Source organism: Equus caballus, chromosome 30 (assembly GCF_041296265.1).
Source record: "Equus caballus isolate H_3958 breed thoroughbred chromosome 30, TB-T2T, whole genome shotgun sequence".
In the NCBI taxonomy this organism is placed as follows: domain Eukaryota; kingdom Metazoa; phylum Chordata; class Mammalia; order Perissodactyla; family Equidae; genus Equus; species Equus caballus.
In genome coordinates this window covers 30,346,844-30,418,932 of record NC_091713.1, presented here as the reverse complement: position 1 = coordinate 30,418,932, position 72,089 = coordinate 30,346,844, and the positions used below count along the sequence as shown (strand labels likewise).

General features: G+C 40.4%; 1 long non-coding RNA gene across 2 annotated transcripts; it reads right to left on the bottom strand.

The window, feature by feature from the left end:
- Positions 1-29,768: 29,768 nt before the first annotated feature.
- On the bottom strand, positions 29,769-67,323 carry LOC102149064 (uncharacterized). Of its 2 annotated transcripts, XR_289956.4 has the most exons (5): positions 67,203-67,323; positions 66,978-67,072; positions 59,800-59,912; positions 47,615-47,674; positions 29,769-29,902 (listed from the first exon to the last, which is right to left on the bottom strand). It is a non-coding gene; the product is annotated as an uncharacterized lncRNA (long non-coding RNA). The 2 variants fall into 2 exon arrangements; XR_002805166.2 differs by lacking the exon at positions 59,800-59,912.
- Positions 67,324-72,089: the final 4,766 nt, after the last annotated feature.

Here is a 72,089-nt window from a genome sequence, read left to right as displayed (position 1 = left end):
GAGGTCTACAGGTACATTTACTGTTGGATAAAAATGTTAACTCAATTATTTTTCTTAGACACAATACATGGGTGATATATTACGGTAGCCATTAAGGCTTTTTCATAAATATTCAGATTCTTTTCCTCCAGACACATCATAGAATGGCACTTCCTTGCCCCTTGTGAAATGAGGCATGGCCACAAGATTTGCTTTGGCCAATGAAATGAAAATGGAGGTGATATGTTACTTCTAGGCCCATTACCTTTCCAATACTACAGTGATCATGAACTCATGTATTAAAATAATCTTCCATTAGCCTGAGGCCCTGAGCAGACACTCTTGCCAAACCACACAGAATCTATAGGAAGAATTTGAAGCAAGTTTTTCTTGTGTTAAGCCAGGAAGACTTGGAGATTGTTAGTTAGCACAGCATAGCCTAGACTGCCCTGACTGACACATACACTCTGAAATCTTTGAAAGCCTCTGAGAGCTTTCTTTTTCCCTAACAGCTGAATGATTTCTTGACTGAGTATAAGCCTATTGAAACAGTGCTTTACTCTGTCATTTATAACTGTTATTCCACTTTTTTGACTTCTCTTGTTGCACATGAGAAGTTTGATCCCAATCTGTTCTTTATAAGATATCCATTCTATCTGTCCTGGAAAGTTTTCTTCTCATATTTGTCTTAATTATGGCCTCTTCTCTATTTGTCCTATTTTTATCTTCTGGAATTCCTAATCCACGCTACAACTCCCATTCCTCTTTTCCACATCTTATCTTTTCCTTCATGGCCCTCATCACTCTATATTTTTGCACTGTGCTTTGACATGTTTCTTAAAATTTATCTTCCAGGTCATTGATTACAGTCTCAATAGCAACAATCTTCTACTAATTATGCAGATGGAAAAGTTATGGCTTTAGAACCAACAAGTTTTTGGCCACCCTGTATTTGAATCTCCTGAAGTGTTATTTTTAATTTAAGTTTTAATCATCTCCAGTAACTACCTCACTGGCCTTGTGATTATTCTGTTTTATTTCTCTCTGACTTCTGAGCCTCTCTTAGATACTTTATTGTGTTTCTTCAATGGCTCACTGACAACCTTTTTTTTTTTTTTAAGTGTCCTAAAAGACAGGAAACCTGCAAGCAGAAGAAGGTGAAAGATTCGTATAAAAGCAGGCTCAGTCCCCTGAAGAAGAACCTGGAAGAATTTTTAATGCTCTCTGGTCTCCTAAACTCTTAAGTCTCAGAGGCAGGAAAGACTCAACCCATCCATAATCTGCTTAAAGGTCAAGGAAACCACAGAATTCCAGAGTTCCCCACACCCAAAGGCTTTACAACTCCAGGAATATGGCTAGTCCACTGGAAAGAAAACTCTGCACAAGTATTCTGAGAGTCCAGAAGTTTATAGCTAGAAGATAAGTGGATCAGAACCAAATGAAGATCATTCTTTTGCCAGTGTCCTCAACTTTGCTCCTTGTCATTCAAGTCTCAGATCAAAAGTCACTGCCTTGAAAGAAGCACTCCCTGACAATCCATCGTAACGTACCCACCCCCACTTCTCAACTGGTATATAATTAACTATTTGTCTCCTTCAGAGCACTTAACACTCTTTTAAATGAGCTTTTTCACCGTGAATTTGTCTATTGTCCATTTCCTACTAGAATGTATATACCATAACATAGTGAACTTGTCTTCCTCAAGGCCTAAAACAAGCCACATAGTGTATGCTTTAAAAACATTTACTGAAAAGATTAATGAGGTTTCCTCCCTCCTACTTCCCACCCTCTTGGTCCTAAAAACCTACATTAGTGAAATGCTGTTAACTAAAGGCTTACATCATTAAGTTTTCCCTTAGAGTATAATCTCAGATATTTCAATAATTCTTGTGAAACATTTATATTTCAAGTGTCCAGTTTAGATTTAATCATATATATTTATGATTTGAGAGGCATTGCTCACAATGTTTTCTTCTCTTCCTTACTTTCCCATCTTGAAATCTCTCTTCTGAATTAATCGTCATTTGATAAAATTACATCCCCAAGTATTTTCTTTAGATAGGATTCCAGATACATTCTAAATCCTTGCATGTCCAAATACGTCCCTCATTTTCTGTCATGGATGAATGATAGCTTAGCCACATATGAGACTCTTGGATGGCAGGTCTCTCCTCTCAATAGTCTATAAATGTTTTTTCACTGCTTTCTAACTTTCCGTGTTGTAGATGAGAAAGCAAAACGCAATGCTAGAATAATTGTATTTCCTTTGCAAGTAGTATGTTTTTCTCTTTAAAAGATTGTAACCTTTTTCTCTTTAGCCTTGGAATTCAGGAATTTCACTTAGAACAAATGGACTTTTTTGCTAAATATAACAAGCCCTGGTGAGAGTAGAAATGGATATACTGGTGGACACTGCACTAGCCATGGGGGTTTAGCACCTGAGGGTATCAGACAACATTACTGAAGGATGGAGACCCTGGGGGAGCCGAGTTTGGTTAAGGGGCTCCCATTATAACCCAATTATTCAGATTCACTGAGAGTGGGAATCAGCAATATCTTCAGAAAGTTCTTAGCATTATCTGGAATTCACCAAATAGAAGTACATCGTAATGCACACGGGAAGGTACAATTTAACTGTAATTCAATTTATGGTTCTGAATTAGCCACACCAGCTCCAGGCAAAGACATTTGTTCAGTGCACGAAAGCAGTTCAAGGATAAATAAAATTTAAGCTGTATTAAGAATGGAATATAAAAAATAGTGAAAAGATTATACTGAAATTATCTAAAGCCTTTCCTAACCCTTGCCTTCAGTTTTGATGATCTCAAATCGTAAAGAACAAGACAAATAAAACCTTTTTCCAAACTGGCAGCAAAACCTAGTTGAGTATTGTCACATTCAGCGTTATAAAATAATAGAAATAGAGCTACTTAGTTGAGAAATAAAAAGCCATCTAACAATACAAGGTAGATTCACAGAAAATAGTGAATGATATAAGAAAAAGATGCAGAAGACTAATTTCTTCCAATTTCTAAAGGTTTTCTCTTAGTGAACTTAAATCATAAAATAATGTCTTTGAAAGCCAAAATTTGTATAGAAATAATCTGTTATACTCATTGTAGAACAAAATTAAAAGTGAATAATTCAACCATATAGTGGTTTTTAAGAGCTATACATTGTTGCTACAGCAACAATTCTTTTTCAAAACCCTTCATCAATACACAGTAAATTGAGAATGTAGCCACTGTTCTGATGATCATGGTGAAACATAAGCTATAACCCCAAATTTGGGTTTCCCCTCAAATTTTATTGACATATACACATTTTAACTACAGCGCATGTTCTAATCACCTTGACTCTCAGAGAAATTTCCTTAGAGTTCACCAAAATAATACGAGTATACTCATTTACACTGTCTCCACGTTCCCAGTTCACGTCACTAAACTCTTTCTGTAATCTATTAACACCACCCATATTTATTTGGCTTTTGCCACTTGTATTAAAAACGGGAAAATTCTGGCTCCACTCAAGTATTGATCGGTTTTATCCTCTTCCTATTTCTCAAGCTTTTTAATGTCTTGGCATTCTTATAGAAAATGAACTTTGAAAAAACATTATCTGTGACTCAACCGCAATAACTTCTTTACTGAAGCCATTACCAAACCAAGACTGTCATGGGCAAAAAGAAAAGTTTAAAATGCAACTTTTAGCGATACTATGCTTGGCTTTAAAGTATGCTTAATATGACAAGAAACTAAGTTCTCTTTGTTAACCTGGAGATGATTCAAGGCAGAGTAAGAAAACCAATCATCCAGCTGGTCTCTTTGTTGTCTCTCCTCCCAGCCCTGCCTCATCATTTCCTTCAATGATTTCTAGGCTTTTTTCTGACAGATTTAGACACAGAGAAGTCCTAAATAAATTAGCTAAGCACCCACACACCGAAAAAGAGAAAAGCAAAAGCTTCTGAGAGAAGGACAACAGGAGGTGCAACTCATGTCCCTACTCCAAATTCTTTTGCATTGAGAAGATAAAAAAGGAGAAAACTACTAGAAGCCTTAAGAACTACCCACCAGACAATTATCATACAAATGTATAAACACGGTCAGTTTCAACAGCCATTTACTCAAGTGCAATGTGGCTGCCAAATTCTCCCCTCCCAGGAAATACTTTATGAATAGCAGACAATGAATTGTTTAGAAAAACAGTCTCTAATGAGCCCACGATAGAAGTCATTAGTATTTAAGTCTTTACTCTTTCTAGATAAGAAGCTGACTGAGAAATTCTGCCTTTAGAACTTCCAGGCTCCAGTGAGGCAAGGAGGAAGAGCTGCAGTGATGAAATGGGGTACCCTGCCTTATATGAGGGAGGAATACTTTTTAAAAGTTGTGAAAGGCTCCTAGACTTCTATTTCCAGCATTATGACAGACCACACACCCTGAAAAACCCACCTGATTGCAACAGCTAAAATGCTACATAAGGGGCTGGCCTGGTGGCGTAGTGGTTAAGTTTGCACACTCTGGTTTGGTGACCTGGGGTTCACAGGTTCAGATCCTGGGTGCAGACCTATGCATCACTTATCAAGCCATGCTGTGGTAGCATCCCACAAATAAAGTAGAGGAAGATGGGCACAGATGTTAGCTCAGGGCCAATCTTTCTCAGCAAAAAGAGGAGGATTGGCAAAAGATGTTAGCTCAGGACTAATCTTCCTCAGCAGAAAAAAAATCTATGTAAAATATTTAAAACATGCTTTGTAAATAGCACTGCTGAGCTGGCAGGAAGGGAGAAAATCTCCAGGTGTAGCACAGAGGTGAGAAAGTACCCAAGTAACTTTCCACCACAAAGGCTCTGCCGACCCCTGGACCCTAGAGCTTCCCCCGATGGCTGCACAGGGCACCTAAGGGATATTCAGGCTTGGGGCTCACCCAAGTGGGTAACTTCACAGAAGACTATCTAGTTTTCCTGGAAAAGCTAGAATCCCAAAGGTCACTCATTGTAAAAAATCACAAAAAAAATGGAAAAGTAGCATACTAGTTTCCTACTGCTGATAAAACTAAATAATACAAACTTAGCTGCTCATAACACAGATTTATTCTCTTACAAGCCAGGAGCTCAGAAATCTAAAAATCAAGATCTTGCCGGGGCTGAGTTCCTTCGGAAGGCTTGAAGAGAGAACCTGTTCCCTTGCCTTTCCAAACTCTGGAGACCTCCTGTACTTCCCGGCTCATGATCCCTTCCTCATATCACTCCAGCCTCCCACTTCCACCCCCCCAGCTCCTACTTTCTAGCTCTGACTCCTCCTTGTGTCCCTCTTGTAAAGACCTTTGTGATGACACTGGAGTCACCCGGATAATCCAGCATAATCTCCTCATCTAAATATCCTTAACAAGATCACATCCACGAAGCCCCTTCTGCCACACAAGCTGACATTCAAAGGTCCCAGGAATCACAACATGGACATTTGGGGGAAGAGGGGAATTATTCAGGCTACCACAAGGTATGAGAGGAAATATGCTATTTCATTGAGTAAAAGGAGAATAAATCTCCTTTGAGGTGTATTGGTCTTCACAATGGTTGGCGGCTTAAATTCATTCTATTTGTGTAGTCCAAAATATTTCAGAGAGTTTAGCTGAAAGTGATCACAGGTAGGTAATGGCTCCAATTGACTGACAGGAGTAAATGCAAATTCTCTCTGGAGCACTGAATCTCAGCCCCATGCCTCAAAGCATTATTCCAGAAACATCCGAGAAAAATAAGCAGCTCACAGACAAAAGTCACAACATAAATAAGGAAATGAAGCACCAGAACAGTCTACTGAAACAATCAGCAAAAATCAGACCAGCAAAAATCTCAGAACATAAAACCATATTTAGGGCCTGGCCCAGTGGCGTAGTGGTTAAGTTCGCCCACTCTGCTTTGGCGGCCCAGGGTTCACAGCTTTAGATCCTGGGCACGGACCTACATACTGTTCATCAAGCTGTGTTGTGGTGGCACCCCACATACAAAATAGAGGAAGATTTGCACAGATGTTAGTTCAGGGCCAATCTTCCTCACCAAAAAAAATAAAATTAAAGTTTTTAAAAGTAAATAAAACCATATTTAATATGTTAAAAAAAAAAAACACAAAAAATCCTGTTGACATGCAAAAGGAATAAGAGACCATAAAGAATACCCAAGCAGATTTTTAGAGAAACAAAAAAGAACCCTAGAAATAAAAGATATTAAAATTTAAAGCTCAATGAATGGATTAAACAAATTAGACACATTAAGAAGACCACAGTGAACTAGAAAAGAAATCTGAAGCTATAACACAGAAATTAGCTCAAAGACAGGATAGAGAAAACACAAAAGATATTAAGAGACAGGATGAATAAACTAGAACGTTCTAAACTTCATTTAACTGGAGTTTCAAAAAAAGTAAATAGATATTGAAAAAAAGTCAATATATAAAGATGTTGGCTGATAATTTTATAGGACTCTTGATAAATACAAATCCTCATGTTAAGAATAAATGCCAAAAACAGTAAATTAAAATGGAATCTATACCTGGATACACAATAGTGAAACTGAAGAGCAATAAAGAAAAAAGAAAAGATCTTAAAAGTGGTCAGATAGGAAAAAAAAGGCCATCTTCCAAATAATACCATAGACTGATGGCTGACTTATCTAAAATAATAAAAGACGTAAAGCATGAAAATTTTATCTTAATGTGCTAATATAAAAAGCGTCAACCTAGAATTCCATAACCAATGAAATTAATCCTTAAGCATGAAAACAAAGACATTTTCAGATAAATAAAAACTGAGAGTTTATCACCAACAGATTCTAACTGAAAGAATTTCTTCATGAAGAAGGAAAATGATCCCAGAGGGAACATTTCAAGTGTAGAGAGGAATGATAAGCAAAAAAAAATTGGTAAATATACAGTAAGCTAAACTACTATTGGCCGTATAAAGCAATAATAATAATATCCAATTCTAGGGGAGTGGGTCAGGATAGAACTAAAATATTGGGGGAAATAGTGCAGTGTAGGGAAGGGGAGACAGAGCCTTTTAGGGCCCTTGATTTAGGAGGAAGGTAAACATTGATTAAATTAGGTTTTGTTAAAGACGCACGTTAAAATAATTATGGAAAACAAACTTAAAATAGACATAAAATATATAAGTTCCTAACAAGCAGCAGCAAAAACGTGGAATGAGATTAAGGGGGAAAAAATCAACTGGGCAAAAATAAAGGAAGAAAAAAGAAGATTGAGATCAACAGAAACCACACAACAAAACGGTGGAAAGAAATCAAGTCATTAATCAGAACAAACATAAATGGACTGACATGTGGACGCCAGCTCTCTAGTTAAATGACAAAAGTTGTCATATTGCATTAATACATGAAATCCAGCTAGGGATGATATTCCAAATATTTGATCACTGGTACAGTACAGGAACTGACCCATCGGAATGGATCTGCCAGCCAATCAGGACTTCACTGGTCATAAGCAGTATGCCCATATGGGATGATACTGACCAAGGATCGGCCCCGAATCCAGCCATATGCTCCCGTCATAAGTCACGTCTGAAACACATGGACACACAAATGTTGAAAATAAAGTGGAAGATGTACCAGAGAAACACTAAACAAAAGAGAGTTGCTAAGTGATATTAGTATCCGATAAAGTATACTTTAAGACACAAAAAGCACCACGAGAGCTAGTCTGTCACTAAATAATTATAACAACAAGAGTGTGCTGGCGCTTCTTCCTTTCGTTTCTGCTCTTCATACAGCAGAACTATTCCTCCTGTGCAGGTCCCACTGCTGTTGGTCGTTTAGCCACACACACGTCCTGGGGTTTGGGAAGAATTCCTTACCAATTTGTTGATCTATTCATGAGTTTTTCATTTATTATCCTTATTAATCTCTTCATTTTTTAAGAGGGGTTTGGGGACAGTTTTAAAATTAAGCTGCCATCTACATGAAAAGATGTTCAACATCGTTAGCTATCAGGGAAACGCAAATCAAAACTGCAATGAGGTATCACCTCAGTCCGGTCAGAATGGCCATAATTAACAGGACAGGAAACAACAAATGTTGGAGAGGGTGTGGAGAGAAGGGAACCCTCATACAGTGCTGGTGGGAGTGCAAATTGGTGCAGCCACTATGGAAAGCAGTATGGAGTAGCCTCAGAAAGCTAAGAATAGATCTACCTTATGATCCAGCTATCCCACTGCTGAGTATTTATCCAAAGAAACTGAAAACACAAAGGCATAAAGATACATGCACCCCTATGTTCATCGCAGCCTTATTCACAATAGCCAAGATTTGGAAGCAACCTAGGCGCCCATCAAGGGACAAATGGATAAAGAAGATGTGGTATATATGCGCAATGGAATACTACTCAGCCATAAGAAATGATGAAATCTGGCCATTTGTGACAATATGGAGGGACCTTGAGGGTATTATGCTGAGTGAAATAAGTCAGAGGGAGAAGGTCAAATACCGTATGATCTCACTCATAAGTACAAGATAAAAACAACGACAAACAAACATAGCAACAGAGATTGGATTGGTGGTTACTATAAGGGAAGGGGGAGAGGGGAGGGGAAAAGGGGTGATTAGGCTCACACGTGTGGTGATGGACTATAATTAGTCTTTGGGTGGTGAACATGATGTAATCTACACAGAATTTGAAATATATTACGATGTACATCTGAAAGCTATGTCATGTTATAAGCCAATGTTACTGCAATAAAAAAGATAATTAAGCTGCCATCATACTCATGCTGCACTCATTTCGAAATAACTTGTTTCTACTTCACTTTGGGATCATCTTCCTCAGTAGCGGGAGCATTTTATTTGCCCTGCACCGAGTCTCAGTCTCTCCAGGGTAGCACACCAATCCACATGAGCTGTCCTTTAATTGGAATGTACTGCCTGTGCTAAGAATCGAGGTGGACGGTCTGCAAGCCATTGGTCCTACTGAATCACATATCTTCACTCCACACTTCACATACTTACCAAATAAACAAGAAAGACACATTATGCTCTGCTCTTCCTGTGGTCGTTAGCCAAAAATGAATTGAAACCCGAGAACTGTAAGGGAAAGAACAATTTACTCTGCTTACAGTTTCAATAAAGAGGAAAAATGCTTTGTGTAGATGCCAGCAATTAGCCTGTATATTTTGTTGTAATGCAAGCAGCCAAGCCTGGGTAGTTAAGGCAATAAAGGGAAATGAATAAATCCCTGGCCTGTTGTTATCTTTCAGATCCTGTGGATCCGTAAAAGTTGAATGGGGGAAGAGGAACCTTAGTCAAATAACTTTAAGAGGAAACGTTCATGCTCAAGAAGTGTTGGAAAGCTCTAGAACCATTTCACTCCTCCGCTATTTGCTGTGTCGATCACACATTACCCGGTCAACAGAAAGCTTAACATGTTTTTCACATGTGACAAAGTAGAAGATTTTAACTTTTAGAATTATTATGCTGACTGACAAACAACTTTTCTAAGATTTTTGTTATTTGTAAACATCTCTTCCTTCACTTCAGGAGGATGAGTGTTAGAGGAAAGCAAGAAAGATACAAATTAGTCTACAGTGAGAGAAAGTAGATCAGTGGAGGCCTGGGAATGGCGGCGCAACAGAGGGGCCGTGAGAAGGATTATAGAGGGGCACAACGGTCATCAACAGATGACTCATTTCAGCATCACTCAAGGGAAGACCAGCAGACATTGTGGCCTCCTTGTGAAACATCAAGTAACACCTTTGAATATTCTTGGCCCCAAAACTGAACCTAAATATCATCAAACCTCTAGTCTAGAGCTAACTTCCACTTGTAAGAAATAGAGAAATGGAAGAACGAGTTAAAAGAAACAAGGAAGCAAAGAGACAAACGCAGACTGTGGAGCATTCTGCAAGACTACTGCACCGCTCTCTGCACAGATCAATGGCATGAAAATAAGGGGCTTCGGGGGAAAAGGGTCTGCTCCACATGAAAAAACAGAGAGGCTTAAGGGATTTAACTAAATGCAATTGGAGGAAATTATGTTAAGGCAATATTTCCCCAGTCTTTGGGACCACCAGAAAAATTTGATTATGGACCGAGTGGTATATAATACCAAGGAGTTATTCGAGTACACCTAACAAAGCTCGCAATATCATCACGGGATGTAAGAAAACAACCTTAATTAAATTCCTTTCTAAAGACATAGGACTGAATAACATGGTGTCCGGGATTTCCCTTAACAAACTTCAAAGATTAAAAAGAAAACCAAAAAGGTAGATAAAATAAATGTGGCAAAATCTTGATGATCCATCAAATCTGGCTGCCGGGGATGTGTTGTTCTTTATACTAAAGTTACTTCTGTTCATGTTTGAAATGGTCAAAAATTTTTTCATGAAATTAATTTCTTCAGGAAACTGAGCAGAATTAACCAATATTATGAAATTATCTGAATTCTTACAGAAAAATATATATAGCCACCTAAATGGTTATATTGAAATTTGACTTACTACACAAGTAAGTAAATAATACTTGAATTGTAATTACCATATCAAATTGATGTGCTTACCTGAGAATATTTACAGTGTGATCACAGTAGATACAGACTTTCAGAAGCTTAACAATCATTGTCCATAATGAGCATAGCAGGTCGTTGTTCCACAAATGTATTCTCATGCATGTCAATAGCAACACCTGCTCCCATTTATTTTTTTTAACTCCTACTGCCTGTCAGGCACTGCACTAGGCACTTTACACACATTATTTCTAACTCATCCTGCCATCTAAAAAGGTCGCTATTATTGGGGCCGGCCCAGTGGCCGAGTGAGTAAGTTCACGCACTCTGCTTTGGCGGCCCAGGGTTTCACCGGTTCGAATCCTGGGCGCGGACATGGCACTGTTCATCAAGCCATGCTGAGGCAGCATCCCACATGCCACAACTAGAAGGACCCACAACTGAGAATACACAACTATGTACCGGGGGCCTTTGGGGAGAAAAAGGAAAAAATAAAATCTTTAAAAACGTTGCTATAATTATCACCATTTTACAGAAGAGAAAACTGACTTTCAGAAAGTAATTTGCCAGAGGACACAGGTCACAAGTCTTTCTGAATACAAAGACCAGCCTTTCCACTATCCACAGATAAGAATTCTGCCATCCTATTTCTTACAAATGTACATGTACTGATTATGCAGATTCTAATATGATTCTTGCCAAAGGAATAAAGATGACCAATATGCAGAAGGCTGCAAAAAGTTCTGCGCATTTCAATACATTCTCAAATTTATTCAAAATAGACAGGATAGTATTGTGTGAGGTGTGCTCGTTGCCGGTCCTGCCTGGATTCAAGCTCCAGCACTGTCACTTACAACCTAAGTGACCTTTGGCAACTTAACTCCTCTGAGTCCCAGTCTTGACATCCCTGAAATGTGAATAGTAATACCAAACGATTGGCGCCACAATGATGGCAAATGATGAAACATGGAAGACTCCCAATTTAGTGATTGAGACGTAGCTGAATCCTAAATGTGAGCACCTCTCTCTTACCCACCTTTCATGATTTGTGCAGAAGAGAACAATTCCAATCATAGCTATTCTTTGAAGACTAACCTTCACTGCCAGTAGCAAAAGGAACCATCTATTGCCCAATATATTGCTTTTCTTAGCCCCAGGCGTGGGTGCCCTGAATTTGACCATATAAACTTGTATGTTTTAACTTAAACATCACGTATAAGTCAGGGCTGGACTGCTATTCTCAAGAGTGGCTGGCACTGGGCAGAAGCATTTGCCTTCAACACAGTGTTGCTTATAAAGCTGCTTTAGGGGAAATTGATCCCTCTGCATGTTCAGATCCTGCCTTGTACCCGTCCTGTTAGCAAAGACTTGGGCTAAGTCACAAAAACTCTGCGGCACACAGCTATATTCACCGAGAGTCAAGACAGCGAGCCTCCACAGGAAAAATAATAAAAACCTGACAACCATTTGGAGGAAGACTTTTTTTTTTAATTAAGCATTTTTTATTATTCCATAACCGACATAGCATTGAGTTCTAGTATCTAAGATTTTAACCTATACATTCCCTTCCCAAAGACCTCTAGATTGTTTGTGAGTTAAAATTCAGACCAATATTAATCCATGGGAAAAACACCCGAAGGATAAAGACACACTCTGTCAGATCCAGAAAGAAAATTAAAATACATCTTTATAGAAAAAATATCTGTGAGGTTTATTTACTAGTAACCCACTATGATGCTCAATTTGGCCAAAGAGTTAAAAGTAAATTACTTTAAAGTAAATCTAGGGCATCTACCTCTCTCATCTCTGAAGAAGTGCTCAGGTTCAAAAGATACCAAGTTTTCTACTTTTAATTAGTTGCCATTTTGATGTCAACCTCTAGACAGCATGAAAGGGATCAGCTCACAGGAAACTGAGTGTGACAAAAATCAAGACATCAGAACATAAAATGCCCCCTTGTTTACTTTTGAAATTCCCAGTTCTTGCTGTCAAATTCAGAATGGTGGGGAGAAGGAGATGAAAGATAATCACCAGCTCCCCTTCCTCTCTCAATAAAGGCTTCTCCATTTTCGCAGCTCCAGTAAGCTGGTCACCAGAGGTTTCGCTCAGGAGAATCAAGACCTGCTATCTTCACCGAGAAAATCTTACTAGTTCTTTATGGGGATGCTCAAGAGGCCTGGATATGATATGTAGCTCTAACAGCTGCCAATATTTATATTTGAAGTCACCACTCACCGGGGGTTGAGACAAATCAACAAGACAGGAAAACCTTCTGAACTGCAGACAATGGTCGGATAAAAAGCTTGCATGTGATATAGACTGATACCCACAAAGTGAATTGAAGGTGCTGTGGATTTTTACAGACTTGGAAAATAAATAAGGAAATAACCACATGGACCTTAGTTATATACAGTAGAGTGCAATGTAAAGACAAGACAATGGTATAGAAATCACATTATGAAATGTAGTAGGGGGTAAATTTTTTTTTAAAGATTGGCCCTGAGCTAACACCTGTTGCCAATCTTTCTCTTTTTTTTCTTCTCCCCAAAGCCCCCTGAGTACACAGTTGTATATTGTAGTTGTAGGTCCTTCTAGTTGAGCTATGTGGGATGCCACCTCAGCATGGCTTGATGAACGGTGCTAGGTCTGTGCCCAGGATTCGAACTGGCAAAACCCGGGGCTGCCGAAGTGGAGCATGCGAACACTTGGCCACAGGGCCAGCCCCAGTAGGGGGTAAATTTTTGCAAACCATATGAGATGGAGAAAGGGAACTCTTTAAAACTACAGTCATTCATTCATTCAACACTGAAATAGTGCTTGTCAACTTCTAAGTATGTAAAAATCACAATGGGTGATTATTAAAGATTTTGAATCTAGGAAACCAGCCTCAGAGGCTCTGATTTCGCAGGCCTCGGAAAGGACTCTGGGAATCTGATTTTTTAACAACCATTCCAAGTAACTACAATGCACGTGATCTCTGAGCCGTATTTCAAGAAACTTCAATAAAGCAGAAAAAACACACACGCAAACTTGACTCTCAGTGAAACCAGAAAACAGATAAAACCCAAAATTTCAAACATCTGTGGAAGGGCTGCCACAAGCAGTGGAGATCAAGTAAAGCCGTAAGTTTGAGGAAGTGAAATGGGCAGCAGAGGCAGAGCTCAGAGCTAGCCATCACTGTCTACTTCTTAAAGCCAAGGGACACGCATTGAGGTGCAGAATTTAAGTCCTTTTTCTTTTAGAAAAGAAGGGCAGAGTGTATGGCTAAGCACCAGGAGCTTTATAGCACTACATATGGCTCTGAAAAGGAGGAGGATGGAGCCCCTTAGATGAGCTAGACCTGCAAGCAGTGGTGGCTGCCAGGGGGGAAAAGAGAACCTTTCAAAAATGGGGCAAAGTTCACTACCTGCCTACGTCCTCTGCCTTGAGAACAGTAAAGTTTAAACAAATTCACACAAAAAACGCTGGATGAGAAAAATTCCATCTAATCCAGAACAGGGTCTTGACTCCTTCTCAATTTCATCACGCTGCAACATCTTGTCCCGGAAATACTCACCTCTTTCAAAGATGAGAAATCAAAAAGAAAGCAAAACAGGATCTATTGGCAGGTATCATAAGAAAAAAGCAACAAGAAATAACCCTCACCAGAAACCTTTGGCCATGAAGCAGATAAAAATTGTCACCAAACCTTTTACCATGATGAGGGGATTAAGAGGTACAAACATCCAAATGTAAAATAAATAAGTCACAGAGATGTAACATATAACATAGGGAATACAGTCGATAATATTGTTATAGCTCTGTATGATGACAGGTGGTAACTAGATTTATGTGATCACTTCATAATATATATAAATTTCAAATCACGTTGTGCACCTGAAACTAATTTAATATCATTTGTCAACTATACTTCAATAAAAAGAAGACTTTTACCATAAATTTTTTAAATTTAGAAAAGCAATTGCCACTATGAAACAAGAACACAGGGCTGAGATGAAAGAGCTCAGGGTGGAGACAGAAAAAATTAGGCAGAGGTGATATGTGACTAGCAGAGTCAGAGAATGGGGGGAGGGGTGTGGGGGTGGTAACACAACCATAGAGAAGTCAAAGCAGAACGAAAGGAATCACAAGGAGAACGGACACAGCTGAAAACACAAAAAGGGATACAAAGAGTCAAAAATAAGAATGAGAGTAAAATAAAATACAAGTAAATGATTTAGAAGAATTAGAAATAAAATGACAGTTATTAATGGATGGCATATACATAACTTGCTACCCAAAGGGAGGAAAATAAATGATAGAGCAGAACACTTATTTAGAGACCTAACTTGAGAAAAAAATTCCCGAAACGGAAACTACTTGAAGGTATATTGAAAGGTATATCAGGGGTCCAGGAAAACTAAGCCAGAATAGCAAACATGAGGAATAGTCCAGCAAAGTGTGTGCACTTCAAAGATAATGACATTAAGAATCATTTGAGCAGCCAAGCAAAAAAAAAAAAATGATCAAGTGGGGCCAGCCCAGTGGTGTAGTGGTTAAGTTTGTGTGCTCTGCTTTGGCGGCTGGGGGTTCCTAGGTTGGGATCCCAGGTGCAGACCTGGCTCTGCTCATCAAGCCACACTGGCGGCATCCCACATACAAAATAGAGAAAGTTTGGCACAGATGATAGCTCAGCGACAATCTTCCTCAAGCGAAAAGGGGAAGATTAACAACAGATATTAGCTCAAAGCCAATCTTCCTCTCAAAACAAAAAAAAGATCAAGTTACCTATGAGGTTAGTAAAATCAGGCTGGCTTCCAGAGATACACTCAACATTAAAAGATGGTGGGACAATTCATACAAAGTCCTGAAGCGTTAATCAAGAATTTTATACCTAGCCATATAAATTTATTGTGACTTCTTTGCCTATTCTAAATAAATATTCCATTTTATAGGTAATTTTGAATAAATACCTTTGTGTTCTTCTGAAAGAAGATGCCCAAAATCATGTAAGCTTCCCAAAAACCTGGATGTGACCCCAGCAAGCCCAGCTACCATGATAAAGCCCACATTTCAACATCTGCTGAAGCCTATGCCAGCTACCACTGCCAGCATGATGGATTCTTCCTCTCTTCTGTCTTCCAGATCTCTTGTGAATGCTTCTCATTGGCAGAACCAGAGCAACAACCTGATGCCAAGGGAAGCTGGGAAATTGAGTTTCCCTATAATACAGGGGCTGGCTCGGAAAGGAGCAAAAATGGTACAGAAATGCTTAAAGAGAGCCCAGAAGAATTAGGTCAGCCACTCAGAAAAACATCACAGGCCCAGAAAGGTTTCTTCCTCTTATTGCCTCTTGTAACCAACCAAACTAGTGGTATCAATTGATGATGATTAGGACAGTTAGATCTTTTAATTATATGCCACTTAAGCAACTCATATAAATTCGTGTTTAAGATTCACTGCAAGTATCAGCAATAACAATAAAAATAGCAGTGACACCTGATTCCTTCTTTAAAACTAGGGGCACGTACCCATGATGGTGAACAGGTGGAACATGGAAGGGTGCCATGATACAGCAACTATATCCTTTCCACAACTGCTCCTTTCTCCGTGACGCTGAATGAAATCTCAAAACTATCGGGGTTACTCTTGAATAACAAAAAGTTACATGTAGTCTCAAGGACATTCTCAGGTCAGTATTCACATTTTTCAGTCTCATGTAATAGTCAAAACTGCAAACTTAGGGCCACCCAGTGGTAGAGTGATTAAATTTGCACACTCCGCTTTGGCAGCCCAGGGTTTGCAGGTTCGGATCCCAGGTGCAGACTTAGCACTGGTCATCAAGCCATGCTGTGGTGGCATCTGACATAAAATACAGGACGACCGGCAGGGGTGTTAGCTCAGGGGCCATCTTCCTCAAGGAAAAAGAGAAAAATTGCCAACAGATGTTAGCTCAGGGACCATCTTCCACACGGAAGAAAAAAAAAACACAGAATTCCAAACTTCACTTAAAGATAAGCTTCAGAAACGCTTCAGATCAAGTCATGTCTCAGCCTAGACAGCAAATGGGTAAAAACGGGCTTTCCCAACCCCTACCTTGATCTTGTCATTCCAACAATTGCAGTCTGATTTTTGGAGCTGTCAACCACGGTCATAAACCTGCTGGGCCACAACCAGCCTCTGTGATGCCGAATGTCTGCCTGAATCTCGACCCGCAGCCTGTGCTCAGGTCCCTTCTTGCTCTGACACTTACTATCCCCACTGCTCCATCTCCTAGAGCCACCCTCCTTGCTTAGGCGCCACCTGACTGCCTGTCACCTTTCTCTGGAGCCCCATTCTCTCCATGTTAATTTCAAGACCTCCCCTCCCCCAAAACCACTCTAACCTACACCTAAAGTTCTTGACCCTATCATTTTATGTCCCCAATTTCCTTTTCTTTTCAACCCTAAGAATTCTGAATTTACTATCCACCAGTCTACGCTATGAAACAATGTAGAATCAGAAGTTATGACAAATTTGGAGGTCAAAAGAGATGACTCAACTTAGATCCCAGCTCTGAATTCAGCAGGATTTGTGAGCAATAATTAAGAGCTCCCAAAGGACACCACCTAAGACCCAATACATCAGGTAGAAGCCACAATTTCCTGAGCTCTTAAGGTTGTATCAGAAGCAAATTTCCCCTGACCACTGGCTGTGCCTTAGAACACATCTCTAATACCCAAAAAAGACCCAGGCCCTCAGGACTCTCAGGCTATATTTACACAGAAAGAAAGAAATCTTCCCCAACTCACTGACATGCACGCACACATGCACACACAGGGTGTTTACTTTTTTTAAAATGAAAACATGTCCAAGTTCTGGGAAAACTTTATGAGAATTACAGCTTGTCCACTGCTTCTTGAAATACAGAAAAGCTTGTCGTGTCTTCTCAGAAAGAGACCCCTTGAGATACTACAGAAATGGTCTTCCCAGTTTCCAAACCATTCTTCTGAGATGCTCCGGACCCATACTTCTTCTCCGTATATGGTTCCTAACTCAGGACATGCTTGGGGGTGTTTGAATTCGCATAATCACATCAGGAAATCTTGCCTGTAAGGACATGTATGGGCCTCATGGCATAGTTTCATTAATGCAACACTAAAAATGTTTTCCTGCAGTGCAGATACAGCTCCGTCCCTTGGAAAGCAGGTCACTTGGCTGCCCTACCGAGCTCCCCCGATCAGTCAGGGAGGAGGCAGAAATGATTCAGCATGGACTAAAATGGCCTAGAAATCTGTTTTCCAAGGCGCGTGCCAGTCCCCTGATAGCTATGCCTAGACATTTTACAATACCTACAGATAAGCACATTCCAATCTCATTATGGAGCTATCAACTGGAGCCAAGTACTTAAAATGTGTTATGCATCGGGCGCGTGATATTTCACTTCCCAAACAGTAAGTTATATACGTGTCACCATAAATAAGGCAGACATTAAAATAAACAAATTGGCAATATCACCTTAATTGTACCACACAGCATAAATATTGAGCACTGCATCCCACAGCTCTCTAACGAATTAGTGTTGCCAATTTAGTAGAGAATGTTAGTTTTGCAATTTTGCTATGAACTACCGTTTCTTAGGCTCTAAGTAGAAAAAAAATGCAGATTCTACTACGCCTGTCAGAATTTGAGTTGGTGATAAAGATCCTTTACATGTGCACAAGCAGGTCCTAAACTGAAATTCCAGGGAAATTTTTGAATATATGGGTTGTCTCCATGTGATTTTTTTTTAAAGATTGGCACCTGAACTAACATCTGTTGTCAATCTTTTTTTTTTCTTATTCTTCTCCCAAATACCCCCCAGTACATAGTTGTATATTCTAGTTGTAGATCCTTCTAGTTCTCCTACGTGGGACGCCGCCTCAGCATGGCTTGATGAGCGGTACCAGGTCCATGCTCAGGATCCAAATTGGCGAAACCCTGGGGCACCGAAGCAGAGCATGTGAACTTAATCACTTGGTCATGGGCCGGCCGTCCATGTGATTTTTAAGCCATGCAATGCATTGCCCCTCTATCATAAGCTATCCAAGATACAGCTCTTATCTGATCAAGATTCTTGCTTGCCGCATGACATAACCCAGCGTAGACATGAGGGTGTGCAGATAATTCAAATGTCCATATAAAGGGAGCCATTACAAATATCATTAGGTTTAAGTGATTTTCACAAACATTGATCCACATTCCCATAACATCCCTGAAAATTGCCATTTTTTTCCTGAAAATAACAGTTTACGCCAGTCAAGAAGAAAAGACTATTTCATTAATAGATGTTGCTGAAAAAAAAAAAAAATGAGAGCTAAAAGTCTTATGTTTATAATATTTAGAAAGTTATTTTACTGGTGTCAGGTAAATATGCAGTATAGATGAAGGAAGATTAACTTAATGGTCTCTACAGTTCTATTAACACTACAAATAAACAATGGGATAACTTATTATCAAACGTTGTCAGTTCTGGGGCCAGCCCCGTAGCGTAGCAGTTCAGTTCAAGAAGTTAAGTTCACGTGCTCCACTTCGGCGGCCCAGGGTTCACTGGTTTGGATCCCAGGCACAGACCTACACAACACTCATCAAGCCATGCTGTGGCAGGTGTCCCACATATAAAATAGAGCAAGATGGGCACAGATGTTAGCTCAGGGCCAATCTTCCTCAGCAAAAAGAGGAGGATTGGCCCAGATGTTAGCTCACGGCCAATCTTCCTCAAAAAAAGAAGACAAAGTTCTCAGTTCTGGTAAAGTGAATATAGCCATGCCTTAGAAAAAGTAATAGCTACTCAGTACACTCTGAGGATGTCTTCAAGGTTACAATTATGTTTTCTGACCTATTTGGTTCATTCTTAACTTATCTGTAATTTAATGACCTAAATAGGGCACAAGGCTTTAGACCACACTGCATCCATTTCCATGGCAAACGAAGAGAGTGCGCGGACAGGATCTCTTCCTAGAAGGTAACCCATCAGAAGACTGAGTCGGAGAAAGCAGCTGCAGGTCCCTGCATCTCTTAGAGGTCACCTTGTGAGAAGAGGGAGCTAGAGGCTCCAGATGCTTCCACCTCTTCTACAAACAGGGGCCTCCATGTAAACTTGTGTGCTTGAAGAAAGATTCCAAGCCAAAATGGCTTCATAAGCACTTCGGAGGGTGTACTCAACTGCCTGTAAGCATTGCTGCTTCCATCTTCATGTTGACCCTCTGTCACTCCCATGCCCACCCCCCCAACCCCCACCCCGGCCCTATTTATCACCATAGATTGGATCAAGGTAATTACACTTAGAGATAAATCAAACATCTGACCCTAAAAACCTCTGCCCCCTCCCCCTTACCAGGATGACCTACTGTAACCATCTTACTACTTAACCAGGATCCCTTGACTCACATTTCTGAAATGAGAGTTTTTCATTTTCAGGAAATTCGAAAATAAATCCATAGTACAATCAGACATAAAACATGTAGTCATCAAATTTACACTAAATGTTCAAAAGGTGAAGATATTGTAAAGTCATTCTATTTTCCTTTGTGCTACTGAAGAAAATGTTAAATTCCTGATAACTATTGTTTAAATAAGATACTTGACATATTTTTCGTTAAAACATTTTCTTAAAATGTTTTCTTTCAAGTAAAATTGTATTAGCTTACTTAAATATGCCTGTGTTAATAGAGGAAACTACTATATAGGAATACTAGGGCATCTACACTAAGAGATTGAAAAAGTAATATTTTTTCTCACAATAGTTTGTATATAGTGAGGTGGGTGAGAGAAATGCTTTAAAATGTGTAACTAGAAATCACAAGCTTATTAGAATAAGCTTTATATACCTTTCACCAATAGAACTCACTCTTTGAATTACGTGTTGAGTTTTGGACAAAATTGCCACTTCTGAGCAAGAAGTACAAAACACACAGCTTCACAACTACTCTATAAGCTTTTGAAAAACTGAACACTGTATTAGAAATGTTACCTAAAATTTCAGACTGAACTCAGACACGATATGTAGGATGTAAGATCATGTCTATCTCCTACAAGGCACCAAAATAAACATTCATAGAATAACAGAGCTTAATTTCCACCTTAAACTTTTAAAGAAAGAGCTCTAGAATGGAGAAATGAATTGCTAGTGACAGAAACTCTATCCCTAAAGACCAGATTACTTAAAAAGGAATTTGTTGACTCTGTGCTTAGCAAACCCAGCAGTAGATGGATCTAGGGGTCCATAAGCGGGAGACAGTCTCTCTCCCTTCCTCTGTGTTGATTCTGCTGTCAAGTGGGCTTTCCCAGCAAGGCCAGAAAGATGTAAAGATGTTAATGACACCTTCAAGCTCACGAATTACCAGTTCAGCAAGCCCAGCGAAAAGAGGGCACTTTTTCTGACTGCCAGCAAAGATGCAGAGACAACTCTGATTTAGCCAGGCCAGGAGGTGGAACCGTCCCATCCAGGCCACATGGACCAAGAGCAAGCAAAGCATCATCTTCCAAAGAGAAATCAGGGCCTGCTACTACCAGACAGGCGAAAACAGCTGATTGCCCTACACGAAGCCCGTCGAGGATATGGTATACTCTTGCGTCACTGCACACCTCCTGAAGATGCTTCTCCCCAACCACCTCATCTGCTCATCTTCTACTCTTCCACTCCAGCCTGGACTCTGAGTCTCAGTCACTTACTCCTGGCAGAAGGGGTATGTCCTTGAGAACAAATGGTGCATCAGTGCCTTTTACAAGCCTACAGCTACTTCAGATTTCCTTCAACAGGATATTTAAGTAATATAATAAAATTTTGCTGGGGAGAAAACGTTTTTCGGGAAATGCTGCCGGCAAGGCAGCAGCGAGCCAGTAGACAGGACAGGGATGTTCCTGGCCTCAGCCTTCTTCCGTGAGTACCTGGAGAGCATCCCCCTGTGCATGTTCTTTCTGGGAACCTTCAAGGGCGTGACCCCGCCTGGAGTGGGAGCTACAGCAACATGGCCATGTGGCCAATGCTCATCATTGGGAAGCCAGTGTCCGTGCTCACGTCTGTCCACATGCTGCTCAACTACAAGGCCCTGAGCTGCTCCCTGGGCCCTGCCCTTGTCACTGTCCAAGGTGCGAGCCCACACCCAACCTGTGCACTGGGGTGGGGCCCTTGCTGCTCATTGCCCTCCTCTCCAACCCCTGGAGGCATCTCTGCTACCATGGGGCTCCCTCCTAACCCGCTCCGGGATGGCAGATTGGCACAGGCCCGCCCCAACAGGAGGTGCCAGTGCCCAGAGAATCTGTGCTGATCCTCCCCAAGGGGTCAAAGGTGTCAATAGAGTGTTGTCCAGAGTAGGAAAAAAACTCCAGGAATTCTTACAATTCCTGGATATCAAAAAATAACATAAAAAGTCCTAATGGATTGAAACCAGTATCCTACATCTATAGAGATAAGAACAGAAGCTTCATTCAGCAACACAGCATGGAGAAGCCTGTTTCACAGGAAAACACAGACCTTACCTTCTGCTAAGGATTTCGGAAGTTCCTCACACCGAGAAATGCAAATATGAATGGCCCATCCACAAAATTATCTATAGAATTCAATTATCTACTAATTATAAATTGCAATTTCCAAAAGACATTTCTTCTCTGGTGCCTGTAGCTATAAGTTATTATTTGACCTGTTATTTATTTTTGTTCCTATCTTAGGATGAGCACTAGGCTTGACTTGTCATTTTCCCCTCATGGACTGCTGCTCAGTACAATATCTTTTAGGCATTTATTACTTCACAAATATTTCTTGATCCGCTTTGCTATCTAATATTCTAAGAAAAAGATTGGGTTCTCTTTTTCAGGTTCTCTTCATTAGGCCCCACAAATAAGAGAAACTACACGGGGAAGGGAGCAAGGTTGGTACGTGTAGGCAGATCTGCCTTTTTAAGAATTTATTATTTAGATTTTCTCCAGAAAAATAAAATGATTTCTCTTCAACTTGCGCATTTGTCACTTGAAAGTTTAGGGGCTGCTTACAACACAAAAATTGAATTTTTAAGAGCAATTACGCATTCTTGTCGATAAGTCACTTGAGAACATAAGGATCAAAATGCAAATTGTAGTTATTCGCTATAAGTGGTTTCCATGAGGAGAACAACTATAAAACATCTTCTTCTTCATTTTTGGGTCAGAACTTTTTACAATATAACCTAGCACCGTAAGACACAGTGTTATTATTTAGCAAATTATTTGTACTCCTAAGTGTTTTGCAGATGCTTCACTATATTTTTCTAAAACTCATTGTCACCATTTTCTCACTTGAATCTATCCATTGAGACATAACTCTCTCTATTCAGGCAACTAAATTTAGATCAATGAGGCTGCGTGTAATTATTCCAATTCACTTGGGGTTGTTGAGGCTATGTTGAAAGATAAAATATATCACACATTCTTTTTTGTCAATAATCAGAAAATCATATTACAGAGAAATCAGAAAGGCTGTGAATCTATAATTTAATACAGCTTGGACTTTTCACAGCAGTTGGACTGGTGTGATATAAGACCACGCTCCTGCCTGGGGTGTTGATAAGCAATATGAACGTGGACGCAAGGGACCACTTTGATTTAGAGCCTGAAACAGAGTACCCTTCTAGAATTTGCTCCTACACCAGCTTGAAACAAGACCATTGGAGACCTAGTCCCTCAATTCAAGGCCTCGGGTAAAGAGGGAAAAAAAGAGAATGCTCTGGGACCAGCTGAAGAAAGAAGGAACTAACAGAGGAGTTGAGGCCACACAAGTTCTTCACATCTTCCCTTAGGTCCACCCTGACTGCTTCTTCGTTTATATCCGTGAAAAGCAAGCACAAAGGGCTGAGGCACGAGAGTCATGAGGAGTCAGTAAAATGAAACATCACTCCAGCTCTGACCAGCCCCAATCCCCAGATCTTAGCCCAGGGTGGAAGGGAATGCTGCAGACAGCTTGCGGTGGGAGATAGGAGGTGGTGTTACTGTACTTATGTTTGGATGTTTTTGCAGATTTGCAATAAAGTGGTGGTTATTTCCTGCGGAAAAAAATCACTAAAAGAGCACATGAAAAATGAAAGTACCATCATATTAAACTTTACCACACATTTTAACTTCCTTTCCAGTAATATATTACACAGAATAATAAGAATGTATATATATGATAGACATAGATATAGTCTTCAAAAACAATACCTTTTACATAAGTCCTAAGAAACTTTTTGAGTTTTTCTTCTTCCCCTTCCCAAATAGAGCCACTAATTATAGTCCTGTGCATTCTTCTGTGCCCGTAAGTTGAGCAGATGACAAATGCAATTGGATTAAAAATCTTATTTTTCCCTTGATTATATTACAGTCTCCAAGCAATGACTCTACATACGATATTTAAACACGTTTGATTAGAATTCTAAGGGTCATACCTGTGAATCACATTCTTATTTCCAAAACTCTGTGTGAAATGAGAGTTAAACATGGAAGTGTGCTTTTGAAACATCACCAGCAAATGCCCCTCGTGAACAGCTGGACACCCTGAAAAGCCATAATCAACCCCACTATCCAATATTGTTCTATGTAAAAGTGAATTAAGAATACAATCTTCTCCTGATTTGGCCATTAACATTAAAGTCACATAGCATATTACAGAGGAGCATTCTGATGGGTAGGAGAAAAAGGAATCCAGTGATTTATTCAAAAAGTTATTTGAACACATTCTTCTATTCCATATGGCTTTGCCAAGGACTTCCTAAATTTCAAAAGAGCAGCCCATTCATTTAGGTGGCTTCTAACACATTTAAGAGGTTGATGTATAAAGAAATGCCCTAAGGAGGCTTTTAAAGTTTTTAAACCCAGTACTTTCCCTTTACCTTTATTTGCAGCCACCAGTATACTAACGATAAAATCTGAAATTTGGGGCTGGCCCAGCGGCGTAGTGGTTAAGTTTGTTTGCTCCACTTCGGCAGCCCAGGGTTTGCAGGTTCGGATCCCAGGCACAGACCTACACACCACTCATTAAGCCATGCTATAGTGGCATCCCCATACAAAGTAGAGGAAGATTGGCAGAGATGTTAGCTCAGGCCCAATCTTCCTTACCAAACAAAAATATCTGAAATTTACTTACTATGTTCCAAGAACTCTACTAATGTGCATCTTATGTAAGTAGTTGCAAGGGAGACCATGTATATTTACTATCTGTCCTTCTCTGGTGGGGAAAAAGTTTGCCAACCCCTGGCCCCAGCTAAACCTAAAGACTCTTTAAGATCTTGCCTGCTTCATTGCTTTGGTTAAATGTCGGCTTATTCTGTCACTGGATAGTCAACGTCTCAGCATTTAAAATTCTGCAGCTCACATCTACTTCTACTAAGAATTAACACTCTCCTGTCAGCTCTCATCAATTCAAACGTTGCTGAGAAAAAATGTTTATACCCAGCCCCTCCTTGTCTGCATTGTAAACCTACCTTCCAGGTACTTCCATGATGTAGGTCTCATCTGACTTTTATAAGGAAGCTATACAACTGCCTTGGAGCCATCCCAGCTGTTTCCAATTACCTAACTGAGCAAATGATTAGGCAATCAGAAATTTTAAAGTCTATTTTTCATCTATGGAGCTAGTAAATAAAGCTCTAAATTTTAGTCGCTAATCTCACTCGAAGAGTAGCAACCAATCCATGTTTGTTCCATGAAAGGAGGAAGTTTCTGGACCAACGAGCCCTTAGAAGACAAGCCCTTATGGCCAAAGTGAACAGTGCTTAAAAAAAGAGAGAGAGAGCGATAAAGAAACCTTAAAAGACTGAGGGAGCACATTGGGAAGGAAAATGTGGAATAGATGTTAGAATCTTTGCATTTAACCGCTTCATCAACGCCTACAGCTGCCTGCCCATCCATCTTCCTACTTCTCCTCTCTTTCCCTTTTCCTTATTTTCTCTTTCCTTGTCTCCCGGAAGAAAAGAGCAGAACCAGATATCAGACAAGCAGCAGAAAGAGAGAAAAAAAGAATTACTCTAGTTCCTTCTCTGCTCATACCCCAGCCTCTGCCCTGTCCTACTGGCTGACGCTGCCATATATTTGCTGTGAGATAAATTACAGAGTCAACATGAAATATCACAAAAAGCAGCAAAATGTCCTAGAGACTTCAGCCACATGCATTATGTAGTGTCACTAATTAATACAGAGCCTAAAGACTAACGCGTAGAAGCAATTAGGGCCAAACCAAAAGGAAATCATACTGTTTTCAAACAGGAATGTTAATAAATATGGAAATCCTGACCTATAGCTCAAGGGTGTTGTCAGTATTCAGATAACAGTTTGGGTCAAGGCAGGAAGAAACAAGGCAAAAGGGAGTACAGCTGGCAGATTAAGAGGATTCTAGAAGAACTATTGAAAATGTAGCATGATCTTTGGGAGAAATGACCTTTACGTCTGGCAATAAAGATGTCTTTGGGGACCTTAGATAAGATCCTTTCCACAGAGCAAAGGGAATAGAAGCTGGATATTCACACCCGAGAGAAATATAAGTAGAAACAGACTCTTCAGATCCAAAGGACAAAGATAAATAAAAGAAAACTTTGAAGCATAAAAACCCGAGGCTTCTTCGGGTCCACGTCTGATTATACTTTCCTCTCCCTCTGCAATACAGGAGCCCTAATTAAAAGAGAGTCAGAAAGGGAGGATGGCAGGGGGAAAGAGGAAGAAGATAGGGTGGGGGGAAGGCATAGACGCAAGAAGGAGGTGGATACTCTGAGTAGAGGACAGAAAGCTGGCTGGAAAACACAGATGGGTTTGGGAAACAGAAACCTAGTAGAAAAGAACGAAAGTGTAGAGGGAGGGAGAGACAAGGCTGATGAGACAGGTAAGGGGAGACAGGGAAAGCACGAGAACCAGAAAACAAAGCGAGGATCATAACGAATGAAAATGAGAACAGAGGAACTGAGAAGATCCTGTGGAGGATGAATCCCCAGAAGGAAGCCAGGAGGAGGCGGTAGAAGCAAAGATGAAAGAAAAGAGGGATTAACCTCAAAGCAGAGAGCTACAAAATGCTGGTCTGTTGTTAAGATCCCACCAGAAATTTGAAACCACAGTGAAACTGTCTAGTGGTATGCTGCTTAAAAAATTATTCAATTCAAAAGAGGGAAGAGATACTAATTTTCAGGATCTAGGTGGTAGATGGAAGGAGAGGATCCAGGCATGGCTGAGATTTGAGGTGTAGGTTATGAAAATTCTGGAGAGTTCAGGAAAAGAGACTTCTTTCGACATAACTCACTATTCAAGGACAATAACAGGAAAAAGAATCCCAGATGTTGAACATAGTGTTCTTTTAACATGCTCTAGAGTTGAAAGCATATCTACTAGCCCTTCCACCTGCAGCAAGAGAGGGAGAATGAAAAATGGCATTGTCTATGTTCCCGTGTGTCCAGCACAAGGTAGGGGCTCATTAAATATTTACTGATAGAATGAACTCATCCCTTTTATGAATGTTGTGAGATAAATATCATGGGTTAAAGGACATTCGAAATTCCAACCCAAGAGTTGTAAGCAACAACTGAATCTTTCTGAAGCTGTAATCAAAAAAAGATATGAGTTAAAATATCCCAGTAAAAAGACTTGTTAAATTCCTACTATGTATAGGACAAGATCGTAAGCCCTTTATATGTTATTTCATTTACTCCTCACAGCACATCTGCAAGATGGGTATTATTCTCTCCAATCCAGTTTAAGAAACTAAGACTCAAAGAGTTTCAGTGTATTATCTACTGGCCAATGAGGACCTTGGAGGAATGGATCATGTCTACAAGAACGTAAACCCCATGAGGCCAAGGGTTCTGGTCTATTTTGGTCTCTGCTGTCTCCTCTTAGATAAATGCTTGAAACAAAGAAGAAACTAAACAAGTATTTACTGAATAAAGAAGTGAATGAATGCCTGTTTATGAGACAACTGAATATGGCTAGGGAAAAAAATACACAAACTTGTCAACTGGTCTTATTTTCAATTCATGATGGTTAACACCCAAAGTGGGCTCCTCACCTTGACACAGCAATCTAAGTTCCTTCTGTCCATTTTATATATATGTAGTATTTAAAACCGTGAGTCAGGATGACATCGCTTCAAAATGAGTGTAGGGAAAAGAAAAGATGCAAATCTAATATTTACAAGCCAGGGAGATAGGAAAAAAACAGAAAACAACTCTGAAAAGGATGAGCTAGTGAGACAGGGCAAGAGCTAAAAAGAATGTGGTATCCCAGAAGCAGGAGAAAGGAGTATTTCAAAAAGGAAGGGATAATTGGTCGGTTTCCCACATTAAGACTGATGTGTGCATGCAGAAGGCTCACTGGGGAGTGCTCTCAGGATTAGCTCCTGTAAGGAATTGGGGAACAAGATAGTGCAGAGGGCTTGACCACCTTCCAGGGGGCCCAGAGGCTGGGATAGCTATACAGATATTTCCCCCACCCGCCTGGACGCAAAAGGCCTGCATCCACCTGTCATCAGATGCAGCTGGTCTCGAGGCTGCACCTGATTCTCATCCCCATTCACCCCCTCAATAACTAGATTCACCTTACCCATGGGATTGATCTCTAATTCTCCTCCTGGTCATCAACCCGATAATTATAGTCAAGTCGCAACATAACCTGGCCGGCAAAGTGCTGGACCAGCCAAGGAAAGGAAAGGGTCTTTACTCCATAAGGGCTGCAGGACTTAGCCACACGATTACTCTTCCATATGCCCCACACCACTGCACCTAGTTTTCCTCTGATTCTCTTTTGTGTGTAGTCTAGACCATTGACGCACTGCTCCCCCGGCCCCAGCCCTCCCCATGAGAGCTTGGGCCATCTGATGGTGCCACCTATTCCACCTCCTTGTAGTGGTTATATATGGAGTGTCTCATTGAGGTCCCCCCAGTCCCGGAGGATTTAAGCTTCTGGGCTCCACACTATTCTCTCCAACACTATTTTGGTCCTAATTCTTGGCAAGTTCAACATCCACAAAGATGATCCTTGCAATACCCCATCATTTCAGTTCCTTGACCCTCCTCTCTTCCGAGGATCCTGTTGTTTACTCTTCCCCATCCACTCATCATATGTTCCTACCCTAGAGGTTACCAGTACCAAAAGCAAACTGTACCCCCTCTACATCAACCAGAGGGGCAGAACCACGAAAAGATGGACAGACAGAACAGAATCGGGACCCCGTGACTCACTGTCTGTAAGGCTGTTATCTTCATGTCCGATGCCAGAACTTGAGGTCCACATGGCAGTTGAAAAAGGAAGCTGGATATAAAGTGGAGAAAAGCAAAGACTAGTTAGAAGCCACGTCAGTCTCACACAGCCTCCAACCTTGATGAAGTGGGCATCCCACAGGAGATGCTGCTGCCCTTCCTCAGGGAGCTAAAAACATACTTGGCCCAGGGATTGGAGAAGCTGAAGGAGTATCCAGGGGTGGTGAAGTGGCAGGTCTGGCTGCTGCCTCACAGCAATGAGACAGGTCAAAAAATAGGCAACAACGGGTGTGAGTTATGAAAGCGCCCGCCCCAACCTTTTGAGTGTAAAAACAAAATGGCTGCTTCGCTTCCACCTTCCCTAAATAGAAGCATACCAGAAGGCAATCTGGGAGAGGTGGTTCAGCTGGGCCAGATTGGCTCACGGCAGAACTATCATCCCCTCCATAGTTTTAATTTCAAGTATAGCACTCTCTGGCCACCAGCTCTTGTCTTTCCAGCTCATTCCCTCTACTACTTTTCCAACAGTTCATTGACCAAAAGAGTCCAACAAATCATTGACCCTACAAGGTCTCTCGCAGTCGCCATAGCCTCAGGATCCTCTGTACCCATTGTATTATTGAATAATTCCCTTGCATAAACCCATACTTCACTTTCCTCTCCCTCCTTTCCTCATGCTCACCTGCCAAAACGCCACTCCAACCTGGGTAAATCCAACTGCGCTTACTCATTGCCTGCACAGGTGGAAGGTTACTGGAGACAATACAACCATTCTGACTGGCCTTACTTTAAACTACTTTAAGTTCATTCAGCTGAGATGAATTCCTAGCGGTCTCCATCAGCCCTGCTGTATTTCCCTAAGACGCTCACACATATACCATCTCAAACCATCTCCATTTCATGCTTTTCTTCAAACTCCAGACATCCTCCCCTTTCCACACTCAGCTCGTGACCTTGTTCCTATTTGTGTCTGTTATCTATGGCTGGAAAATAAAACCCACTAAAAGGTAGACGCTTAAAACAAAAACCATTATTTAACTCACTATGCTATGACTTGGTAATTCGGGCTGGGCCTACCTGCTCTCGTCTGGGTTCACCCACAGGTCTGGGCCTCTATTGAGATGTTTGGGAAGGCAGAGACAGCTGGGGCCTCTCTCCACCTGGATTTTCTTTCTCCATCAGGATTCCCAGCATGAGAGGCCTCGGGTTGGAACTTTTACAACATCACTTCTGGGGCCTTCTATTGGACAGAGCAAATCACAGGTCCAGCTTAAAGGGCTGTGGAAATAGACTTCACTTCTTGATGAGAGGACAGTTTGTGGCTCTATTTACAATCTGTTTCATTATTCGTGAAAATGCCAATGTATCACAAATAGAGGTAGAAGGCAAAAGAAACACCATATCCATATTTTTTACCTATTTTATTGACGTTATATAAATACAGATTTTGAATACTTATTCAATATTTGTGGTATTGTTTTTCACTTTAAATATTGATTGAATCACATACTAAATGTTTTCTGGTAGGGGTCAGCATACTCTGGCCTAAAGGCCAATTACAGACTGTAAATAAAATTTTTGTAAATGAAGTTTTATTGGAACTCAGCCATGTTCATTCATTTATGTATGTCTATGGCTGAGTTCACAATACAACAGTAGAGTTGCGTAGTTCCAACAGAGATTGTATGGCCCACAAAGCCTAAAACATTTATTATCTGGCCTTTTACATTAAAAAATTGCCAATTGCTGCTTGATGGCGTCATCTTTCCATCTCTGAAGTAAGCCCATTGATTCTATAGAATTCTCACAGACATAATGTCCATTACTCAAATCCCATAGGTTTATGCGAAAAGCTGCCTTAACAGAGCCACATCTTATAGATGCAAACTTTGATAATCTAGGAAATTTCTTTGGTAGGTCTTTCAGATTCTGCCACATACAGTGAAATATTTATTTCCTGTAATGAACCAAAAGTCTCCTGCAAAGAACACTTAGCACGGCCACGTCTTCAAATACCCCTGAACCAAAGTGATGCATGAGACTATCTTTCACTTTATCTGTAGCATCAAACCATTGATCCAGCATGGAAGGGTAACACAACACGGCTTTTGAGCACTACCGTACTTCAGAGTCATCCGGGGAAGTTACCAAAGGGCCGATTCTCAGGTCCCCTCCCTCGGAGATTGTGATTTAGTAAATTTGAAGAATGGCCCAGAAACCTGCATTGTTAGCAAGCACTGCATTGATTTTGATGCTGACGGTCTAGACACGTCACTTTGAAAAACTCTGAACTAATTAGGATGAGGAATAAGAAATAAATGGGGCTTAGCTAACCATTGCTTTACTCCTTTATTTTCTAGAAAAAAAAAAATGCAGTAGCCCCATACGTTACCAGGTAAATAATTAGCAATATATCATCTCCTTAGAATTCTTCCTAGGATTTGACAGAAAGCCATTGATGGGCACTTTCCATTCTATTCCAAAAGATTACTTTGCTCAACCTCCCTTATGTTCTTCCTGACTATCCTGATTATATCTTTATTTTACCAGCATTTTAAAATAATCAAAACTATTGTATCTTACTTGGCATTCCAGAAGGGATGCCTCTATTTTCCCCCTCTTTCTCTAGAACTCTATTCAGTACCATTTGCTGAGATTTTTCTTAAGAAAGACATGTAATGGGGGCCAGCCCCGTGGCTGAGTGGTGAAGTTCACGTGCTCTGCTTCAGTGGCCTGGGGTTCACAGGTTCAGATCCTGGGCACAGACCTAGCACCGCTCATGAAGCAATGCTGAGGCAGCGTCCCACATGCCACAACTAAAAAATATACAACTATGTACTAGGGGGCTTTGGGGACAAAAAGGAAAAATAAAATCTTTAAAAAGAAAAAAAGAAAGACGTAATGTAATGGAAAGAGAACTGAAATTAAAAGACCTAAATGTGACTCATCTAATATATGTGTGCAATCTCAAAGCAAAATTCTCACTTGTAACACGAAGGGATTATTCAACTACTCTTTGCTATACCTTCCAAATTTGACAATCTGTGATCTTCTGCTCTTTACATTTATGCTAAGGCTTTTAAGATCAGTTTCAAGTGTTTACATGTAATACTCATTTGGGGAATAAAAGTGGATTTAAAAATTTCTATGGCCACAAATATTGTACCTACCTTTAGGAGGCACCTATATAAAAATACAGGAAACTGTACTTTAAATCTACACTCAGAGGAGGAAATGGTATTCTTTTTTCCTTTTCAATCTATGAATACATGGAAAGTTACATTTCATTACAATTTCAATTTTATGTGACTATATCATTGGAATGTTGCTAGTGAAATTTGTTGATAGTTTAGCCCATCGGTTCACCTATGAATAACTGCGATGTCTTAGCTGGATGAAATCTCATTCCGTGTCGACCATTGGGTCACTCCCATAAATAACGCTCAGGCAGAGCGGAGTGAAGGATAATGAAGAATTTTGTGCAGTCCTTTTGAGAGCACAGATCTGGAAACACCCAAAATTGTTCTCCTTTTTTATTATTTTGCATTTATGTAGCACCTTAAATGTAACTTAAGTCCCATAAAAATGAGAGGCATTGAATGGATGCCTGAGAGAAGCCTGTAGAACAGGGCTCAGAATGGGGCATGGACGAAAAATAATGCTCCTGTGATTACGATTTTATAAACAAAGTCAATGGCTCTTTTTTTCCTTTTCCTCCCCTCTTTTTCTTTTTTTTTTTTTTTGAGGAAGATTAGCCCTGAGCTAACATCTGCCACCAATCCTCCTCTTTTTTGCTGAGGAAGACTGGCCCTGAGCTAACGTCCATGCCCATCTTCTTCTACTTTCTACGTGGGACGCCTGCCACAGCATGGCTTGCCAAGCAGTGCATAGGTCCACACCCGGGATCCAAACCAGTGAAGCCCGGGCTGCTGAAGCAGAACGCGCAAACTTAATGGCTGCACCACTGGGCCGCCCCCCCCAAAGTCAATGGCTTTTTGTTGTTGTTTTTATCCTATTTGGGTACCCATGTGCACATATGCAACAATAAATCCAGTGATTTCCAGCAAAGGCAGCAAATACTTGTCAAAGAGACAAAGGAAATGATGGGCTCTTGAAAGCAGGGACGAATATCACCCACTCAGACGCCATGGCTTTCTGATCAGATGTCCCCGAGCAAATATAACAATAGCAGCAGAAGGAGTAGTAGCTTCAATTCATATACTGCGTTTTAGGTACTAGGTACTATCCTAAGTATTTTACACACGTTAGTTCATGTAATTTTATGAAACACAAAATCCCTGTGAGGAAGAATTACATCCCAGTTTAGCGATGAGGAAACTCAGTGTTGGAGGTTAAGACATCTGGTCACAATCACACTGTTAGAAAGAGGCGGGGCCCAAGAGCAGATCTGGGGGTGACCTCATCTCTATCATCTCCACTCAGGAAGGTCATGACGTCCTTCGTCTTTTAAGGGGTTCGCTCCTCATCTTTCCCACCCTCTAACTCAAGATCATACCTTCTCCAGAGGCCCAGTGCCTTATTTCTGAACTGTTTCTGTTAAGGACCCTTCAAATTCCCTAGCACACAGTAGGTGCTTAACAAACGGTTCTTCTTTTCCTTTCCTCCCCACTACCAATAATTACTCTTCCATCACGGTGCAGATCTCTGCTGTCTAAAGTGGAAGCTGCATGGCTGATAAAACATTCCCTGTAAAAATTGAATGATGAAAACCGATATTAATGTGTGATCTTGGTACGTTTGCATTTTAACGTGAACTCCTGAAAACACAATACTCAGTGTAAAAGGATTCATTTCAGACTCTGCGACAGGCCAATGGTAGAGAGATCTGGGGGTCAGAAGATCTTCTTAGGGTAACCTATCATCCCAGCTTGCCTGGAATGACGGGTTTCCCAGGACACGGGACTCTCGGTGCTAAAACTGGACTGCCCCAGCCAAGGCAGGGTCACCTTATCCTCACTCCTCTGAAATAACCCAGCACTATTCCCTTAGCATTAATCCACTAGTGCGGAAAAGTTGTACATCGTTTTATCAACCCAAACAGATATACCTAAACATTAGCTGAGGAGAAACTTCGAGAACAGTGGAAGACGGTATAAGTGTGTGAAGCAGAAACGAAAGTATATAACTCAGAAACATGCTTTGAATATCACTAATTAAATTTCTTCTTGAAGTACTCAAGGGGACCCTGGCTATAATCATGGGAATTCTGTATAATTACATTACACAGTGATTTACAGTTTCTTTTTCTTCCCCCTTGGGTTGATTTCTATGGAATTTGACTTATTCAAATATTTAAAATTTGTTTCATATATATAAACTTACTTAAAACTGAATTACCAGTATCACATGTGTCCATAGGCATCCTTGCTTTCTTATAACATAAGGAGCTAATGAGACCACAGCGGTTATTTATTTACTTTGACCTAAATATTTGGTGAATCGTATTTCAAGATAAACTATGATACTGAAGCATTGTTTGTAATTTCAGATGTGAGAAACTGGTCCAGGGCTTCTCCACAAGATAGCTACCCTTAAGGCGTTATAATATCTGTGTTCTCTGTCTCCTAGAAATTGCTTTCACACGTTATATACCAATGAAAATGGGAAATAAAACGAATTTCAAAAAAATACAATGAATTTTCAAAGACAAAGACAAAAACAGTGCAATTTTTGTCTGAACTTTCTTGAACTGCTTTCTGAGGAAAACATAGCATTTAATGGCATTTAAAACATGGTTTTTTACAGACCTAAGTTGCAGGCATAACAAAAGAAAGCAACGTACTGAGGAAATTTAATGTCCAACTTAAATAATAAAATATCTATACATATTCTAATGTCTTTCCTACAAAAAGATTTGCAATTTCTACGCTTTTTCAAGTCTGTGAGACTTTTTCCTGTCTGATGCTAGTTAGGCAAATATAGAGAGGACGGAGCGGGAGAAATAAATAATTTAGTATTTATTAACATATTCTTTTTTGCAGCTAAATGATATTGCACCATTGTTCCCAGTTCATCCTGGACCAGGACGTGAGGAAGTGCGGGTTAGGATGATGGGGGGAAGGTGAGTGGGGGTGAGGAAGTGAAGGGAAGGTGCAAAATTTTTCAGTCACTTTTGATCATTTCAGTCATTTGATCATATGTTTCCATCTCTTCCTCACCACCACCCCCCCCAATAAAATACTTCAAATCATAAACACTGCCAAGGTGGGACTAGGCCATCAACACTAAGAGTAAATAATGAGCTGGGGAAGTGGGTTAAAGCATAATAGTATGGAATTTCTTTTCACTAATATTTCTCTCTATATCTTTTTTTTTTGGTGAGGAAGATTAGCCCTCAGCTAACATCTGTGCCCATCTTCCTCTGTTTTATATGCAGGACACTGCCACAGCATTTCCTGACGAGTGATGTGTAGGTCCACACCCAGGATCTGAACTCACAAACCTCAGGCTGCCGAAGCAGAGTGTGCAAACTTCATTACACCACCAGGCTGGCCCCTCTCTATATCTTTTTTTGAGAAAATATAGTTTTTGTAGCAAATTAAATTTTCATCACTATGTACTAAATGTTATTTATTAGATTTTCAGTGAGTAATTAGGGTTTTTAATTAAACAATAAAGCATCAAAAATTAAATGTATGTACTTTCCATTTGAAGTTGACAGAATGGGAGCAAAGGGCAAATGATATCAAGAACCTCTTTTTGATTATTCTATTGAGATCATATTGGCTTATCACACTTTGTAGATTTCAAGCGTACATTATTATTTTTCAGCTTCTGTATAGTCTGCCTCATGTTCACCACCAATAGTCTCATTTTTAATCCATCACCAGCTACATGTGCACCTTTACCCTTTTTGCCCTCTCCTTACTCCCCCTCTGTTAACCACTAATCTGTTCTTATCTATGTGTTTGTTTATCTTCCACATATGAGTGAAATCATCCAGCATTTGTCTTTCTCTGTCAGACTTATTTCACGTAGCATGATACCCTCTAGGTCCATCCATGTTGTCACAAATGGCACAATTTTGTCTTTTTTGTGGCTGAGTAGTATTCCATTGTATATATATTCATTTTATATATATACCACATCTTCTTTATCCATTTATCCACTGGTGCAGCCACTATGGAAAACAGTACGGAGTTTCCTCAGAGAATTAAGAATAGATCTACCATACGATCCAGCTATCCCACTGCTGGGTAATTATCCAAAGAACTTGAAAACACAAAGGCATAAAGATACATGCACCCCTATGTTCATTGCAGCCTTATTCACAATAACCAAGACTTGGAAGCAACGTAGATGCCCATCAAGGGACAAATGGATAAAGAAGATGTGGTATTTATACACAATGGAATACTACTCAGCCATAAGAAATGATGAAATCCGGCCAGTTGTGACAACATGGATGGACCTCGAGGGTATTATGCCGAGTGAAATAAGTCAGAGGGAGAAAGTCAAATACCATATGATCTCACTCATAAGTACAAGATAAAAACAACAACAAACAAACACATAGCAATAGAGGTTGGATTGGCGGTTACCAGAGGGGAGGGGGAAAGGGATGATTAGGCACATGTGTGTGGTGATGGGTTGTAATTAGTCTTTGGGTGGTGAACATGATGTAATCTACACAGAATTCAAAATATATTACGATGTACATCTGAAGAAAAATAAGTAAAGAAATAAATAAATTACCCAGTCATCCGTTGATGGGCACTTGGGTTGCTTCCAAGTCTTGGCTATTGTGGATAATGCTGCAATGAACATAGGGATGTGTATCTTTTTGAATTAGTGATTTCATGTTATTTGGATAAATAGCCAGTAGAGGAATAGCTAGATCATATGGTACTCTTATTTTTAATTTTTTGAGGAATCTCCATACTGTTTTCCAAAGTGGCTGCACCAGTTTGCATTCCCACCAGCAGTGTATGAGGAATAATCTTTTTTTTTGTCAAAGGCGCTTCTTCCCTACTTTTGATCAGTTGGCATACATTATTCCCCCATTCTGTGCTCAGAGGTTGAAGTAATGTGGAAGGAGGAAAATGAAGTGTGAGTTAGAGAACTAGTAATAGCTTACACTTATTGAGTCCATATGCCAGGCACTCTCCTAAATGCTTTACATGTATTAACGCACGTTAATGTCTACCTTATTAAGGATTCACTCCATAAGGAAAATATTATTATTATCCCCACGTTACAGATAAGGACATGAAGGCCACAGAGCTTGAGTGACAACTCAGGATGACATATCTAACAAATAGAGGAACTGGGTTTTCAACACAGACATCCTAGTTCCAGATTCTGTGCTCTTGACCACTCCCATCTCTCTAAGAAAAGAAGCTGGCTCTTCACACATACAATATCAAATTAAGTAGTGGAAAAAGGCAGTGGACGAATGAGCGATCCAAAACTACATGCACCAACGTGGATGAACCTCACAGACACAACATCGAGTACAAGCAGCCAGACAGAAGAGTGCATTCTGGATTACTCCATTTATGTTAAACAACAAAAAGCAAGCAAAGCAAATCTGTGCTGTTGGCAGTTCGGATGGTGGGCACCCTCGGGAGCAAGGGGTAGTAACTGGAAGGAAATTGGAGGAGGGTTTCTAGCTGTGGTTCAGTCTGGGTTTTGTCCTGGGTGTCGATTACATGGTGTGATAATTTAAGAAAATGCATCCAGCTGTGCACTTATGATACGTGCCCCTTTTTGTACATATATTTCAATTAAAGATTTGAAAGAGGGGGGCATAGGAACTTTGGGGTCACTTCAAAGAAAGCAGGACACAGCCCTCTCCTCATTCTTATTAACGCTCTCCTGTCCCATTCTAAGGCAGGGATCCCAAAGTGTCATATCCTCATCATATCTTTTCCTACCTTTCTTTCTCTTTTTGCTCTTTAATGCTCTCTTGTCAAAAAACTAAAAGGAGGGAAAGCTGTTTCTAGTTTCCTCCACTAAATAGTAATTTGAATATCCAGGCGCAATTTATTTGGGAGGAAGGGTTACAGATGAAAGTTAAGAATGATGAAATTTCTGAACCATCAATAGCTGAGGGAGTTGTCAGTGACTAAACAGCTTTGTCCCAGACATGGAGACTGATGAGTAAACTTGCCTCAACCTCCCTGCAAGACTCAGTCTACCGTGATTAGTGCTGCCCCACCCCTGACAGGAAGGGGAAGAGAGGGGAGATGGGGTTGGAGACTGGGCTTTTCAGAATTAGGAAGAAGAAGAAAAACCTGGAATTCACATTCTGAAAGCTTAAAAAAATGTATAGAAACCTTGATATCTGATTTTCATGGCTTGAAAACTCTCAGAACACTGGTCTCATGCAGGATACATATTTCTCGAAACTGCCATATGAGTCTTTAGAGCCTGAGACACCCAATAATGAGAAAAATAAGGAAGAAAACACACCACATTCTCAGAGATTGTTTCTAACAGGAAGCCAGTTTTGACAACCCTTCCACCTGCTTTATATCATTAAACTGAAGGAGACTATGAATAGGAAGGGGGTAGAGGAGAGACATTGCTAATAAAATATTTAAGAACATTAGGAAGAGCCATATCAGGCTTTTAGTTTACCCAGAAAAAGCACCTTCCTAACGTATCAGTCAACCAAGATTTACTGTATTAATGAAATCACCTTCAGATTATAAAGGTAGAAAAAAAATGCACAGAATGCAGACAGATAACCTATTTTTAAAATCTAGAAAGGACAAAATGTTCTAGAAGAAAGATAATGCCAAGCATCTTGCTCTTTGTGGCTGCTCTATTTACTCTGACCTCATCATTCACAGATAATTGGTACTGAATACCAATATCTGCAAATGATCTAGGAGCCATATCCTAATGGGGCAGGGAGGTCGACATAATGTTATATAAGATTTACTATCCCTTGAAACAAACAAACAAGTAGGGATGACTACCTAGTTAAACTCTGAACTACCACCTCCCCCACAATTATCGTCGCCATAGGAGATGAATGATTGATTGCAGGCGACGGAATTTACCATCTTTCAAATGTGCATTTTCCTCTTGAACACTGAAATAATGATGGTCCCAGAGAGCCATGCAGATTGCCCAATCTATCAGCATTTTTCGCTGTGTTTGACTTTCATTCCTCTGCATTTGATTGCCTCTGAAATAATGGCAGCAGAATTGAAAATGCTCCTTATATTCCCGAGGTGATTTTCATTTGTGATAGATAGGCCAATGCGATTTTCCCTATTACACTAACCGGAGAAGGACACCCCCGTACATTAGGGGGCTCAGTCAATACAGGAGAGGGGATTCCATTGGGTCCACGAGCCCACTCAAAGAGAGGGAAGCAGGGACAAAATGCAGCTAAGCAAGCAATGTTTTCATCTACACATTCTTAGAAAGTGACCGGACAGCCTAAAAGTATATTTCATTCTAATTCTGGGGCCTATTTCCTACATAGTAAAAACGAGATCAAGCACAAATCCTAGGCAGTGGTTTTGTACTAATTTAAAGTGATATGAGAAGCTGGAATTGTCTGTCATTTCAGTACATTTGAGTTATCTCTGTCTAACTCTGGCTTCTCTACAATAAGCTTCTCTCTCCCCTCCCCTTCCCCTCTCCCACTCACCAAACCAGTCGGTTTTGAACAAAGAGAAACTGTTTTCCTTATGGCGTTTACCATTTATCACTGAGTGGGGAGCGGTCTGCGGAGGAAAATTCTTAAGAGTTTTGCGAAAAAATGTGAGCTGTCAGCCTCGCTGATCCGCATAAAATCACTCCTCAATCTCAACTATTTTGCTTTTGTTTTGGGTTATTTTAAATAGGGAAATAACAAGAAGGGAAAACATTTTAAAAGCCCAACCCCAGGCATCTTTCACTTTCTATTTTGTTACTTTCCTTTTTTGGCAAGGAAAACTTAATTATGTAAAGGAGTGACAGCTCGCGCAGATGCTTCACTGATCCACAGCACAGACAAGCAACTTGGAGGAAGGTAAATATTCAGTGAAGATGTGCTCATCGCTACCCCAGAAAGAGCCAAGTAGAAAGATCCTTTGCATTGTGGATGAGGCTGTCACTTGTAGAGTTTTGCAAACACTCCAAAAGGCAGAGGCTTGGGGAAAAATAACTCTCAAAGGTGAAGATGCAAAATTTACACGCTTTCATAAATTATACCATGATGATAAAGGTGTTATAATACTCTTAGAAATTAAGGGAGAGGCTTTTCTTATAATTTCAGAAGAAAATGCATAGGAAACAGATCTTAGGTGAGATGGAATCTCTACAAATTAAACTATTCTGCTGGAAAATATCTGAGCATATACAATACAACATTCTTTGGAAATAATAATTAATGCATTCTAAGAGCATTTCTAACTAAGGCTAGAAATAATTTTTCCCATTTTTGATCCATCTCTTGACAAATATAGTCCCAGGTTGGTACCTAAGTGCACAATCCCTTACTTCATTACATTATACTTGGAACACAAATTATTATTAGAAAAACTTCCTAACCTTGAAATTCAATGTGACAAATAAAAATGGCACGCAATAGGATATATTGCAGTATATGAGGCCATTTCGTGTAAACCTAGTTAGGCCTCACTTTGTTTTTCCAAAAGGGGCTGACACGGCCATTGAGCATGCATTGTATATCTGCTTTAAGCATTTCCTATGTCCCAAAGACAAGAACAAATGGCCTTAAGATAAAGGTGCAACTTCCCCCCAATATTGGCATTTCCTTAAGGATAAGCATCTCTCCCTAGGCTAGGAACTGTTTGCTGTGCTCACCTGTGACCACCCAGCTCCAGACAACAGAGCTGCCACCCTGCTGTGTCCACCGAGACAGCAGACCTACCTGCTGTGTCCATCAATCGCTGCGCCGACAGAGCAGTCTCGCGACCATTGTAAAAGGGACATTTCAATCCTATGTGAAACATCCTGTTTGGGGGTATATAACCACTCTGTGCACCCCACTTCTTTGGTGCCCTGCCTTCCTTGGGGAAGGAATGCCCCAGGCTATATGGTCCTCACATTTGGCTCAGAATCAACTCACTCCAGTTTTCATTTATAGATTGGTTATGAATTATGTGCATCAACAAATGTGTTCTGTTTGGCTAATTTCAGTTTTCAGAAAATGCAACCACACTTAAACTTAAAATAAAAGAATAAAATTTAAAAGCTGAATCAAAGTATGATGAAGATTATAATAATGTAAATAATATATGAATGAATAAGTAAGATATCCAAAAATGTAATTTAAGCAATACCACTATAAATGTCATCATTTTAGGCGTCCTTTGGTATGTCTAAGAATAATTAATCACATATTTGCAGCATTTGCATCACACCCTTCCTACACAAATTTCTGAGACTGAAATTTCATGAAATTTTACAGGTTGAGCCTTGACCCTATTTTCAGGGCTCGGGTTTCCAGGATGAATTCTGGCTCTGAGCTGCTGCTTCTGTGCGTTCTTCACATTCACTTCTTGCTCATACACCCCAGGCATCCTCTTGTCTCTGCTCTGAACCAAACCAGACATATAACTCATTTTCCTTTCCCTGATTTCCACCAACAAAACAAACCACAATTTTCCTGAACGTTCAGGGAGAAAGGAAAGCTTTATCTCTAGAAACACTAACAGCTGAAAACTGAACAGTAACCATCCCTGTTCTAAAAAGTGCTTTTGCAAATGGCAGCCTTTCTACTTAGTCACTCCCTCCTCCTCGGTGGGTGTGCTCTCCTTCCCAATTCCCAGCCATTTCTCTTTCAGAGCGGTTTTACTGCCTTTTCCCTTCTTTTAGACCTTGCACTACAAGTCTCACTTTCCACCCTCAAGTAAATAGTCAAGATATTTTCCTTACGGAAGACAGTTCTTGCCCAGAGGGGAATTCAGATGTCCACTTTGAAGGTAATTGTTTCACTCTGTATTTATCTCATTTGATCTTGACAGTCTCTTGTTTTTAGCAGAATTGATATTGTTCTCATTTCCATTTTGCATACAGGAAACCAAGCTTCAGAGGGATGAAGTCACTTGCACAGGTCACAGGTTTGGTGGCTTCAAGACCAGAGCTTGGGTCACTGTGCTCTGGAGGCCCCACTTCCCCTTAAGCCAAGTTTCTTTCTCCTCAATCAATTGCCCTTTTCTCCTCTCCCTCAATAAAGATCAGAAGTCTTCAAGAGACGTAATTCACATGTTATGTGATCAAGAAGGGTAGCAAAGGCACTTTAGCTCAGTGGTTTCCAAAGTGTTGTCCCTGAATCAGCAGCATCAGCATCTCCTGGGAACTTCATAGAAACGCACATCCTTGGGCTCACTCCAGACCTACTGTGTCAGAAACTCAGGGACTGGGGTCCAGCGATCTGGATTTTAATAGTCTTTCCAGGTGATTCTGATGCACACTAAAATTTGAGAACTACTGGACCAGCTCTTCCTCAAACCAGGTTCCTCTCCTTCCTAGGCAGAGAACAAGACTACATTTCCCAGACACCTTGGATGCAGACAATGGAATATGAACAAAAGTCATGTCCACAATTTCCAGGTTTGGACCATAAAAAGTTTCCACTAACGACACTCCATGCTTTTTCCCCTTTCATCGTCTTGTTATAGGCAGGTGTGGTGACCCTGAAAGGTTTGTATAGAAGATGCTGGAGCCACAGGATCAAAGGACGCTGGATATCTGAAGCACTGCTTAAAGGAGAGCCAGCAATTGATCAAGAATACTCAATTTGGGGTCCAGCTCGGTGACACAAAAGTTAAGTCTGCATGTTCCACTTTGGTGGCCCGGGGCTCACCTGTTCACATCCCAGGCACAGACCTACACACTGCTTATCAAGCCATGCTGTGGTAGACATCCCACATGTAAAGTAGAGGAAGATGGGCATGGAAGTTAGCTCAGGGCCAATCTTCCTCAGCAAAAAAAAAGAGAAGGATTGGTGGCGAATGTTAGCTCAGGGCTAATCTTCCACAAATAGTTGATTTGTGTAAAGCCACTTGAAGCATGACAGTCATCTGTTATAGCTGCTAGCTTTACCCTAACTCATATATGAAAGTGTTATTTTGCGTAGGCATAGTTTCTAGGATTCTAAGAGAGAAATAAGATATGCAGAAGGTAAAGCAACCCACACCAGCCCTATTCGCTTGTTTCCTGAAGAAAGAGATCAGAGAAAAAATTCTTAAGTTCTAGAATAGGAGCAAAGCTGTCACGTGGCTTCTGACTTGCTCTCGGCAGTGAGGGGGTGAGTCATGAGAGAGAGCAAATGAGAAGAGACTTTTAGGTGCTAGAAAAAGAAAGGGTAGAGGACATGGTAACGACAGCTATATGCCATTTCCCATGCCATTTTGGATCATGTGAATTCCATAGGTACTTACCCACTTAGGATTGAAATGGACTTGTGGGACTAAAATTCACTCAAGTAAAAAGATTTAGCATTTCGGGCTGTTACAGACACTAACAATTATCTGGTCAAACTCTCTCATTCTGCAGAGATTTCATTAACTTCCCAGGATTCTTAGTGGCAGAACCAAGGGAAGAATTGAGCTCTCCCAACCTCTCTTCTACCATCTAACATTTCTTTCTACCATCTAACATTTTTAACTTATTTTTAATCTTTCAGGCACTTGCTTATAAATATCATTTCCTTCTCTCATATTTCATACCCAGAACTTACTACAGAGGTTAAGGACGCTGAACTCGGCTCTACTGTCAATATTTTAAGAATTCTGACAGCTTTATGGACTAGATTTCTACAATAATACGGGATTCATTTGTCCACAAGAAACTACAGGTAGAGAAAATAATCCCCAAACCCTCTTTTTTCATGAAAGAATGTGTGAAGTTCAGACAGGACTGAGCAATGGAAGGCTCCCGGGCCTAATGGAGTGCTTACTGAGATTATAGATCCTGACGCAGCACATTGATTGGGCATCTGATGCCACGCTCTGTAATGTCTAGCCAGGAGAAGAAGCATAGCACCTATACAGGAACACATAAAAGATGTCCCCAATGTCACCTGCTGTGACCACAAGTTTCCAAAAGGGATTATGACAGTGAAGCATCTCTTGAACGTTGGTTCCCAGGAATATACGGTCAACTATTCACCTTGGTAAGAGCCGGGAGACCATCTCAGATATTTCCACTCTAGAGTCGCATGCAGTTTTAATATAGAGGTTTGCCTGGTTTTGCTTTTTCACTATTCATTTATTTGTTACTATGTATTGCCAACTGAAGAAAAGTTAAAGAAATAGAGACTTTTAGGAAGTCCTGTAGTATAATGAGGGTTTCTTCCACCAGTCATGTAAGACTCCAACTCTAAAAGGGTCTGAATGGATAAAATTAGACAGATCATACATTAGAACAGCAGCATGTCACCGTGACTTGAGTTACATGGCCTGGGTTCAAATTCTCATATTAGAGCTTAATGGCTGTGCCTTTGGGAAAGTTATAGCTTATTTATGCTTCAGTTTCCTCAACTAAGGGATGGGGATAATTAATAGTAGCTACTCCATAGGATTAAATGAGTTTGTATTTTTAAAGTGCTTAGAATAGTGACTGGCCCCTAACAAATGATATGAAAACCTTTTAAAAAAAACAAAAACAAAAAACACCAAGGGGCCAGCACTGTGGTGTAGCAGTTAAGCTCGAGCGCTCCACTTTGGTGACCTGGATTTCACAGGTTTGGATCCTAGGCAAGGACCTACACACCACTTATCAAGCCATGCTGTGACAGGCATCCCACATATAAAGTAGAGGAAGATGGGCACAGATATCAGCTCAGGGCCAATCTGCCTCAGCAAAAAGAGGAGGATTGGTGGCGGATGTTAGTTCAGGGCTCATCTTCCTCCAAAAAAAAGAAAACAACATAGTTTCCTGGGTCAACCTAGGGGCACATCAGACTTCATTACTATTTAAGTGCTTCCGGACAGACAGTGTCAGGAATAAGGTGACTCAGGCTGCCCCCAGGTCAAAAGATAATAATAAGCCATTGGGTTTGTCAAAACCAAAATGGTGTCTAAATATCATTAGAAAAGTCTTTACATCCTACTAACCTCCTCAAATAAACCTGTGAAAACCAAAAAATAATTCATCTTTCACGTCTAAGAACAGAAAATACGAGACCAGTGAACCTCCTTAATAGAGATACTTAACCTCAGGTTAGCTACCCTTGCCACTCAGCAGGCTCCTCCAACCACAATTACTGTGTATTCAGGGAATGCCAAGCAATTAACCTGAGAAAATATGAATAAAAAGGTAAGTCTCCTGAAGGTGAAAAACCATACAATGCTCTCCAAAATGAGTCCTCCCTATATGAATTATAATCTTCATTGATTCTCTCATTCCCCCCCTCCCTTGTCAGGACAGCCAATCAAAAGTTGGCCATACACAATTTTTATATAATGCTAAATGTTCCTGAAGGATATGAGAAAATAACTGAGCTAAATATGGAGATACCAAAATAGCAGTCAAAATGAGGTACCACAGGAAGGCAATAAATGAAAAAATATGATGAGGAATGAAAAAGAATCAGAGACGAACTCAAACAAAAACCACGTACCCAACTTAAAGGAAAAAAAAATAGCGACAGTCAGGAACAGCTATATAACTCGTGGGGCCCAGTGCAAAAAGAACAGGCAGAGGTCCTTGTTCAAACCTTATTAAAAATTTCAAGATGGCAACCGCAGAGCATTAACCCAAGCATGAGGCCGTCCAAGTGTGGGGTGCATGTAACTGAACAGGTGTCACGCTCATGAAGCCTGCCATAGTTATGAAGGCATGAGCTTATAAGAAAAATGAAAATAAATAAAGATAAGCAGATGAATTCAGATGAAAGTCTAGGAATATTTAAGGGGATGGAAAAGGAGATATGGGAAGACCTGATAAAAGGTATGAGATTACAGAAATGGCAGGAAAAGAGAGAGGAGTAGGAAAAAAAGATGAAGGCGAGAACAGATAAGAAAGACTAAAGCGAGAGGCTGGCCCGGTGGCACAGGGGTTAAGTTCACACTCTCTGCTTTGTTGGCCCATGGTTCACAGGTTTGGATCCTGGGTGTGGACCTACGCACCGCTTATAAGCCATGCTGTGGCAGGCGTCTCACATATAAAGTAGAGGAAGATGAGCACGGATGTTAGTTCAGGGCCACTTTTCTTCAGCAAAAAGAGGAGGATTGGTGGCAGATGTTAACTCAGGGTTAACCTTCCTCAAAAAAACAAAGAAAGAAAGACTAAAGTGAGAAGACAAACCTGAGTCATCTCAAATTGCCAATGGCACAATAGAAATATGGACCAAAAGCAGCAAATCCATATTTGGGTCACCACATCAAGCAACCAACAGGTTGGTACTGTGTGCCCTCATCCAAGGAAATGATGTCTCCGGTTGCCCAAGGAGCCTACTTAGAAGCTGGAGGAGGAGGGATTGTGAAAAGCACAATGACTAAATGTTATGGAAAAGTTCTCTCAAAGTCCTTTGAGCAGGAAATCTGTTTTGCGGGTCAATCTGTTTTTTTAGAATAAAGAGGACATCTGACATTGAAACCATACTACCATGGCTAGCTTTTCAAATGACGGAAGAAATAGGGCACTTGAACAAGAACAGACAAAACTCTTCATTATGAAACATTGCTCTATATTACACAGAACTCAGGCGGTGGATAGCTGTTATATAAACGATAGCTAAAATGGATCGCCAGCCACTACACACAGCCAGAGAACAAAGAGCCAACTCACAAAACAGCGTTCGTTCATGTTTGTATTGCGAACAATAATCGAAATAATTAACTACTGGTTGAAGTACATGCTTTGATGTTTAAAAAAAATTCCAGTGTACATATGTGTATCAAATGAGTTGAGCCATCCAAGTCCATTACCTTGAAAAATTATACTTGCAGGGTGGTGAGCATGATATAATCTACACAGGAATTGAAATATAAATACGTACACCTGAAATTTATGTAACGTTATAAACCAATGTTATCGCAACAAAAGAAATTATACTTGCAGCCCAATAAAGCTACAGTTGCTCAAAAAATTTCTAGAATTGCCTTTCTTCATGGATTATTTTTAACCCCCAAGAGTTTTGCATTGTTCTTTTTTAATCAAAATCTAGAGAGTAAGCTGTCAGTTCTGAAGGGATGGCAAAAAGAGAATTCACACAAATAAATACAATACATATATAATATAAATACATAAAAGAATTCACAAGATGTTTGAAAGTGATGACACGATTATCCTGCACCACATGCCCGTAATATACAAATCTATGGAATTAGAGAAATTTAAAACTGGAAACAACCTCAAAGACCATATAATCTAGCCTATAGCTTCCTATTAAATGGATGAAGAAACTGAGGCCCCACTAGACCTGCCCAAGGTTCCACGTTTGGCTCATGAAGAGGCATGACTAGAATTGAACTCACATTTTTCCTTACCCAGTGGTCTTTCCACACCACTGGGAACCATTTGCCAAAAGTGTATGACCTTCTAGAAAGTCACTGAGAACCACAGGTATCATCCACAAATGTGCTGATGGTTACCATTTCTGAAAGGCAAGTCAGTCCATCCTGGTTGTCATGGCAATAACTCTTCATACTCACAGCCTAGTGATTGCACATGTAAAATGCAGCCAACCCAGATGGGAACAAGCCTTATTAAAACAACATTCTAAAAATGGCACGGCTTACCTGCTTTGCCCATTCTGAGTTCCAGAATCTTGACTGTAATTGTCATCTAAGTTCAATTTAGTCCAGATATCTATATTTAAGAGTATCGAGAGATATTCTTTGTCTTGGAACGTTAGAGGAAAGAAAATGGTTGATAATAACTGAACCCAACATCACGAAATTGAAATTTAAAAGGTTACTGTACATTCATTAGCATAATTACACAAAAAAACTATAAATAAACAATGAGATTCTAGTATTAAATCTTCTCACTAAGAATTAATGAAGCCTCTTACCTCTCTTTACTTCTTTCTCTTACTGTCCATTTTTTCCTGATCCCACGCTGTTGGTTTCCCCTGCAAGTATAAGTTAAGGTCAATTTCTGGTATGGGAGCACTAACACAGACTCTCTGTCTACGATCGCTCAGAATTCAGATTCAAAATAACAGAGCTCTTTCCCTGAGATGTTTCCTAAGGAGATGTTTTGCCCTCTGCAATGCAATCTGAAAAAAGTGCCAACAACCAGCTACTAGAAATGTGTTTTCTATTCTAACTTGAAAATGTCATTCTCGAAGTTTCTACCCAACACGTCTCTGTAGGCAGAGAAATTTCCAAGTCAAGCCCAACCTGAAAACTGACCCCCCATAGGAGAGAAGCAGGAATCCTATGAGACCCCTTAAGTGCTGCCAAGTAAGATTTTTCCCATTCGAACATTCCATGATACGCAAGGGCTAGTCCAAACATTTCAAACATGGATGCAAGTCTTCTGTATCACAGCATGGTTTTTAAATAAATTTTCTCTGTGGTTATGTCGATGTCGAACAGCTGGGCCATGACACGTTTGTGTGATCCATCGCCACACCAGCTCTCAGAAGAGAACAATCACTACCTAAAACCCCAAATTTCCCAAGACATTCAGCATCCACAGGATGACACCCGACATTACATCTCCTAACTAACCCGCTTCCTCTCCCTGTCTCACCCACTCACGGTGCTTTCTGAAACTTCAGATCTATGACCAACAAACTCACTCATGCTCTCAGTTCTCCTTTGAATGTCCCTTTGTCCCTATGCTAATCTGAAATTGTTCTCTGCACCTGCCTCGGACCAGAAAAGAGCCTGGTGTTCTTTTTGATCCACATTGCTGCTTCTAAACTATTGATTTCTTCAAAAGCTTTTAAAACCCACGTTTCCCTTGAAGTTCTGCCTTCCGGCTGTGCCACTCATTCTCTTCTGGCTCTCTCTACGGTCCTATTTATACGGACCTCCTATTTATTGAAGACGTTGTTACCAGACTACCTACATGCATTCCAGCCCTACACCATTCATCATTCCTTGGAACTTGAGCAGCCATATGCATGATTTATCAAAAACTTGGGTTTACCAGATCTGTGATTTCACTTTCAAATACTTCTCTTCCACCTTAGCCACCCACTCCTGTCATTACAACTGAGACCTCGCATTTGTCAGTAAATGCATCACCACCAAAATCTCCGTGTGAAACATCTCACTCAGATCCTTCTCTTCTTCCAGCTCACTCACTGTAGAACATCCACCTCGTTAATTTATCTACTGTGATCTCCATCCATGGCCTCATTACTTTTCCACCCCCTTCCTGTCTTCCCTTTCCTTCTCAGTCAAGCTAGAATCCGTGGTCCATGACTACAATCATGCTCTTAGAACACCCTCAATGTCCCCATCACATCTTGCTCTATTGTATGTAACTGAAAAACAAAACAAAAGTCTTTTTTCTGCGCTCTTCCTTTTGTCTGCCTGCCACACAGCAGCTGGATATTGCTAGCAAATATCACACATTGGCTTATTCATTTCACCTTAATTTCATGATAAAAAATCTAACAGGATCAGTCACCAATTCCCAACAACCTTACAACTCTTCCCAAGTAAGTCCATTTTCCCACTTGCCAAGACAACTTCCTTTCTCTGCAAACCTCCTCTCTATGCTCTCAGATGAGGATTTTGCCTCAAAGTCATTGAAAAAAATAGAAAGTACTAGATTAGAATTCCTTCATAGTGCCACCATCAACTCTACAAATGTTTCCTCTGCCTTCAGTTTTGAAAACGTCTATACACCTGTCAAAAACAGTTGTTTCCACAAATACTTTTGCTCTCTCTCACCTTCTCAAGGATTTCACAGCTGCAGTAGTCTCGTCATGCGCTGCTACCCATCCACTATCTCTGCTAGATCATTTCCATCAGTCTGCAAATATTTTTTCTATCTCCTATCTTTAAAAAAAGAAAACTCCCTTGACCTCATAACACCAACCCAGCAAACACTTTCTTTTTCTCCTTCTTTCCACAGCAACAGCAAAACTCCTTGAATGAGTTGTCTAGATCTGCTTCCTTATTTTCAATTCACTGTTCAAACTTTCCGATCTATTAGGTCACCAAACACCTTTTGTTGGCAAATCCTTGCTCATTTTTTTCTTCTTCTCACACTTATTTCTTCAGCAGCATCCTGTGATGGTCACATTCAGTCCCACACTTTTAAATACCATCTACAATAAGAACCGAAATTTACACCTAGATCTGAGTCCAGATCTCGCTGTTCCCTACTTGAAAACTTCTCTTGAATGTGTAACAGGCATCTCATAAGATAAAAACATAGCTCTTTCCCCAAGTCTTTCCCACTCCAGGAAACAGAACCACTGAGTTGTTCAAGCTGAAGTCAGTGATTCCTTTCCCCATAACTTCTAATCCATGTGCAAGTCCTGTTGGTTCTGGCTCCAAAACACATTGCAAGTCAATTCCCTGCTCTCCATTTGCATTTCCACCATATTCCAGGACACCACCATCTCCCCCTAGGACTGTTCCAGCATCTCTGAGTTGGTTTTTTGTTTCATCTCACTTCCACAACACCGACTACCCACGCTCCACAAAATAGCCAGATATTTTTTAACGTAAGTTAGATTGTGTTACCCCTTGCTTAAAACCCTCCAACAGCATCCCATTTCTCTCAGAATAAAGCCACATTCCTAACCATCCTCCTCTTCCACCTCTCTCCACACAATTTACCCCTTTAGTCGCTATGGTCCTTCCCATTGCTTCCACACACCAAACCTTTTCTTACTGCTAAGCCTTTGCATTTGCTGGTCTTTCTACTTGAAATACTTCCTCTCTACTACCTCTGTCCTCCATCCTTGCACTTGACTGGCTTATTCTCATTCTTAAAGTTTAGCACAAACATCACCTCCTCAGAGAAGTCTTCACCACCTCCGTCTGGAATGGCCTCCCACAGCTCCTGTTTGTCTCATTACTCTGTTCATTTTTCCTCAACCCTTATTACAGCCTGTAACTACCTTGTTTATGTGTTTACTTGCTTTTTCATTGTCTTGTCTTCCTCATCACAGCTTAAGCTTCCCGGAGGGACTCTGTCATGGTCCCTGTGAATCTTCTGCACCTAATACATTGGCACATTGTAGGAACTCACTAACAATCTGCTGAAGAAATGAACGAATTCTTGCCTGATACATTTCATCCGGAATCTATACATTGAGGCTATCTGACGAATAATTGAGGATATGACTTAGATTTTCCATATGCTTAATTTTCAAAAGTATGCATTACACCTGATTTTAAAGTTTTGGGTTTAAAGATAGTTGTAATGTTGTTAATAGCATCTTTATGGAGACTGTTATTTGCTTGGAATGTTTGAATATTTTTACTACCTAGATTTAGATAACTATCTGATATCCAAGGGGGTTGCAGTACATAAACATAATACTAATAACTAACGTTTGCAGAGAGCTTCCTAGGTGACAAGCACTGCTCGAACCTCATTATGAACACCAAACCGAAGACACAATTATCGTACCTATTTTATGGATGAGGAAGTCCTTCATGCCTTCTGATTTGAAGCAGTTTCAAATAAAGGGATGTTTTCTAATTCTTTTCATTAGGACTCAGTAGTAATAATTATCAGGAATGACTGAAAAAACAGTACTAGGATCTCTTCTCCAGATCACACAAGTTGAAAAGGCCTTCCAGAATCTTGATTTGAAAAGATTTCTGTCTTTGGCATAATAAAGCACATAATGTATTTAAGCCAACAAAACCAAATGCTTAAATCAAATATTTAAATGTTGGTTTACATGCATTTTCTCTCTCTGTATAATAAAAGAGAGCATCCTTTGATCAGAGGCTTTCCTTTCTTTCCCTCTGGGTCCAATGTCAGGCCAGCCCATTTCACAGACAATACTACTGAGATAGACAGCAGCAGCTAATGTGGTATTGATTACTCTATGACACTACATATCAAATACTCACTCCAATAAGTGATTCTCCCTGGTCCCTCTGGGTCTGGGGTTGGAGGGAGCCCTAGCTGCCAGCAGAGTGGGAGTTAGACTACCTCTCCATCACTGCGCCCCTATGTGTATCTCAAAAAGCAAGACTCTACTATCAACAATACCATGAAGGATGTGGACTAGGCTGCGGATAGAGTCCTATTGAAGACTACTCACAAATAATTACAGGTTCTGGTTTGTTATGCGAAACATATACATAATATTAATGTTTTTATATTTTAAAAGAAAAATGAGTTTTATAGCTTGAATCTTTATTAACAGATCCCAGTGGTCTTAATTTTTACAACTCTAATAAATAACTTTGAAGGGCTAACATATTATATTTATATAACAATGTAAAATTAATAGGTGATTGTGAGGGGAAAGGAAGAATGCTTTTTAAATCCCCACCTTTTCTTTGAATAGAAAAAGCATCTATATTGTTAGCTCAGGGACAGTCTTTCTCAAGCAAAAAGAGGAATGGGGCCAGCCTGGTGGCGGAGCGGTTAAGTTTGCATGCTCCACTTTGGCGGCCCGGGGTTTGCCGGCTCAGATCTCGGGCGCAGACATATGCACTGCTTATCAAGCCATGCAGAGGCAGGCGTCCCACATATAAAGTAGAGGAAGATGGGCATGGATGTTAGCTCAGGGCTAATCTTTCTCGCCAAAAAACAAAAAAGCATCTGGATTCAGCAAAGGAGTGCCGGATCTTGACAAAGAGGTAGCTATTCAATAACGTCACACATCACCCTAGGGCATGCCCCTTAGCATCCCCAACTCCTCGTCCCATGTTCCTGAAAGCATCCCTCTATTTGTCCTTGATACGCACCGTCGTACATCTTCTTAGCCCACCCCTGACTTCAGCCACTATGGCAGAAACCGGTCCTCTGCAGGCTTCCACCAGTTTCCAAAATGCAATCTGACAGCAGCCCTCCTTGGCCCGTTACGTCTTACCCCTCAGTCCTGCGCCAGGGCTTTTGTGCAGCCGATCGTGGCTCAGGCACGCACCATCTTGAGAGCAGCACAGTTACTGCCTGTGGGGCCAGCATCAACCACGGAGGAACAGAAGACAATGGATAAATGCTTCCATCTCTCAGTCCTGTATTGGACAGTTCTGAAAGGTATTTCATAGGCTCCCCAGAAGATTCCAGCAAGATCAAGCACCAATCAACCTCCAGCAGTGGCCAACTTGATAACTCATCCTTATTTGACTTTCCTTGCTTCCTGATTTCCTGCCCCCATAGTCTTCTCTTCTGGCCTCTGCAATTAGTCCCAAAGAAACCACAGCATGCAGGACTTGTCCTAGCCTCCACTTTCAAAGGAAGCCAGGCTAAGACATTCTCTTTCATTTAAAGAATTTTTACGTGGAAGAAAAGGTCAAGTTCCTCAACTGATAAGCAATTTTAAACATAATTTTATATTTATAATTAATTCCAAATATAGTACAGAAATGTACATTTTGCATTTATTTGTATCTTAAAAGATAAAACTTCTAAAAATTTTCACACTTTCTGTGGGTGACATAGGAATGCTGTCTCAGAAATCAAATGGTTACTGTAGTAGATGCAGAGTAGGTCCCTCTGGGGTGACAACTTTTGCTGGTGCCCTCAGCACCTATGGGCCAACTTTGACCTACCTCGATGAATCTTGTGGCCTGAGGGCTTTTCTCTGAAACCCACTCTGCCTGAGCAAATAGTAGGCTGGCCTTCCTAGAATAAACCCTCTGGTGTAGCCCTCAACCAATGACTGGTAGGAGTGGGGAACAGCCAGCTCCCCAGAGAAAGAGACAGAGAGAGAGTGTAGATAGAGAGAGATGATAAAGATAGAAATACAGAATTAGAGATATTACTACAAACTGAATTGTGCCCCATCCACCCACCCAAATCCATGAGTTGAAGCTTTAACCTCCAATGTGACAGTATTTGGAGATGGGTCTTTGGGAGGTCATTAGGTCTAGATAGTGCCATGATGAGATTAGCACCCTTATAAGAAGAGACACCAAAGAGCTTGCTACCCCAACCTTCTTTCTGCCATCTGAGGACACAATGAGAAGGCAGCCGTCTGCGAGCCGGGAAGCGAGCCCCTGGCAGGGAACTTCACCGGCCTGAACCAGCCAGAACCTCCATCTTGGACTTCCCAGCCTCCAGACCGTAAGACATAAACTCCTGTTGTTTAAGCCACCCAATCTATGGCATTTTGTTATGGCAGCCTGAGCAGACTAAGACAGATATAGCTATTCCTCACCCCTGAGGTGGGAGATCTCTGGCGTGTGTCTTCTGTACTATTCTCCAGATCTCCCTCTGGGATTAAGTGTCAGTGGCCATTGGTAGTAACTGGCTTGATAAGGTACATTATGTTGGCTGCCTTCCCTTCTCTGTCTCACTTCCCCACTTCCTTCCTGGTGTCTCCTACATTTCTCAAATAGATTCTTTTGCACTAGGAATCTGTCTCAAAGTCTTTTTCTGTGGGCACCCAAGTGGAAACAGTTCTGTTGGTATAAAAATCTGGAAAGCACTGCCCTAGGTTAAACACAGTGAGAAAACTACAACAAAGCTAATTCAGCACTTCTACCCACTAGTGTTAAACCAGCTTCAACGAGACCCAAAAATGAGAACTCAGAGCTTAATTCACCAGAGGATTTGTGGGGAGAAACTCAGTATGCGTATCTATTCTTAAAATGGCGGCACCTCGGTTCCTATGCGGCTTAGGGCTAAATTGGGGTGGGATTTTTTGTTTTGTGGTTTTTTCGATTTTTTTTTTTTATGACTCAGTGGTAAATTTCATTCACACTCCTAACAAACCGCTTGTTTCAAAATATTTTTACCAAAATAATGTGAACTGTATTTTCTTCACCGCAGAACAAATGAAGGGGAGCTAAATTGATTTCAACCACTTTGTCAAGCTTTTCATCATAGTCTCTTCAACTGTCAAACCGCCGTCTGAGGTACATATTTTGAACATTCCAATGTCTTGGTGTGTTTGCTTAAGACCTCAACCCTCACCTTTCTCCTCAGACTTGCCATTTTTATGAAAGATAAAATTGAATCAAGGAAGATGCCTGAGGCAGTGAGATGAAGCAGATACCCAGCCTAGGTTTATGCCTGCTCAAAGTGAAAAGAAATAGAAAGTCTCCTCTTTGGAACTTATCACATGAAGTTTGGTTTTAATGAGTTCCTCCTCATTGCCAGCGTGTAGACAGGATTATTCTTTGAAGATTTTTCTGTCTTCATCTAGCTACATCCACAGATTTCCTCAGACTCTAAGAATAAAGAACCCACAAATCCAAATCCAGTGATTTAAGATGGACTTAGACGATGGGCTGAGATGGGAAAATAAGAAGCAAAAGTTACCATTACTCACTGGAGAGAAGGGACCACCACATGGCCGCTCAGGGTGAATCTCTCAGAAGAATATTTACTGGGCACTTTCTATGTGCTAAGTATTGTACCGGTGCCCAAAAAGCCAATATTAAATAAATTATATTTATTTAGTAATCCTCAAAAAGCTGATAATTTATTTTAAAAGCAGAAAAAGGAGAGCCCAGATTTCATCACAGTGTTATCAATGTGGCCACTGTGCTCTTCAGTTGGGTGCTGCGAGAGCTCAGGCAGCGGCTGCCAATGAGCCTGTGGATTTCAGTATATGGGTTACTTTTCTTCCCCTTCATGTCTTACTGAAAAAATCTACTCCCCCACCCCTAATCCCTCCAAAACTCATAGCAATTGAAAGACTTTTTTTCATTCTCCATCAATATAGTTGATAATTAGAATTTATATAATGGGGTTGAAATAGAACATTTGATCAGAGAAAACTGTACAGATAATATAACTCCATTTCTCCCCTAGGATATTCTTAGCTTAAAGTATGAAATTTGGTTCATCTATCCTAGCAACCAACACTTTTTTTTTTTTACAGACCTAGCTACACAATATTGGTGGAGATAGTGCTCTCTTAGGTTCTGTGACTCTTGCCCCTGGTTCCCTGAAAAACTATTGAACTTCTTCCTTTCTTTTTTTCCCTCAGCAGCTCAGGCCTAGGCTCTCCTTTTGATTTGCTGAATTCTCTGAAGTCACGAAAGCTAAGCCATGACTCTTGACAGACTCCTCGCCAGGTACTGTGGGACCAGTTTAGGACCACTGGATCACATCACTGACTGTAGCAGACACAGCACCAAGAGTGAGAGATAAAGAAACGAAGGAGACTTCTATCTCAAGATGTAGAAAGATAGATAATTAAGGACTGTTTTGCACAGTGTAAGGACTGTGCTAGGAAGATGCCGTGAAGGAAGATCCAGAGCAGAAGAGGGGAAAGATGATGATGGAAGTTCTCCCGGAGGAGGTGAGATGTGGGCCGTGTCTTTAAAAAGGAGCTGAAGTTGGCTGTGCATAGAAGGGCCGAAGGACTCATGCATGTGCTGCATCCCTTCTCATCTTAAAAGGCTCCTTGAGAACCTTAGATGAAAGATGAGGGAAAGTCACAAAGGCAAGGACTCACATGCCATCCCATTAGCCAAAGAGCTCAAGGAAACATTACAAAGGGCAGGGATGTACAAGAAGCCCTGGGCCAGCTAGGATTGCTATCCTCTGTTCAAATAAATCTCTCTACTCGGTTCTACCTGGGTTTGCCACTTGCAGAAAAAACAAGGCTCCTGAGAGGTTTATAAAGGGTCCTGAAAATGGGAAGCTCCAGCTGTCAACATTACTTACCAGTCCAACAAAGGCCAGTATGAGAGGCCTTACAAACGTATTCAGAATTTTGCCTTACTAAAAAAAGGAAAAGTAGCCAGTTTTGATATATTTGCTTGACCCACAGTTAAGGAAGGAGCTTGCCTCACAGGTGTGTAGACATGTTTGAGAGGACACCGAAACACTTGTAGTTTTTTTAAAGGTAAACTACACTCCATGTAAAAATGTCTTGTGTTTTATGCACTTTTGCAAGTTAGTTATAAACCCAGTCTCCTTTTGTCATTGTCAAGCCTCCGGAATATATAAAGATGACAGACTCTTGCCTCTGGAGCAAAAATAAGACATATAAGAACCAACCAAATTATAGAAATGGTAGTATGCTTTCACCTTTTCATGAGCAATAATTCTATTTTAATCCATAGAAAATATCTTATTGAAAACTATATATATCCTTCACTTCTTTGGCAATTGGAGAAAGAAAAAGACTCTAATATGAAAATTTGTCACATGTTCCTGCCTGGCATGGGAATCAACTAGAGTGGGCTTCAGCCCTGATCTACTTATGCATAGTCATGACATAGCTATCATTCAAATAAAAAAAAACAAAATCAAAATGATCTGGCCCATTGTGGACGTTCATTCTCAATAGGCTTGCGCAACATAACGAGTATAGAGGAGTCGCCATTCTGTGAAAGAGAGAGAATCCATAGCAGGGAAATACCACCTATGCTGAATGGTTTGGTGGAAAGAAGCCATAGAAGGGCAAAGTAACATTTTTAAGATGCTGCCAAAATAAATTAGAACTCCAAAGTCTTGACCTGGAGCATTTGAAAACTACCAGTGCTAATGAAGTTAATTAGGTGGTTAAGGGCAAAAGATGAATAGCTAGGTACATTTAATGCCAAATCAAGTGGATACATTGGCATCTAGGAAATAGATCTATCAGCCTCGTAGAATTATCAAGACAGCTCCAAGTGCACAGTCTGAGTCAATAGGCATAAAAAACAGAAATTTCCCTAAAGGGTTTGTAGTTTTATCATCAGCTCTCATCAAGTTGCTTTAGAAACTTGCTGGCTGTTTTCAAGTAAATTGATGCTTAGTTTCATGTTTCATAATTTGTTTCGTTTCCCTGGAATATTATTAAGGGCAGTGGCGTAAGTGAAGCCTTGGGCCAGCTTCACACACAAGCAAAAGATCCATTCAAAATGCAAAGCAGACCAATGCATTTTAATATGAAAGAGCACAAGTTCACCGATACAGTTTCAGATTCCACATTGCAGCTAACCTTTAAGAAAACTACACTTGTTGCATATTGTGCACTGTCAAAGGAGGAAACCTACAATTATCTGAAAATACCATCACAATCCTCCTTTTTCCAACTACGTATCTGTGTGAGGCTGGGTTTTCTTCCTATACTTCAACCAAAACATCTCACAGCAACAGATTGAAGGCAGACCCAGATGTGAGAATCCAGCTCTCTTCAGTTAAACCACATACTAAAGAGCCGTGAAAACGTGAAGCAATGCTACTTTTCTCACTACAGTTTTTGTTTAGCAAGAGTTATGTCTCACAATGCTCTGTATGTCAATGTATAATGGGTTTATTATTTTTAAATGAATTAATAAATATTATTAAATGTTCTTTTTAAATCTTTATTAGGATAAATATCAATAGATATTTACAGCTAACATAAACAAAAACTCCTTGGGATTGTGAATAATTTTTTTCTTTTTTTGAGGAAGCTTAGCCCAGAGCTAACATCCATCTGTCGCCAATCCTCCTCTTTTTTGCTGAGGAAGATTGGCCCTGAGCTAACATCTGTGCCCATCTTTGTGTATTTTATATGTAGGATGCCTGCCACAGCATGGCTTGATAAGTGGTACATAGGTCTGTGCCCAGGTTCCAAACTGGTGAACCCCAGGCCGCTGAAGCAGAGCGTGCAAACTTACCCCTACGCCACCAGACCGGCCCCTTGGATTATTAATAAAAGTAAAGGGGTCCTGACACGCTGTTGGAGTGAGTGGTGAAGAACCCAGGTTTAGAGTTCAACACAGGTTTGGGTTTCACCTCTGAAACGTACTTGTGTGACTGTGGGTAAGACGAAACTCTCTAAACATCAATTTCCTCTTACGGAAAGTGGAGATAATATTAGCTACTTCAATGAATTGCTGTAAGTTTTAAATAAAATTATATCAATGTATCAAGTCCCTGGCATGTAACAAGTACTCAATAAATGAAAGCTCTTATTGTTACATCCCTAAAGCACAGGGTGAGTCTGCGGCAGATACGTAATGAATAGTATAGTATTGTAAAATCTAAGAGAAAAAGAAGTTTCAAGCAAAGAGATTTATCGATAGCGTCGAATCTGGAGGCACGGTGAATTGTGGGGTTCCTTGGCGAGCCTTGGAGAGATGAGGTTGAGAAACACGGTAGTGTCCAATGCCAGGTGGCAAGAGACCAGGATGAGTGGTAGTGCAGAAGTGCAGGCTGGGAAAATCACTCACCTTTCAGAGCTGCCCAGGCAGCGTGAGTCCTGTGGGTCACCTAGCAATACCCTTGACTATTAACATTACATGTGGACCAATATTTTACCTCCACCCTCTCCCCGTTGAGAGGACTTATGACACCAGCAGCATCTATTAAAGGTTCTTCCCCAGAGTAGATACAATGTAAAAAGTAAAGCTGAATTGTACACATAATTTCTACAGTGTAAACATATAGGGTGACTCAGACAAGTGAATGGCATATAGCCGTCAGATGTGAGGCTAGAAAATTTCATCAGATGCCCGTGAACCACCTTCAACTTGATCTCCTGGTCTCCACGATGAGTTCTTCCTGCGTACCTACAATCTTTCACTAGCAAAGACGAAGACTATTTTTCCCGGCTCATCTATGTAACAGATTTATTTTCTGTTATTAAAACTCTACTCTTTGCCTTTCTGGCCCACTCATGGCCTTAGTAACAAGCTGCATTTATAATTTTTGATTAGGTTTGAACCCAGATGGCCTACATATGACATACAATTACACTTTATTAATTTGGACAATACTAATTCAGAATTTGCCCTTATTCAGGTGTACAATTAAGCTTGCTTTTTTTCTTTTCAGGAGAAAAGATTTTATAAATAAGTCAAAATCTGACCTACATCACAATGATATTTTTTTATAAATTAGTTAAAAGAATGGGCAACTTTTCAAGTTGTCAGTCTCCTTTCACCTTTGAAATAAGCAATATGGTTGGTTTCAACAAGCGAGATCATTACAACCATCCAGGGAGATTTTTAAAATACAGATTCTTGCTTTCTGCCTCAAACCTACTGAATTAGAGTAAGAATTTTAAATCTCTAAGTGTAAAATGCACCCTACTAAAGCTTATGATTAACCAAGATCGGGGGCCACTGGACTAAATTATTTTTAAAGATCCTATATTTAGCCTAAGTCATGCTGTGCCAGCAAATTACTCCGAAGTCTCCGTGATCTACAAGAAAAGTCTACCTCTGGTTCATTGTACACGTCTATCGTGGTTCAGCTGAGGCTCCGCTCCGTGTCAATCATCTTCACTCCAGGGCTCAGGCTGACAGTGTAGCTTCATCTGGAACTTTGCCTGCCTTATGGCAGAGGGAAAAAAGATATGAAAAGCCATGGGCTCGCTCATCAAGCCTTTGTTAGGAAGTGATGCATGTCACTTCCACCGACATTTCATTGGCCAAAGCATGACACACAGCCACTTCTGAGGTCAGTAGAGTAGGGTTGTACAATCTTCCTTCAGGAAGAGGAAATGAATAATAGTGAAAAATAGTATAATCTCCCACTGGCCCATCCAACTCTAAAAATTGTATAATAAGATCAATGATTCCCATATAGACATTAAAAGTGATTCTGATTATAAAAATTATCTGCTTTTTAAAATGGTTCTTATAATAGTTTGTTAGTCTAAAACCTTACTTTGAGCTCCTCGAAAAGCAGACAGCAAGATAAGGAGTCAGAGGCAGATAGATTATTTGGAAGGTAAACCAGGAAGACATGTTAGGAAGTTAGGAAAGTGAGACGAAGAAGGGAGAAGAGTCAATAAAAAGTGAGAGGGGCTCAATCTTCGTGGAGACAAACATCAGGACCCTCCCAACCAGAGAATAGGGAGGCTGGGGCATTGTCCACATTCCCATCTCTACTGAATGAAGATCACCTCCCAGGCCATTAGCTCCCTCACATTTTCTGGTTTAGCCTGCGCAGCTGAGCCAGCTCTAGTAACACTGGAGAAAACCCTCAGGAAGAGAAAGAAGATGCAGGTGCTTAAGGGAAGTTGTTGGGGGTGGGGACGGGCGTATCCACAGGTGCAAGAAATCTCAGGCAGCCCTTGGTGGACCACCAACAGCATCTGCTATACCTAGTTCAGAGTTGACCTCTATTTGTTATGAGATATCTTATTATCAGACATTTCATTTCTTTTTTTTCTTTTTTTTGGAAGATTGGCCCTGAGCTAACATCTTTTGTCAATCTTCCTTTTTTTTTTTTCCTCCCCCCAAAGCGCCAATACATAGTAGTATATCCTAGTTGTAAGCCCTTCTAGTTCTTCTATGTGGGATGCGGCCACAGCATGGCTGGATGAGCGGTGTATAGGTCCGCGCCCAGGATGTGAACTGGTGAACACCAGGCTGCAGAAGCAGAACGTGCAAACTTAACCACTGCACCACTAGGCAAACCCCCAGACATTTCATTTCCGTAAGTCAATCTGACCTATCCCACAGTGAGTCCAAATTGATCATTTTTTTCCCCATTCACTGCCAGCAGTTAATAATACCTTAGTTTTCACTTTAAGTATCAACTTGTATTAAAGGTGAATGGCTACCTGAAACGTGTTGAAAAAGGGCCAAGGTCAGGTTTGGTGCGCAGTAACCAATTAAGGACATCTTCCATCGACAAAGAACAGGGTATACAGTACTTTTGCCACATATCTGTTATCGTTTAACTTAGTACAATAGTGGGCCCAAAAAACAGTGCTAAATAAACATTATTGATTGACCTGGAGCTTAGTAAGATTTATCTAGGCTGTTCAGAATGGGAAGAAGTTTAAGTGACAATTATCTATGATTTGCGTCTACAAATTTAAGCAACATATGGCAAATAGAGAGCAAGTAAACATATAACTCATGGGTTTGGGGAAATCCTAATGTCAAGAAGAGATGCTCCCACGTCTTCAAGCAGAGAATTAGTACAACATCTTCTCTCTATAGAAACAGAGAAATCTAAGAAATTAAAAAATGAGTTTGAGTTTGCCTTGTTCTTTCTTGCTTCCAAACTCCTTCTTAGGACTTTGCGGTTCTTGTTTCTGTGAATCGTAAGCAAACCTTTAGTGGAGTGAACACCCACCTCCAGTCTTGCCTCTTCGTCCATCAACTATTATGCAGGCCTTAGAGAAGGGGACGTGCAAGCTGGGATATCCTCACTGTTTTTATTCACTAAAGGGTGACTTTTGCAGCTTCCCCAGCTAAAGCTTTTTATCTCCAATGTGGACTTCAGCTTCATTAGCCAAATTTTGATGGGAGCTGGCGCAGATTCTGAGTCCAGCTTTAGCTGATTTGAGACTGTTAACTCCGCGTCCCCTGGGTCTGAACTTCCTGGGCTGGCGTTCTATTTATGGTCCCCAGCTGACACCAGACTTTCCTCTTTCTGTCCACGGTTTTGCTGCCTTTTTCTCTCCTGACATTCCCTGACCCTTAGTTAGCTTATCACAAAAATTAGACCAAATTGTCAACCCCTCAGGGAAAAACAAATGGGAGAGTTCTGCCCTTTTTCACGGAGAAAGGCATCTTTTACTCCCTGGTCAAAATTCAGCAGCAGAGTGCAACTGAGAGCATTTTCTTTTTTCCATAGGAAATAAAAACCTTACAAATTTGTAGCCCCTGAGTGCTTTCATAAGATGTTATAAGGTTTATGATCCAGCTATCATTTAGCCAAAAGCAACTTTTTCAGAGGCTTCGGGTATTTGATAGAGTGGGATTATAAATTTACTTCGGCTCTCACCAATGACATTTAGATTATGCAACCTTCCTTGGATTCGCTCTGAGAGGGTCTCACACGAATCTGGAAGTGCTGCCAAGATGATGTTGTCAAGGGCCTGTGCTCTAGCATCAGAACTGCCACAGCTGTGTGACCTTGGCCAAGCCACTCAACCTCTCAGTGTCTCAGCGTCTTCATTTGTTCAACGGGAGTGATCATATCAACATTTGACAGTGGTTGTGAAAATTACATATGAAAATGAGAATGTAGAGGATTAGTATTTGGCTATATTTGTCTTCACCAGAAAAGCAGCCAAATACTCTTCTTTATAAATTGTAAAGATCCAACAAAGGGCTAAGAAAAGATTTTAGGAATTGAATGACGAGGAGTCCTTCTTAATTTAGTAATTGTGGTACTTTTAACCCATAGTCTCAAAATTCTCTGACGCTCTTCCCATGAAGAGGTGGGGTCTATGTGCCATACTACCAGCTTGATTGGGACGGACTTGTAACTGCGTTGAACTCTATGTTAGGGCGGAAGTGACACTCTGTGACTTCTGAGGCTGGGTCATAAAAGGCCATGCGGCCTCTGCCTGCTTCTCTTGAAGTGGCCTCCCGGGAAACGGTCCCCCTCAGAACCCAGCCCCAGGCTGTAGGAGCCCAGCCACATGGAGAGACCAGTGCCCCGGTCGTTAGTCTCAGCTGAGCCCAGGCTTCCAGGCTTCCCCACTCAAACGCGTGAGTGAAGAAGTCCCCTCACGATTCCAGGCGCAGCCGTTTCTGAGTCTTTCCAGCTGAGGCCCCAGACATCGCGGAGCCACTCCTCTGTGCCTTATCCAAATTCCTGCTCATAGAATCGATGAGCATAATATGATGGCCGTTGTCTCTGCTACTAAGTTTGGGGTGATTTATGACACAGCAACACATAACCGGAGCAGCAATACCAACCAAAGCATGAGAATAGTCCAAAAGGAGACAGAGCACTGGGCCTGTTCACGGTGATTCTTTGAACTAAAGAACAGATAACCCTAAAACCTCAAGAGGCAATTATTCCCGTCTTAGGAAATAGTCATGGCTCCATTTTGGAAGGATGTTTTCCTGAAGCTTAGACTTCATCGGGACCTGCTTACCAAAGCCTAATCATTCTTAACTGTCGTAATTCTCTTTTTAAGTAAATAAATTTCAATTGTGTATGTTACAGGATTAAGATTTACTTAATTAAAAGTGTCTGCACAACTTAGCACCATGTGAGGCAGTGAGCCTCAAATTTTAGAGTCATAAGAATCACCTTGGGTGCTGTCATGAGTCTGATTCCAAGACCCTTCCACAGAGATCAGGATTTAGTAGATGTGCATTTTTGACAGGAGATGCTGACACTGGCAGGATAGAAAAGAAGACTTTAAAAACTACTCCTGGGGGGCCAGCCCTGTGGCCAAGTGGTTAAGTTTGCATACTCCAATTCAGCAGCCCAGGGTTCCCTGGTTCAGATCCTGGGCGCAGACCTAGCACCACTCATCAAGCCATGCTGTGGTGTCATCCCATGTAGAAGAACTAGAATGACCTGCAACTAGGCTATACAACTATGTACTGGGATTTGGGGGAGAAAAAAAAAGAGGAAGATTGGCAAGAGATGTTAGCTCAGGGCCAATCTTCCTCACCAAAAAAATAAATAAAAGAGGAAGATTGGCAAGAGATATTAGCTCAGGGCCAATCTTCCTCACCAAAAAAATAAATAAAAGAGGAAGATTGGCAAGAGATGTTAGCTCAGGGCCAATCTTCCTCACCAAAAAGAAAGAAAGAAAGAAATTTTTTTAAAAAAAACACTGCTTGTTTAAAAAAAAACTACTCCTGGACGGGTGAACAAAAATACACAGAAGAAGTATGTACCTAGCTTCTGCCTCAAATAACTTAATTCGAATTAGCAGAAAAGATGTTTGTGTGAAACAATATAAAGATAGAATTTAGGCTTCAAAGTGTGTTTTGGGTTCTAATCCATGGAGCCAACATTTTTCTTCTTTAATTTGAATTGTCAGCTGGGTGAATACCTAGGTCCAAGGGTCTGAGGTTTCCCACCCTGCAGGAGAGCTTAAACAATCCACTCAGTGGTGGATCTGATTACCACAGTTTGTTTACAACTTATATGAGCAATATATTCTATGGATGAAGTGAGGAATTTAATGTCTTAAAGTCTAACGTTACTTTCCAAGAAGATGAAAGGAGAGTTCTGTATTTCTCATTGAATGACCAGCCCAGGAAGAGCTTTGAACTGGATATCCCAGGAAACTTTTCAGTAAAATGACAAGGAATAAAGCATGAGTTGAAGTTTTAATAACACCTTTTCCCCCACCTGTCTGGTCTCTTCTTTCCTTATGCTCTTGGGATCACGAGATAAAATATTTTCCAAACTCCTTAAAAATCCAAACACATATATTTTACGTTAAACGTGGCAGATTGAACATATGTGTCTCTATCTTCTTTCTCTGCAGGAATGCCACTAATGTGACAGAGAAGAAATAGAAATATATAATCCCACAGGGACAAAGAGAACAGGAAATGTGATGACACCAAATAAAAGACTTTGACAAAATTTTAGAAGCTGAAAAATTGATGGACAATCCTTTTTCTTTTTTCAGATTTTTTTTTTTTTAAGGAAGATTAGCCCTGAGCTAACATCTGCTGCCAATCCTCCTCTTTTTCTGCTGAAGAAGACTGGCCCTGAGCTAACATCCATGCCCATCTTCCCCTACTTTATATGCGGGACGCCTACCACAGCATGGCTTGCCAAGCATGCCAGGTCCACACCCAGGATCTGAACCTGCAAACCCTGGGCTGCCAAAGCAGAACGTGCACACTTAACTGCTGCACCACCAGGGCGGTCCCCCTTTTTTTCTTTTTAAAGATTGGCCCCTGAGCTAACATCTGTTGCCAATCTTCTTTTTTTTTCCCTTTCTTCTTCTTCCCCAGTACATAGTTGTGTATTCTAGTTGTGGGTCCTTCTGGTTGTGCTGTGTGGGACACGACCTCAGCATGGCCTGATGAGCGGTGCCATGTCCACACTCAGGATCCAAACAAGCAAATCCCCTGGGCCGCTGAAGCGGAGCGTGCGAACTTAACCACTCGGCCACAGGCTGACCCCAGTGAACAATGATTAGCAGACTTAGTAGAACAGAAAAAGCTGAGATCTGAGCCTTTAATGTGAGATGACAACAAGAGACAAGTGATTCCTGCCCCAGAGCCTCAGGCTCAGACACTTGGAGGCACCTGGTACCCTCGAAGTTGGGGAACAGGAAGATTGGTTAAACATTTGTATAGGGGCGACTAAAACCATGAATCCTGCCACATACAAGCTAAGAAGCCAGGCTAGTACCAGTCTTTCCTGAAGCCCACAGGAGATGGGGCGGTTTCTCTGTAAAGAAGATTGCAGCCCTGAGGATGAGCGTGAGATACAGAGTGAAAACAGGAGATTAAGTGAGAGTGTCCATGGAGAATGGTGAAAGCCCCTCTACCCTGACAGTTTCCTTTCCCTATTCCTACCCCTCACCTAGAAGGCCAGCAGCCAGGCATACTCTCCAAAGCTATTGACTGGAGGATGCCTTTCCGAGGAGAACTACTTAATCCAAGGAAACAGACCTGCAGATAATGACATTATAGGATATCCTAATGAAAAAGCCACTTTGTCACCTCATCACACTACAGTGAAGCCCACACAAGGCACTCACCCAAGCACAAAGATTTTCCAATCAGATATTTTTTAAATTTTTTTTTTGGTGAGGAAAATTGGCCCTGAGCTAACGTCTGTTGCCAATCTTCCTCTTTTGCGTGAGGAAGATGGTCCCTGAGCTAACATCTGTGCCAGTCTTCCTCCATTTTGTGTGCGAGATGTCACCACAGCATGGCTTGACAAGCGGTGGACAGATCTGTGCCTGGGATCTGAACCCACAAACCCCAGGCTGGCAAAGCAGAGCATGCAAACCTAACCACTAGGCCACCGGGCTGGCCCCCTAGTCAGCTTTGTAATGCCTCCCTCATTTCTATGGAGAGACACTCAAACATTAGTAGTCGTTGAAACAGAAGCCTCTAATATTAAAAAAAGAGACCTAAACAAACAAGCAGGTAGAAGAAATTTAGAGGAAACAGAGAAAATGTAACAAGCAGAAGAAAACCTGAAAACACTTATAATTAATACCTACAGAAAGATAAGTAGAGATATTGCAGCATGAGTCAAGAACCACATGCTGGAAAAAGGACATTCAGAGAACAACTGTGATATAACTAAAGATTTAATAGACATGTCAAAGACAAACTTGAGGACATCGCAAATCTGCACCTATTCCCCCCAAAAGAAAAGTCTGAACGACAGAAAAGAAAAAAAAGAGAAAATTAGAGTATTGATTCAGACCCCCACATCTGCCTAATTGGTGATCTAGAAAGAAGGAACTGAGAAAGTGAAGTGGAATACATTCTCACAGAAATAGTAAAAGAAAATTCCCCATAGAGGACATATTTCCATAATGATAAGTAGGACCCACAAAGTGCCAACAAAATATATGAAAATAGACCCATACTATGTTAGCTAAAGTAAAATACACCATGGTAAACAAAGAAACAAACAAACAAACAAAAAGACCTAGAAACATATAATGGCTCAAACACAATAGAAGTTTGTATCTCACTTACCTCGGAGCTCTTCCACGTCATGAGTGCAGTGCCCATGATGACTCCCTTTGGTGGCCCTGCCATCCCCTAGTCCACCACTGTCATCTGCATCCAGTCTATGGAAAGGGAAAGAAAAATCATAGAGGAAGCAAATCTGTTTCATAAAAGACTTGCCCCCCGCCCCACAGCACACATCACTTCTGCTAACATTCCATTCATAAGAACTAGTTATGTGGCCACACGCACTTTCAAAAAGAACTGGAAAGTGAGGTTTCTCATCTCTCAGCCTCCTTCCAGGTTCAACGCTGTACTGTGGAAGAGAAGAGAGGATTTCAGTGGACGGCTAGCCATAACTGCCACACACAAAGGCATATCACTGTATTTCAAATCACCAAGATCAAGAACAGATTCTAAAAGCTTCTAGAGAGAGAGAAACAATTAACTCACAAAGGACCAGTAGTCAGAATGCCATTAAATTTCTCAAGAGGAATACAGAAAGATAACGGAGAAAAGTCTACATAGTTCTTAGGGAAAATGACAGTCAACCTAGGATTCCATATGTAGCCAAACCATCAGTGTGTAAAGGTAGATACACTTTGCAGACTTGTAGAATCTCCAAAGGTTTACCTCCCAAATCCTTTCCCAGGAAGTTACTGGAAATGTGCTCTGCAAAAGCAAGGGAGGAATCCAAGAAAGAGGAAGACAAAAAGCAGGAGGATGAAAAAACAAGAGTGAGAGGACCTGAATTCCGATAACAGTGGTGAAAGGATTCTCCAGTCTGATGGCTGAGCAGCAAACCTATAGAGCGAGTTCTGACTGGGGCAAGAAGATGAAGGTTTCCAGAAAGAATGAGCCTAAACACACACATGTACACACGGGCAAATTGAACTAATAAATTCCTCGGTGTGTTTGACTCTAACGCAAGAAGTTTTAATGTTCTGTCAAAGAGTGTGGGGTTTAATTAGTGATAGGTACATAAAAATTAGCTAATTAAAAAGAAAAGGAATAAATTCTAGTATACTATATGACTCAGCTGTGAATTTTATTAAGGCAATTATAATAATATAGTCATGAAATATTTATTTAACCAAAATTGCTGCAGAACATATAGAGGGATGAGAGTGAAAAATGCATTGGGTGGTGGGAAATGGAAATGTAAGAACACTAAATCCTCATCTTTCATGAAAAAAAAGCCAATTGATAATGTCTTAAATTGAAAAATCAAGATGCAGCAGTTTAAACAAGTTATTTAGAAATATGGAGAGTTCTACCCTTGGTTCTAAGAAAGCAGAGCCTGAGACAAAGGCTGATATGCGCTCTTTATTAAGGACAATAATAGAGAAAGAGAGATGAGGGAAAGGGGGTGGGAGGTGAGTAAAAGGGGAGCATTAAACAAGGGGTTGTCCAGTTGTTACCAAGTCAGCCACTCTTGATGTCAAGTATGACCGATGGCTCATGCTCACTGGACCATCCTGTGAGAGGCCATATAAATGGCCATGACTTGAGATGGTCCATTATGTCGGGGGTAAAGGGGAGAAGATTAACCACCAGCTTCCATATCGTATTGGTCAAAGGTTCGCTTCCTATTTTTGAGTTAAGCAAACACAGTCACCGAGGGTACCAGCTGATACCTCAGCATCAATAGGGAAGCCCCGGATGTGAGGCAAGGGAGGTGGGCTGGAAGTGAGAGCCTATTGGATCATGACTGGTCAAAGTTAGAAGTTAGTGAGAGCCCACGCAGAGCTGGTCATTGCAGAGGTGACAGAACAAGCAGCCAGACTCTTTAGAGACAAGCGAGGTTGTCTGTCTCCAAAGTTGCACATCAGAAGTGTTTGATAAAGAGGGTAAAAAAACAACTAAAAGAATTAAATGGAATCGCCCATGGAAAAAGGGAATTGGGAGTAGTACAGATTGGGATAGGACTCTTGAAATAGAATTTTAGTTTTTAATTTATGTGTATGTATTATTTGATTAAAAACACAAATGTAAAAATGATTAAAAGTATTTTACATAATAGAATTATTTTAGACACATCATTGCAACCAAGAATGTCTTTCAATTTTAGTGAAAAAGGCTAAATCAAAGTGATTCTTTTTAAGTTAGGACATTTCTATTTCCATGTTACTAATATACTGAATGAAATCAGTTACCAAAATTCATAGAATTGGCCTGCAATTCTCAAACTTTGTGGTCGAAGGACCTCTTTATACTATCGAAAATTCTATAGGTTTAGTGACTGATATTTACTATATTAAAAAAAATTGAGACTTTTAAAAATATTTGTTTATTGACTCAATAACAGCAATAAACCCATTGTACATTGTCATAAATAACATATTTTAATTTTTTTAAAAATGTATTTTCCAAAGCAAAATGCTTTATTGCCAAGAGTGGCCTTGTTGAACACTTTTGCAATTCTCTTTAACTTCTGGCTTAATAGAAGACAGTTTGTTTCTTGTATCTGCTTCTCTATTCAGTTTTTGTGATATGTCCTTTGTTTAAAATGTATGAAAAAAATGTGGCTTCACACAGATGCATTGTTAGAAAAGGAAGGATTATTTTAACAGCCTTTTCACATAATTGTGTTTATTCTTCTTTGATATACTACACCAAAATGTGAAATTGGAAACCATACCCATGAGCTTTTTGTATTCTGTTACATTAAAAGTCATTGGTCCATCCTGCACTTTGAATGGACCTTCTTGTTAACCTTTCATGATATTGCAACATAATGCATTAGTCACTTGAAAAGTACTCGTTCACTAAACTATTTAGAGCTTTCACATTTCATTTCATTATTCAATGTCCAAAAAATCACATTCATTAATATCACCACCAGTCTCATTATAAAAGTCTTTAGGTGTTGGGAAACAATCTAGCTTATGGTGATGAATACAAGTTTTCCAAATTTCTAGTTTTTTTGTGAAAACTCAAATGTTTTCATTAGTAACAACGTCAGGTTCTTTTTTAAAATGATAGGTTCATTTTATTTACTTTTAATAAAATAAATCAGAGTAGCCCTAGTTTGCATGTCAGTTATTTCTTCAAGTGAAAATGATGTTCCATGAAAAAAGCAGCTAGTTTAGCTTGTAACTCAAACACACAAGTGCTTTTTTTTGAGACAACCCTTATTCTTCAGTATGCAACCAAGGTGCTTTATTTTTTCCAGCTTTATCGAAATATAATTGACATATAATGTAACATTGTAAAAGTTTAAGGTGTACAATGTAATAATTTGATATATGTATGTACTGTGAAATTATTGCCAAAATAAAGTTAGCATCCATCCATCGCCTCACATAGTTACCAATTTGTGTCTGTGTGTGTGAAGACTTTTAAGATCTACTCTCTCAGCAACATTGAAACATCCAATACAGTATTGTTAACTACAGTCACCGTGCTGTATGTTACATCCCCAGAACTTATTCACTGATAAGTGGAAGTTTGTACCCTTTGACCAACTTCATCCATTTCCACCATCCCCCATCCCTGCCCATTTGTAGAGTTTAGCAACCCAAGTACTTTATGCCTACTTCTCATTTTGTCATACAGAACGTTAAAAAGACATGACCTCAAGGGTTGAAAATTAATAAAATTAATAATCTTACTGCTTCATAAAAAATATTTGTAAGTGTAACAAGCATTTTTTTTCTAACTGCAAGCATATGGCAATGAAAAATACAATGACTACCAGTACAGTTTGGCACCACTGCCTCCATTCATGCTAAGGTGCCAGCAATTTTACCTATCATTTTTTGCACCATGCTTGCAAATGTCAACCTAGTAAAAAAGGAAAATAATATTTTAGTATTATCATGAAAATAGCTTTGCCCTCTAAGACATCCAAAAAGGATCTCAGAGACCCACAGAGTTTGTAGATTGCCTTTTGAACTGCTGATATAGGCACTAGGTATCATAAATGATTACAAGCTAGAGTCCACACTTTTTTGCCTGGCTGAAATAAGAATTCAGTTAAGTGTTCAAAGCTGTGCAGATTATACACAGGCAGTAGGATGCAGTAGTAATGACACTTGATCACAGCTCAGAGGACCTGAGTCCCAGGGTTATCATCTACTAGTCATAAAACCATAGACTAGTCACCTGGGCTCCTTTGAGCGTCATTCTCCCCATCTGTACATAATGAGATGCTACCATCTACCTCCTAGGGTTGTTGGCTAGACTAGAGCTACTCAAAGTGAAGTCCCTGAACCCTCAGCATTGGCACCATCTGGGAACTTGTTAGAAATGCAAATTCTAGGGTCCCAACCCACCTGTGTTGACTCAGAACCCCTGGGAGTGGAGCCCAGGAATCTCTCTTTTATCGGGCTCTCCAGGTGATTCTTACCCATCTGAAAGTTTGAGGAGCACTAATATAGACCATACATGATAAAGGATTAGAAACTGTAAACACTATCAATTTACATTATAATGATAATAAGTAGAAAAGAAAGGCCTTCCAGGCAAAGAACTGTATGAAAACAGTTACTGGTGCATTTGGTTTTTGGGTTCCCCACCCCTACTAAATTATTAAACAGACCTTATCCATATTTGTATCATCCACTGTAAGGTAGCGCTGGTCTTATTGTTAGTATCAAAGATATATGTGTTCCATGGAAATGAATTTAAAAACACAAAGCCTAGAAATAGCCTGGAATAAGGGGAGATGCTGGATGTATGTGTGGGGAAGCAGAGGGAAAGAATGCTGGATGTGGTTAAAGTATGGGATGATATGTTGATACTTTACACAATAGGCAATAAGGAACCATTATGGATTTTTGAATAGTCAAGTGAGAGGATGAAAGGCATGTTTCAGGAAGCTGGTTTGGTAGCCAGGGTACAAAATGAATTGGAAAAGGAAAAGAGTTGATGGCAACTCTGATTTCATCAGAATCACACATTTTTTCCTCCATTGAATTTGGACAAGATCCACACATCATAGGCATTTGTCTGGTAGAAGTAATATCAAGATAAAGAAAACTATAAAAATGAGCATATTGTATATGCATCATTTACCCCAACAAAGCACTTTCCACCTTCCCCTTGAGTTCCCAGTCCTCCTGTTAATTCCTTGCTCTCAAACTCTTGCTCTCATTGGTCTGTCTTCCAACCTGCCCTCCTTTTCTCAGCAGCCCA